Below are 67373 nucleotides of genomic sequence, written 5' to 3' on the forward strand. Positions count from 1 at the left end.
GCCGAGCACGGCGGAGCTCAGCCAAGCCCGAGCGCTGCACGCGGGAGCCGGCGCGCTTGGCAGCCGCCCTGAGAAACTGCGTTAACAAACAAACACATCGCCTAGATAAATCACTTCTGCGCTTTCTTTGAAGGTGGGAACCAAAACAAGAGAGAAGCAATTTTTCTCTGGGATTGCGAAGTCTGCCCGCAGAGGGACGCTGACCTTGCACCCGCTGCGGCCTGGCCAGGCTGCCCGCGGTCCCGCTCTCCCAGGCTTTGAGGACGCACGAAGCAGGGAAAACTCCTGGCCCGGCATTAATCTGGCTCTGGCAAACCACCTGGCTTTGTCTGCGGGGACTGTCCCCCCATTCTCACCCCAGGTCTGCCCCCGCTTCCCTCCCTGCGAGGACTCGACGCGCAATGACCACTCTCCGGCGAGACAGGTTTGGCTCCAGCGGGTTTTATCTCTAGAGGAGGACAGCAGCACCGCGAACGGTACAAGATTTGGGGGGTCACAGAGCAGCGGTGAGATGACGGACACAGCACCCGGGGCCACACAGTGACGGTCGCAGCCAAGCATCATGCGAGGTGGCCGGGGAAGAGGGGCTTGCCAGGACCGGTGCTCTGCGCTGAACCCTCGAGACACCCCACTGGGCAAACGCCACAGGATGAAGGAGCTTTACCGGGGCTCACGGGGCAGCCGAAAGCCCCCGGACCAGCCTCTACCCACTCCGGGATGGCACCGCATCCCCCTCAGCTCCCCTCCCGCACGCAGGGCAGGCGACTAAAAGCAGCAGTTGGCTCAGGTGGTCAAGCCACTAAATAAGGAATCAAGATACCCCATCATTAAATAGTAGGAATAAACTATTAAGGGAAGATTAAGGGTCTGGGCTGTGCAGCTGGGCTGTAGCAACATCTCTTTTCTGCATCTGCACGGGGACCAGACCCTGGACCAGCGATTTGGGGTAGGATTGTGCTGTTTTGGGAACCGGGACCAGGCTCTGCCTGCTTTAAGGGGTCGGTGGCAAAGCTACAGGGCTACTGAGAACAGGGGGGACCCAGTGCTCCCTGAGCAGCATGTGGGGATGGAGCGGATGCGGAGAGGGACTACGGCTCGGGCTAGCGGGACTAGAAGCCCTTCTCGATGCTGAGCGTGCGGCGGGTGACGTGCTCCATCTTCCCCGAGATATACTCGGTCAGGCTGATCTGGTAGTTGGCGAGCATCTTCAGCATCAGCCGCAGGTTCAGCCACCACTGCTCCTGGGGCAGCCTGTGCCTGCGCAGGGTGGGACGCGGATCTCGAGCGGCCCCGGGGACAACCTGGGAAGGTCCCCCCGGGACCTGGCAACCCCGCGGGGCATAGGGACGGGGACTTACTCGAAATCAGTGACTTTTTTAAGCTCTGTCACGGGGCTGAAGGCCACCACCTTCTTCCTGAGCCCGATCACGCAGGCAGAGTCGCCCGAGTTGGCAAACACGCGCCCTGGGATGGGGACACAGCCGACCATGGCCACCTCGCTGGGGGCCGAGTGGCGGAGCCCAGAGCAGCAGGGCCTGCCCAGTGCCACCAGCCTCCCCGCACCCCACCACGGGACCCCCAGCCCTCAGCTCACCCTTGCGGTAAACCTCCTGCAGCTTCTCCGACATCCACAGCACCGCCTTCACCCCCAGCTTGGTCCCGTAGTTGCGGTCAAAGGGGGTTGGCGCTCCCCCCTGGGGACAAGAGAAGTGGCAATGTCAAGCCCACCCAGCGCTTGGGGACAGCGGTGGCCCGTGTGGCCCTGTCCCCCCGTACCTGCTGGAGGTGGCCCAGGACATTAATCCGGCAGTCAAAGATGCCTTTGCCCTCGGAGGAGTAGAGGTTGTAGAGGAACTCGGTGGTGTAGTGCTCGTGGCACTTCTCATTGCTGGGGGAGCAGAGGGAAGGGATTGGGGGGCTGCTCCTTAATCTGGCATCCCCAGGGGGTCCCTCTGTGCTCCCCTAAACACCTTGGTTTTTTTTTTCTCCCCGAGGCCCGGAGCCCCAGCCCATCTCCCCTGGCAGTGGAGGCACCCAGCGCAGGACCGTCCCCTGGCCAAGCGTGGCATCCACAGGCCGGGTGCCGTGTGCCCACCGCGCCGAACCTCGCTCCGCCCAGGGACCCTCTCCGGCCACAGGAAGGGCTCAGCTCCAGCCTCGCTCCCCACCACGGGGCTGGGTTTTTCAGCGAGCGTCCCCAGGGGTCCCCCACTCACCGCAGCACCAGCCCTCTCTGGATGTCTGTCTTCATTTTGTCCGTCAAGTGCTCCACGTTGGCCTGCAAGGGGAATGCCAGAATGCTGGCAGCCACCCTGGGTCCCTCTGGTCCTCTCGTTCGGACCCAAGTGCCACTAACGTCAACCCACGGGGCCTGGCCATGCTCCTCCAAATCCCGCCCTGCCCCGGAGCCCTCTCCTCCCTGGTTTTCCTTCTTATTTTATGCAAACGATGCTGCCAGAAAGCAGCCCCCACCTTCAGGTCGTGGATGGTGAAGGGATCTTCGTAGACGTAGGCGGCGTCGGCGCCCACCGCGATGCCGGTGACGGTCGACAGGTACCCGCAGTAGCCCCCCATCGTCTCCACGATGAAGACGCGGCGCTTGGTGCCCGAGGCCGACTGCTTGATGCGATCACAACTCTGTGCGGGGAGAAGTGGGGGGGTCACACCAGGAAAACCCATCTTTGCTGCCCGGGATGGGATGCTGGTTCATTCCCGCATGTCATCCCACAACATGATGGGATCTGGTGGAGCGGGACGGCCCCGTGAGCTGCCCCCCGCCCTGTCCCTCACCTCCATGGCCGCGTTGACGGCCGTGTCCGAACCCAGGCTGAAGTCGGTCCCGGGCACGTTGTTGCTGATGGTGGCGGGGATGACGCACATGATGATGCAGAGCTCCTCGTACTGCCCGCGGGCCTCCACCAGCTGCAGCACCCCCTCGTACGCCTGCAAGCAGCCGAGGGCTGGGGAGATGCCAGCCCCGGGGCCGGATCCGCACCCCAAACGGGATGGCTCGGGGTGCCTGCACCCACTGGGATGCTGACAGCTCGCCCCGGCCCCCACCGAAACAGGGCTGAGGATTTTCACCGCACCTCGAACCCCCCGATGACCAGCAGCCCCTGGATGTTGAATTTCCGCACGTTCTCCACGATCTTTTCCATGCAGGTCTTGGGCAGCGTCCTGCGGTGGGGAAGGGGAGGAGAGATTGTGGGGTGAGGACAGGGAGTCCCCGCAATCCCCGGGGACAGCGGTGTCCCCTCTGCTACGTCCCCTGTCCCCCCCGGAGCTGTGCTTACCGCTTGGTGCCCAGCATGGACCCGCCGCGTCCCAGCCAGCCCGCCACGTCGTGCCAGCCCACCTCGCGGATCTGCAAGCAGCAGCGCTCGGTTTTGGGGTGGGGGGTGGGGGGAGCACCCCGCCACCTCCCTCCAAGCCCAAACCCATGCCCCCTGGCAAACCTGCAGCACCCAGGCTCACCGTCCCCCTTACCTGCCCCTTGGACAAGCCCTCGAAGCCGTCGCTCACCACGTAGACGGTGTGTCCCTGGCAGATGCCGATCCGCACGGCCGACCTGACGGCAGCGTTCATGCCGGCGGCGGGGGCACCCACGTTCAGGATGGCCAGGCTGAAGGGGCTCTGCGGGGACGGGGACGGCACATCGGTGCGTGTCCCCAAGGCGGGGACGGTGTCCTCTGCCGCTCCCCATCCCTCCTCACCTTCTCCTGCGCCGGCTTCTGGTGCGCCAGCAGCTTGTAGATGTTCCAGTTGTTCTCAAAGCTCCTGCAAGGACAAGGCGGCGTGGCCCCGAGGACCCCGGGGTGCAGGGGGGGACCCTCCCCGGCTTCAGGAGCCGCTGGCTCCGTCCCAACACGTCCTTTTGGCCACCCTATAGAGACGTCTCCCCCCATCCCGGTCCCCGCTCCTCACCTCCCGCGGAGCTGGATGGCCTCCTCAAACCTCTTCTCATCCATGGCCTTCTGCACATCCTTCGTCTTGGCGGGGCGGAAAGATGCAGCACCATGATGCCTGCCCTTGCGGGGAGGGGAGGGGGACCCCCACCCAGCGCGCCCGATCCCCTCCGTACTCACCACCTGGACGCACTCCATGAGCGGCAGCCGCACCGACTGGTTCCCCGAGAGGCTCACCACGCAGGCGGGGGTGTCCGGTGTGGCCTCCAGCAGCGCCATCACCGCCTCCATCCCCATCTTGCTGCTCTGCAAAGGGAAAGGGGCACCCGTGCCAGCCGGGTGGGATGCTCCCCTGGGCTCCCACGGGGATATCCCCACGGGCTTGAAAACCGGGTGGCTGCTTGCACACCTGATTTACAGCCAGAGAGCTGCTGGTTTTATTTAAAAACCCGTGAAATTTGCAGCAAATGAGGGGAAACGGGTGCATCGCTCTGCCAAGCCCAGCGGGGCCGAGCCCGCGGGCACTGTCTGAGCCTTATCCCGGCTGGCAACTCCTTTGGAACAGGCAGAGGGAAGGCAGGAGCGGGGATCCCCAGCTGCCTTGCTCCTTTCTGCAGGGTGACCCCCCCCCCTCGTGTCCCCTCCCCGGACCTACCAGCACGCGGTCAAAGGCTGACGGGGTCCCTCCGCGCTGCACGTGGCCGAGGACGGTGACCCGCGTGTCGAAGCCCAGGCGTTGCACCACCAGCTGCGGAGCAGAGGGGATGTCGTGCCGGGGACCCGCCGGCCACCGCGGGTGCCGGAGTGGGTGCCGGAGAGGGCACTTACGTCCTTCACGTAGTTGGAGGAGATGGGTTTGCCGCTGCGGTCGATGGCGCCCTCGGCGATGATGATGATGTTGAGCCGCGACCCTCTGCTGCGCGTCTGGCGCCAGGGGAGGAAAACAGCCGCCGCGGCTTAGCCGAAATTCACTGGTGCCCGAGCCCGAGCACCCTTTGCCCCCAGCGGCCATAGCCCGGGGGGGGTGGCTCAGGTTCGGGGCGGCCGAGCCCCCGAGCCAGCGCTGCCCCTGGCACGCGAGGGCTGGATTTGCGCTCGGCTGAGTGCCCCATTTCACAGGGACAATGGCGGGAGCTCCCGAAGCTTCGCAGGGGCCGGGTGCCGCCGGCGGCCGGGGCTCAGCCCGGGTCCCTGCGGGGACTCTCCGGGGAGAAAAGGGAGACGGGGACTGGAGGAACCCCCCCGCTCACCTCCCCGAGCCTCTCGCACATGAGGTCCTCCCAGCCGTCCTCCGGAGGGGATTCGGGGATGAAGAGCCAGTCGGCGCCTGAGGCCAAGCCGGACACCAGTGCCAGGTAGCTGGGGGGACATGGCGGTGGCAGAACCGTCACCGGCCCGGCCCTGAAACGCGGCATCCCATCCCGCCGACGGGCTCCTGGGGGGCTTACCCGCAGTGGCGGCCCATCACCTCCAGGACAAACGTCCGCTGGTGGCTGCAAGGACACAGGTGGGAGGAGAAAGAGGGTGGGTGCGATGCCCCGGGGTGGGCCGGCACCCAGCACCCAGCCCGCTCACCTCTGCGCCGTGGTGGTGATGGCGTCGATCACCTCCATGATGCGGTGCAGTGCCGAGTCGGTGCCGATGGTCATGTCGGTGCCGCAGAAGTCGTTGTCGATGGAGCCCACCAGCCCCACGATGTTCAGGCGGCAGTTCTCCCGTGCCACCTCCTCGCTGATCTGCCCTGCGGGGTGGGGGTGGGGGGGGGACACGGCCGCGCCGCTGGTTATTTTAGGGCGCTCCCGTCCCCTCCCCCAGCATCGGGCCAGATCCTGCAGAGCAGCAGAGGAGCCCAGCGCTCCCTGGGGCTCATAGCGATGGGGTGGACCTCTGGACCTCAACACCCCTTGAACGCTTTCACTCTACCCAGGGATTTTGGGGGGGGGGGTGTGTTCACGCACCGTCCCGGACCAGCTCCTCCAGCAGCCCACCCCACTCGGAGCGGAAGATGTCGGCACCCGTCAGGCTGCCGTCCCCGCCGATGACGCAGAGGTTGGTGATGCCGTGTTCCACCAGGTTACGGGCGGCCCGCAGCCGGCCCGCGCGGGTGGTGAAGGCTTTGCAACGGGCGCTGCCGATCACCGTTCCGCCCTGGAGAGATAACGAGGGGGACGCAGCTCGTCACGCAGATTTGGCGGGGGGGAGTGGGATTTGGGGGTCCCACGGCCCCACCGGTGAGCCTCACCAGCTGGATGATGTTGGAGACGCTGAGCCAGTTGGCTTGTTTGATGTTGTCTCCCCCTTCCACCAGCCCCTCGTAGCCCTGTGGAGAAGAGGGGGACGGAGGTGAGGGGTACCCCGGCACAGGGGGGGTGGTTCCCCCCCACCCGTGGAGGGGAGCGGCGGGGGTACCCCAACCTCGTAGATGAGGAAGACCTTGGCTCCCACGTATATCCCCATGCGGGTGACGGCGCGGACGGCGGCGTTCATCCCTGGAAAAGCAAGACGTGAGCCCGGGTGGCCCCGAGGGACCCCGCACAGGGTGGGTGCTCTATAGGGGACCGGATCCTATAGGTGACCCTGAAACGTCCCCTCGAGTGGGGAGGGGCCCACGCAGGCAGAGACTGGGGAAACTCAGTGCACGGGTGGGAGCTGCGGATGAGCAACCGCCCCAAAGCGAGACGTATTAGAAATAGCTGCTTATCCCTGGGGGGGGGGGGGGGCCCACCGTGGGGGTTCCCCCGTGGGCCCGTGACCTCCCACGGAGGGTGCTCCGGGGGTGATGGGGACCGGGAAGCGTGGTGGGTGGGATGCACCGACCCTTCCCCCGTGGGGGGAACACGGGAGGGGGGGTGTCCCCCCTCCCCACTCCCCCGCCCCACGCTCGCCCCCCTGCGCGCCCCGAGGCTCCGCGGGCTCCGGCGCCGCCGCGCCCCCGCGGGGCCGGGCGGACACGGACACGCAGCCCCCACGGGGCGGGACCGGGGCCGAGCTCCCCCCCCTGCCTGCCGCCGGGCCCCACCTTGCGCGTCGCCGCCGCTGGTGAGGACGGCGATGGCCATGCCGGCCCCCGCCATCCGCAGCCGCTCCAGCTCCGCCGCCGCCATCGCTGCGCTCCCGGCACCGGCGCCGCCGGACACGCCCCCGCGGAGACACGCCCTGCCGCCCGGACACGCCCCCCGGTGGGGCCACGCCCTCCGCCGGCTTGGACACGCCCCGCCGCGCAGCCGTGGCGCGCCATACCGGGCCATACCGTGCCATACCGCGGCGTACGGTGCCGTACTGCGCCATACCGTGCCGTACCGTGCCATACCGTGCCATACTGCGCCATACCGTGCCGTACCGCGCCATACCGTGCCATACTGCGCCATACCGTGCCATAGGGTGCCGTACCGTGCCATAGGGTGCCGTACCGTGCCGTGGCAGGCGGTGCGGTGCCGGGATGTGCCAGTGGGGCGACCCGGATATTTTAATACAAATTTTACATTTTTAAATTTTAATCTATAATTATTTTAGGTATAATTAAAACCCAAACACACGGAGCGAGCCCAGCCAAGGTTTTCTCCGTCCCATCCCCCTGCCCAGCCCATTACGGGGGCTATGGGGATGCCGCATGCCGAGGGTCGCATCCCTTCGAGGGTGGGGGCCCCGTCGCACCAGCGCTTGCCAGGACCACCAGCGCTGGACGCCCTCCCCAGGCCCTGAGGGGTGCAGCGTGGTGCTGCAAGGCTGCTCCCCTCCCTCCCTCCCTCCCTTCTCCTCCTGGAGCCGTCCCCCACCACTGTGTCGCCGCTGGCATCCCACGTCACCTGGGGGGAGCGAGGACGGGGCCCCTGCCCAGCCAAGGGATGGGGAAACTGAGGCAGGCATTGGCTACACTCTCCCCCGCCGGCTGGAGCGGTGCCGTACGGTCCCGCAGGCCCCGGGGTGAGCTCGGAGCCTCATCCTGCATCACCATCCCTGGGGCCAGGCACCCCATGGCCCGTCCGGCAGGGAAGGGGTGCGGATGGCTCGGGCTAAGGAAATGGGAGAGACCTGGCCGGACTCCCGCTCTCCTCCTCCCGCAGCCCCACCTCCCCCGTCCCGCTTAACTCCCCGCCAGGCCAGCCGTGGGGCCACCATTCCCGTCCCCATCCCTGTCCCCAGGATGCTCCGGTTGCTGCTGCTCTGCGGGGCCCTGGGCTGCGGGGCAGACCGGGCGGGTAAGGCCAGGAGACGGTTGGCAGTGGGGCAGGCAAGCCTTGGGGTTGACCTGGGGCGGACGTGGCTTACGGGAAGGGGACGGGGCGGTGGGTGATGTCCGGCGTCTCTCGCAGCCCCGCTCGTCTTCACCATGCTGCAACGGACCCGCGTCTCCAAGGGCAGCTCCGTCTTCTGGGGGAACGCCAGCCTGGACGGGCGGCTCAGCCATCTCCTGGAGGGGCTGAATGTCACCCAGGTGCTGCCGCTGGAGCCCCCGGACGTCTGGGCCAGGCGGCAGCAGGAGGTGACCACCTACCTGCTCTACTTCAGCCAGCTGGTGAAGCTCTTCAGCAAGGAGAGGCCCATCAACTGTGAGTGGTACCCTGGGGGGGCGCGGGGACGCAGGGACCAGTGGGGGACAGGTCCCACTGGGGAAGGGGAGCCCCCCCCTGTGCTGCTTGGCGATGGGGACAGCTGGCCAGGGACAGCGGGGCAAAGGGATGGGGACACGGCCACGTGCAAAACCTCGCGCTGGGCAAAAGGAGTCCTTCTGCGGAGCCGGGAATTTCTTACCCGGAGCCCACCCTGGGAACAGGGTGATGCTCAACCTCCTGCTGCCCCTCGGGGAGCCGGGCTGAGGGCTGCAGCCTGGGAGGACGGTGAGGTGCAGGCACCCTTCCTGCACCCTGCCTGCATCCCACCTGCACCCCACCTGTAGCCTGCCTTCATCTGCTTGCACCCCCCCGCAACCCACTTGAATCCCACCTGCACCCTGCCTGCATCCTGTCTGCACTGTCTGCACCCTGCCTGCACCCCACTTGCATCCCACCTGCATGCTGCCTGCACCCTGCCTGCATCCTGCCTTCATTCTGCCTGCACCCTGCCTTCATCCCACCTGCACCCTGTCTGCACCCTGTCTGCACCCCCCCTGCAACCCACTTGCACCCCACCTGCATCCCTCCTGCACCCTGCCTGCATCCTGTCTGCATTCTGTCTGCACTGCCTGCACCCTGCCTGCACCCCACTTACACCCTGCCTTCATTCTGCCTACACCCTGCCTGCACCCCCCCTGCAACCCACCTGCATCCCGCCTGCACCCTGCCTGCACCCCACTTGCACCACGCCTGCATCCCTCCTGCACCCTGTCTGCACCCTGCCTGCATCCCACCTGCACCCTGCCTGCATCCTGTCTGCACCCCACTTGCACCCCACCTGCATGCTGCCTGCACCCCGCCTGCACCCTGCCTTCATTCTGCCTGCACCCTGCCTTCATCCAACCTGCACCCTGCCTGCCTGCACCCCACCTGCACCCCGCCTGCATCCTGTCTGCACTGTCTGCACCCTGCCGGCACCCTACCTGCATGCTGCCTGCACCCTGCCTTCATTCTGCCTGCACCTTGCCTGCACCCTGCCTGCACCCCACCTGCATCCTGCCTTCACCCTGCTTGCACCCTGCCTGCACCCCACCTGCACCCCGCAGCCTTCACGGGAGGCATGGGACGCTGTCGGCGACGGTTTCGTGTTCCTGCCTGCGTTGCTCCGCAAGCCCCCGTTACCTCTAACGTTCCTGCGCAGGGTGGGTTTCACCTTCGTTTTCTTTGTTACCCCCAAACCAGTTTTGCCCCAGCTCTGCGTTGCTTTACCTGGCCCTCGGGGAGCACTTTCTCACCTGAGGGTCTCTGGCCCCACGCCTCCCCGCGCCCCACGCTCCCTGCGCCGCATCCTTCCGCGAGAATGACGAATAGCTCGCTCTGCGCCGAAAAACCTCCCTTCTCTAGAAAACCGAAGCTGTGCTCTACGTAGATAAGGAAGGGAAAAATAAACCCGGCCGCCCGGCCGTTGGAAAAGTCGCCGCTGCAGCTAAACCGAGCGAAAACAAAGCTGTGGGTGGGTCGGGCGGCGCGAGGCTGAGACCTTGCAAACTCAGTGCACAGCTTGACGCTGGTGACGGCAAGGGGCTGCCGAGGGTGGGAACGTGCTGACCCTGACCCCCCTCCCTCCGTCCCCGCAGACACCCAGAGCCTCTGCTGCCGCCTGGGCTGCCGCCTCTTCCCCAACGGCACGGCCCACAGCTTCTACGAGGTGACCCTCAACGGGACGGCTTTCCTCAGCTTCCACGTCCCCAACGCCACCTGGGAGCGGCGCTGGCCCGGCGGGGACGCGGTGGCTGCCTTTGCCGAGAGGGAGCTGATGAAATACCCCAAGACCACCCGGGACCTCCAGCATTTCCTCAACACCACCTGCGTTGGCATCCTGCGGGCTCAGAGCGCTGAGACGGGTCCGTGCCGGGGCTGGGTGAGGGGGGGACACGGTGGGGTGGTGGGGGTGACCCCCAGTCGTCACCTCCGTCCCTCTCGCCTCTTGCAGGGAAACAGAGCGGCCGGTCGCACGCCCCGCTGGTGCTGGGCCTGATCCTGGGGACCTTCGCCTTGCTGGGCATGGCCGCGGGGATCTTCTTGTGCACGGGAGGGAGCTGCTAGCGGAGCCGTCCCGTGTCACCCCGTGGAGGCAGGGGACGGACCCGCCGTCACCCTGTGGAGACAGGGACTGAACCCATCTCCCCAGCACCGCAGGCTTCGCTCCCAAAGGACACCGGTGGCTTCCCTGCCTGGTCCCAGCTGGGTTGACCCCCCCCCCCAGCAGCAGCAGCACCCTGCCCCGGGGACGGTCCCCACGCCGGGCTGGCGCGGTGCACTGAGACTTAACGCAGAAATACGCTTGGCACGGAGGGAAAAAATGGGGAAGAGGGGTGGGCGGGGGGGGGCGGGGGAAGTGGCAGGAGAAACAGCCAAGAAAGGGTTAAAAGGATGGCATTGAAACCCGCGTTTATCCCTGTTCCAGGGGGGATGGACGCCGGGGGGGGGGAGGATGGCACACCTCTGTGGCACTGCTTCCAGATGTCAATAAACCCGCCATCAGCTCTCAGGGTGCATTTGGTCGCTCTCGTTTTCCCCCCCCCCGGCAGCACCGACGTGGGGCTGCAGATCCATCGCGGGGGGCAGGCGCGAGCGGGCTCGTCGGCGTTGCCTGCGTCGGACCCTGGGCCGTGCACCGAGTTTGCAAAGCCTCTGGAGAGAGGGTGGTGGGGTTTGCGCCTCCCGAGCTCATTTCAACCTGCCCGCAGCGTCGGTTCGCCTCCACGAAGACATTTTTCCAACGGCCAACTGGCGACGCTTCGTTTAGTTTTCATTTCCTCATCTTTGCGTGAGACCCCGGGGTTGAGCGCAGCCAGCTGGAAGGGGACAGCTTTTCTCAGCAGACGAACGCCTTCACCGCTCTCCCGTAAGGACGCTGCCGGGAGGGATACGGGAGCGCGGGGACGCCGGGCGAGGGGCCGGGCGGGCGTGGGGCGACGCGCTGGGGACCCCAAGGCAAGAAACCGCTCTCCAAGCGGTAAAGAAACGCGGAGCTGTGTTACTGGGACTGTGCAACAGCACTCACTGCTTTATTTTCCTTTTCTGCACTCTACAGCTGAGCTAAAAACTGCCCTTTGACTGTTCAGACTTCAGTAATATTAATAATAAATTCTTGGCCGCGTTTCCCTTTCGCCCATAGCAAGATTTTGAGCGTGACACCCCTCTCCTGCTCGTCTCCGCTGCCCCGAGGGCAGGAAGGGCTGGGACGAGCCAGGAGCTGGCTTGGGCCACCGAAAGAGGGGACAGCACAGGAGCAAGGAGCTTTCCCGGATTAACTTCCAGCTCCTTCCTTTCTAAATACCCTTCCCTGCGGCTCAAAGCAAGAAAGAAAGGCTGGGCAGGGGGGAAGACGGGGAAAGAGATGCGGAAAGGGGATGGGAAGATGACATAGTGGTCGTCCTTAAGGAGGGATGGAGGAGGAGGCCTCCAAAGACCACATCTCATCACCCTGGCTGCCGGCCACCCCCCCAGCAGCCCCCGCCTCCACCAGGCTCCCGGGGCAGTGGCCAGGGTGCTCCCCACCCTTCAGCGGGCTCCTTTGCAAAAAGGGAAATGGCAGCCAAGAGGCCGGAGGATCCAAAACAACGAGGCTGAGGCACGTGAACGTCATCGCTCGGCCTCTAAAAGAAGCGCCCTTGGCGGGAGCTCCGCTGCGGGCTGAGCACTGCGTGTCCCCGCCGCGGGCATCAGGGGACACGAGGTTGACGCCGAAGGTCAAAGGCAGCAGGTTTGCTCCCCACCAAGGGATAAAAACACTTGCAGCCAGCTTCCAGCGGGGAGAAACCGCTGCATTCACGGTGCTCTGCTTTGGGTTTCGGACTTGGGGCATCTCTGCTGCCCGCAGGTGGGGGCAGGTGGTCCCAAGACTCGGAGAGATTCTCATGCCCAGTCCCCCCCCGCCACCCCGGCTGCTGCTCCTTGCTCCGGCTGGGAGGGCAGAGCGAGGATCCCGCGGGAGAGCGATGCCCCAAGGCTGCGATGGTTGGACACGGGCTGGCAGCAGGGAGGGCACCCGGGAGAGACCCAGGCTGGAAAAAGTAGGGAGGGCTGGAAGAACAGGGCTTGTTTTGTTTTTTTTTTCTTCTGAAATACGTCATCTTTTGGACAGATGAGGACATTTCTGCTTTAAACCGCTCTGGAAAAGCCTTTTTCCTGCCCCCAGGCCCCCCGCGCGTGTCGGTCGCAGCAGGAGAGCACCCCAGAAAGGAGCCGACTTTGCCGCTGGTCTCTTGAGTTTCCACCAGCGATCAAAGGGGATGGGGCAGCGCCCAGGAGCGGGGATCGCCCCGAAACGGCAGGATCCCGAGAAACAGCCTCATTCCGAACCGTGCCCGTGGGCAGCGCACCTAAAGCTGCCACCCCCCTCCCCACCCCAGGGCCACCTCCCTGGTGGTGACCAGCACCCGCGCCTGAGGTGGGCATGGTGGCCGAGCCGAGGGGTTATGGCAATGGCATCCACCCCCCGCCCCAGCACATCACAGCCCGAAAATGTCTCTTCCTCTTCCCCAAACCCCCAAAATGCCTCATCACAGGGTCACCAACGCCCCTGAGGGGACACGTGGCCTGGCTGCCCCAGCCTGCAAGCTGGGCTCCCTCCCCACCACCCCTCCAACACGCACCATCTCTCCAGCAGCTGGTAGCCATATCCATGGCCAGTCCTCTCCCCACTTTGGCTATTCTTCCACCCCTGACTGCAGCTTGGGACAGGTGCCAACACTTAACCACATATCCTGTCAATGAGGGGTGGTTTTAATTTGTTCCTTGTTTTTTTTTTTTTTTGCTTTCTACAAAAGGGTGAACCAACCCACACACAGATCTTCGGAGGCTTCAACCCACCCACCCCCCCAAAGCAAACCATCCCGGTCGTCCGCACCGATTGCCGCGTGAGGCTTTGCTTTTCCACACGGCTCCCATCACTCAGCTCTGCGAGCACCGGTTTGGATAAGGGTTGAGATAAGACGCCCAGCCTTGAACGTTGTTCCAGTAAGACGATGCCGATGTGCTAGGAACTGGCTTTTCCCGGCGCCCACGTCCCACGGGTGCTTCAGATGGGGTGGGCAGGGGCACGCAGCCCCCCCCCCACTGCCTTTCGGACATCAGCTCCCGCCGCAAGGTCAGCGTCCCCGGCCGTGTCCTTCGGAAGCCTCCAGCCGCTCGCACAGCATCCTCGGCTCCGTGTCCCGGCCAGCGGCCGCGGTGCCCTGCCCATCCCCAGGGGCAAAGGGCTGGGTGGCTCCAGGAGCTGCCTGAAAACACAGCGACGGGCTCCAGCGCCTGCTGGGGTGGGGAAGGCAGCAGCTAGGAAAAAAGGTTGGGCTGATAATATCAGTGCTTATCGTGAAAATGGGTGGCACCAGACGCAAGGCTCTGTAGGCAGGAGGAAGGGATTATCCTTATAAACACTGCGTGCCTGCGCTGGTGTCATCATCGCTTCTCCGGACTAAACAAGCTCCCTTCTTCTGAATTCCCCAGAGGTCACACTGTCACAGCCCCAGCTGTTTTCACTTCTGGCATCACCAGCTTCAGGACATCCTTTTTAACCCGGGGGCTGCACTGGGGTGCCCAGGACCCATCACTGCCCTCTTCCCTTTCCTCTCACCTCCCAGGTCAGCGGGCCTGACCAAGCCAGAGGAAACAGGAGGAGAAAGCTGGCTGCTGGCCACAGTCAACACCGAGCGGGGCTACGTGGCAGTTGGGATGAAGGGAGGCTTCTGGGCAGCGGGATACCACCAGTCCCACCACACCTCCCACCTCAACTGGGCTGTCCCCTCCCCGGGGACCACTTTGGTCTGAGCAAGCCACGCCTTGCAAGATGCTCCACCGCTGCTCCTGCAATGCTGCTCATCAGCCCGATGGCACGGGGGCTGCTACCCGGAATATCCCCATTAAAGACTCCAGCGAGGAATTGTAGCTTCACCTTCCCCGTCTTCAGGCACCCCCACCGTCTTCAGGCACCCCCACCGTCTTCAGGCACCCCCACCGTCTTCAGGCACCCGTTAGAGCAGCTGCATTCGGGAACACTGCAAAGGTGCCTTCAGAAGAGCAATCTTCTCCTGGCACCAGTCACTTCTCCCCTCCTATCTCCACTGCCTGTCTCTTGGAAGCAGAAAAGTTTAGATACAGATAAGTACTTTAAAATAACAAGCTCTTCGGGGGAAAAAAAAAAAAAAACCAAGCCTGCCGGCAGTGTACTTGCAGAGAAGTTTCCATGGAGAAGAAATGGCTGTTTGGGAACACTTTCACTCCCTGCCCGGACTCGGGGAGAGGGGATGCTCTGTGCAAGCAGTGCCACTGGCTGCGGTGAGAAGTAAGACACTAGTGAGGCTCTGCCGTGGGGAACAGACCACCCCCTGCTCCCCAGGACCACGTACCTAATGCCGAAGCTCCTGCGCGCAGCCCCAGAACTGCAACATCTGGTCTGGGATGGACAACAGGGCTTTAGATGCAGCAAGCCCAGACTGTGGAGGGACAGGAGAAGCGGAGAAGGCTGCCAGGGCACGCCGCTTGCTGGAAAAGCAGATCCGAGCCGTTTTCACCCCCATCGTTCACCTGCTGCGGAGTTCTCGCCCCATCTGCTCCTTCACCTCTCCTGGGACGGGAAGGATCCAGCCAAAGGGTGGCAAGGGATGGAGGCGATGATATCTTAAGCGAGCCTGTGGTGAGGTCCCGGAGGAACACACATAGCTTCTGGAGGGGATCAAAACCATTCACTTCAGAAATAAATCAGGATCCCATTTTAGCCAGGCAAGGAGCGCGTGCTTGTTTAAACACTTCTCTAAACAGCAAGGATTTGTAGAAACGTGTTTCAAGGACAAGTGTTTTGCTAGAAGAATTGAACAACATGCCTATATCTAAACCCTCAACAATCCTTGACTTGTGCAAGGATTTAGGGTAAAAGGGGACCAGGAAATTAGAGGGGTGGTTTTTTTTTTATTTGATCCAATTTGGGAACAAGAGCATTTCTTAGAAGGGGCTGGAAATTAAGACTATGCATGACAGGATTCCCAGCTCAGAGATTCGCACCTCGGATGCTTGCTTGGTCCCAAACCAAGAAGAGGTGATGTGAACATCTAAGCTTCCTAAGAAACATTTATATAAGATAAAAGAGTCCATGTGGCTGTGACTCACTCACTCCAGCTAAATGTTCCTGAAACAGGGGACACGGGATGTCACGGACACTGAAGAGCTTCCACATCCCCCTGGCCAGACACCCTGGGGCCCTCGGAGGACAAATACCTCCCCCCCCAGAAGCAGCACAACTTCCCTCGGGCAAGTGGAAGTGTTTGAACCAGAGCCTGGCCAGCAGTAGCACACGCTGCTGCCTGCGGAGAAGGCAGGGAAACCCTGGAAGCTTTGTCTGACGGTGGGAAAGGCGGAGGACCCCAGCTCTGCACACACCTCACAGCAGGGGGGGAAAGGAAGATGGAAGGAAGCAGGGTTGCTTGGTATGATTTCAGGCTTTCTTTTCTGTATTTTTTCTCACCCTTGTAAAAGCTGGGGCTTTTGCAGCTATTGTTGCTGTTCTACACAGCACTGGCCTTTCAGGGGAGTACAGACCTACAATGAAAAAAAAAAAACACCAAAAAACAAAAACGCAGGAAGGAAAAGAATTAACAGGGAAAGGAAAAGCAGCAGCAGGAACAAGTTCTCATGCCTGAAATAAATGCACTGCCTGCTGCTAGGGGTGCAGGTAGGAAAGGTTACACCACCTTCTCCTGCGGAGAAGTTGAGACTTTGGTGTGAAGTCCCAGCTTTTTGGTTTTATTGCCTCAGGCGAGCACGGTCGTGCGCCAGTGGAACAGGAAGGCAGAAAGGGAATCATCAGACTGACCCTCGAGGGGCTGAGATAACAGGAACAGGAATATTGGAAGGAGAGTTTCTTTGAAATCTGAGGTTTCTTAGAAATCTAAGCTAAGGGGGGAAGCAGGGGCAGAGCTGCCTACAGACACCTGGAAAGAGGTGGTCATCAAATGGGCAGACACTCAAGGTAGCAGCTTCAGCTGGGATTAACAGCTACGGCATTGAGACCAAGGGTTTGGCATCCCAGGTTTGTCTTGCCTCCCCCCCCCCCCAGCTGTTCCCGAAGCCCCTGCTTTGCTCTGCCAAGGCAAATGTACAAAGGATCCAACAGGAAACCTTGCCGGTGCTGCTGCTTCCGCTGCATCAGCTCCCGCTGGAGTTTAAGGGTTGGGTGGGACATTGCTAGACCAAGGGCAGCACACAAGGGCTGGGCCAGAGCTGCTCTCCACCTCTCTGAGCTCAGACCTGAGCTACTTAAAGTTCACAATGACGAAAAACAAACAAAAACCAAAACAAAACTACCTTGAGTCTCCTGCTGCTGCTCCCCAGCAAACATTTCCGTGTAGAAAAACCAGATCCCAGGCAGGGGATGAGTTATAAGGCAGCAGCTGTGAGGAACCCACTTTATAGTCCCTAAAAGCCCCGAAGGAAGGAGCAGAACACGTCCCACATGAACAACTGACTCATTCCTCTTGCTGCCTACATCCCTGTCACAGTGAAGCTCAACTCTGACTGACACAGGCACCTCTGGAAAAATTGTTTAGCTACCACTCCTGAAGAACATGTGGAGATGAGTCTCTGATGGGGATGCTTAAAGCAGCAGGGTCTTCACGACCGAGACCAGAGCAGCACAGGTACCTCCCTGCCAGGTTACCAGGCCCTCGGTTCAAATAAAGCAGCTACAGAGCTTTTGCTGGTATCATCAGCTGTAGTTTCACCCTTTACAGCAGCTCACAGCTTAGATCACTGAAGGGACCATTCCTCCTTAGTCCAACAACTTGCAGCTGTCCCAGGGTAAAGGGCTGCTGAAATACATAACCAGGCAGGTTTTGCCATTCCAACTTAAACATCTTTATTTCTGTGCTGTTAGCTTCACCCGTCCTCACAGAGGACAGAGCGCAGGAGGTAAGTGAACTTTTCCAGACAAGCTGTTTGTTACATTTGGGGGCAATGAGGAAGAACCAAGGTCACGAGGAGCCATTCCCATTATTTTTCCAAAATCCCACCGTGAAAGTCTAAGGAGTCTTTGCTAAGCTGGCGTGTCTTCAAATTTAAAAGCATTAACTTTTGGGACAAGAGGACTACTTGGCAGCTAAGAGAGTCCACAGGAGCCTTAAGAGACTCTTTTCCCCTGCTTCCCCAACCGTATGTGGGGCCTAACACAGCCTGTAAAGTCTCTCCTGCCAGTCCACTCCCAGCAGCACCTGTACTCCTGCCCCAGAAACAGACTCTGAAGCAATACCACTCAGAGGGGAGGGGGAGGAAGGGCTGGGACTAAAAAAAAACCTGAAACAACAGAAACTCAGAAGAGACTGACACAAAGGACATAAAAAGCAGGAGAAGCTACGAAAATATGTTGAGATGGTCATGAAAAGTCACATCAAAATATATTTAAAAACCAGAAATTCCAATCTGCATGGAATTTTAAACTCCTTTCCCCACCTTTTTTCCTGCTCAAGGAGTCTCTTTGTTGTTCCAGGACGCGGAACATGATAGGCAGCACCAGTTATGTCCTGAAAGGAGCAGTATTTCCCCCAACTTGTCTGAGCACTTCCACCATTTACAAAGACAAAATTATATATACCTCAACAATTGCCCCACCCTCCCTCTTTTCCGTTCTACAGCGGGTAGGAGAAAAGACTGCAAACAAATCTGACTTTCCATTTTCAGTTAAGTCCAATTTTTTCACACATCAATATCCCTGCAATCCATTGTACACCTTCTGCACCGATCCTTGTTTCAACAACTGTTTGAGACCTGCAAGAGAAAGGAAAGCGTTACTGCACAGCACAAACAGGAGGAAGACTCTGCATTTGCTGTTCCGGCTACATTTACAGGTCTGGCTCGTATGCCCCGAGGCACCAGCCTTTCAAGGCTGAGCCCACGTACCTGAATAATGCAAACACTGCTGCTCTAAGAGCATCATTAAAAAAAAAAAAGGAAAAATCCCCCCAAACCCTGTGGCATGACAGCTTTACTCCACTTCCTCCAGCATTCCTACACGGAGAAACGGGACTGAGGTTAGTGATGCTGTTGACAGTGCTTTCAGGCACTCTCGGGACCACACAAGGCCAGCGGTTCCAGGGAGAAAGCCTCCTCTGCTACAAACTCAAAGCCCAGTGCACCGCCTCAAGATCCTCACAGCTCTGTAAGGGATAAAGCTGACTCCCAGAGCTGCTTTGCTGTTGGAAGTTGACAACAGTTTTGTCATCTTAAGCACAAATACAACAACAAACAACTTGCTGAGTATTTCCAGAGTCTAATTCATCAAGCTCATCTCCCCACGCTCCCTCTACAGCCCAAGAGAAATCTGCTAGCAGCAAGCTCGGGAGGGCTACGTTTGAGTCCTTCTGGACTTGCCAGCTACAGAAACCCACATGAGTAATTAGAAAGCAGAGGTTTTCACACTGGTATGTGGTGCCTGGGTACACTACTGTCCACAAGAAGTAATCCCTCAAGGCAAGTAAAAGAAGCAAACTCGTCATCTGTGGGCTTAAGTACCCTGCTGAAGGCCTTAAGTTTTTTTGAAACCCACTGTTTCACAAAGGAGTCTAGATGACTTTTCAAATACCATCTTCCCCATCCCTGAAAGCCCATTTATAAAACACTTCAAAGAACTGACTGCTCCGAGATCCTGTCAGGATCAAATTCTTACTAGAGCAGGATAGAGTGAGTCAGCCCTTAAAACCGTAATAGCCCATCTAGGGGGTCAGCACGTCCAGGGAAAGACTGGCAGTTCTTCACTGCTACTTAAAGGGCAAGTCCGCCCAAAACAGAGGAAGCAGACTGGCAAGAACAGATGCGTCACGCTGTTTTTCTAGAGATAATCGGAGGGGACTCCCTCTTTAAAGTCAGCCTGGCTACACACTGCCAGGACTCCCACTGCCCTGGCCATGGGGCCCCTCAGGGCACGGCAGCATCCCTGCTCTGACCAGCACCAGAAACCACTGAGCCCGAGGAGGGGCTGTCAGGACCCAAAACAGAAAGAAAAACTCCCCACACCATGGCTAACTTTCAAATAATAATAAAAAAAAATTAAGCTAAACTGCTATAATTCTGCTGTTGCACGTCCCCAAACCAGCATCAGTCTTGCAACAAAGCACACAAGCAGCGGGCTTGCATCTCAACACAACAGAAGACAGGATCGCAGTCCTGCCTCAGATCAGCTTGCTCCGCTGAAGCCAGAGTCACAGCGAAGCGGGGCTGGATGCTTTACATGTTTGTACAACAGGTCAGATTAGGCTGCCTAGAAAATACCACGCTAGTTGTTAACTTCAAGTGAGGTACACAGCCAGGGAGAGGGAGGATCAGTAATTAAATCAACCAATTTATTTGTATGGAAAAGAACCCCAAGCTTTCAGGCATGCAAGTCCTTCTTCAGGAAATCCAGCTAAAAGAGAGTATGTCTCCCTGCAAACCTTGCCCTGCTTGTCTACCCTTAAATCATTCTGGCTACAAATACTACTGTCCTTTAAGACCAGCGATTTGATGCATAAGGCTTGCTGTAGCCTTGTTAAAATACTGGAAAACTGTCCTGGAAGTAATAACTGGAACCGAGATGGCTCTCTGCCAGGCAAGAACTATTCACGCCTCTTGCTTGCTGCCCAGAGAATCCTGAACTCTCTTCTACATTCAGAAACATCCTCAACCGCAGGGCAAAGCGAGCCCCTGTACAGGAGCTGCTAGTCGTGAAGGATAGGTCGTTCTCCAGGGGAGCGCAAGGCAAGTTCACTTCCCCTCCACAGCCAAAAGGAGGCTCAAAGCCGCTTCCTGGCCGACGGGCAAGAGGATGTGTAAGCCTTTGAAAGGAAGGACATAGCTGGAGAAAGGTGTGCTCCTGTAACCCTGAAAAAAGTGGGATTAACACCATTCCCGTACCTCATTTCCTGCTAGCTAGCTCTAGGCAGCTGCCTGCTGGCCTGAAGGATACTCTCATTAGTGCACAGGATATTTCAACACATATCTGATGTTCAATCAGGAATTCTAGCCAGGAATCCTGACATTTGGTGCTACTGCACCTCAGGCATTTTTTACTAGAGCCAGCTTCGAGATTTTTCTGACACCACCAACAGGTGACAGGTTACAACACAACCTGGGCACTTTGCTGCCTGCTGTTGCTCTCTGAGCACTCCAGAGTTAAAGCATGGAATCCAAAGCTCCAAAACAGACGATAAGCGAGTGTCAGTAGAGATGAACAAGAGATACGTCAAAGAGAAAGTCACCTCTGATCAACAGGCAATAAACTCCCCGATGTCACACTGGCAGGAAAGAAAGCATATTATTTCTCTGACTCCAAAGCTTAGACTGACCAGAGCGGTGCTCTCGGAGTCAGAGTATCTTCTGACTGCCCCAGGAGCCGTACATATGGTTACGAGATAAGAAATTAGGACCACCGCCAACAATAAGAAAAAAAGGGATGTTTTGAATTCTGAAGCCTACAGTCTTCCTTTGAATGTGTACACTGAACTGCTGCCACACAACATGAATAGACCTATTCCCTCATAAAACTCCTTAAATCGCTGGATGTTTGGAGATATTCTAGCACACAGAAATGCATCCGACTGCCTACCCAGTCACCTTCCCCTGGGAAGCGTGGAATTGCTTTAGGAGGGAGCGAAACACTCAAAGGCCCCGTGCCTGAACACACTCATGCCAGTACCATCACCTCTCTGTTCCCTGGGTATCCGTAAAGGCACGCGAGCAATTTTGACAAACACAAAGGCTTCTGTCGCTGCTCTTTGCCCAGTCTCTTCACAAACTGCCAAGAGCAACAGCTGGAAAAACCTCACATCTGTTCGAGAGGTGCTGTCACCTTATGAGCTTCAAGAAGGGGAGCAGAGCCTGGAATGAGACTTCACACTGACGTGGTCACCGTGCTCTGCAGCCCTCACTGGGCACAACACACTTGCAACAAGCAGGAAAGCAGAGGGCTCAAAACACAAAGCAGGTTCACTCAAAGCACAGCCCAGAGGCACAGACATCTCAGCCCAAACAGCTGCAGAAAGAGCCACAGAACATCAGTCAACCCTGGAGCTGCAGCTACCAACTGGGCTCCAAGTGGTAGTAGCTACCAGAGCGTCGTCAGCACAGCAGCAAGTGCTGTAGGGCTGAGAAAAGCCCACCCAGGGCTTGGCTTCCCTCTACAAGCTTGAAGAGTCCAGGAAAGCTGTGCGTTTGCCTCATTCTACCAGGACAGCTGCCAGAATCCACTAAAAGGGCACCTTCAGAAGAAGAAAGTATGATAGCCCTGACCAGCAGGAAGAAGTTCTGGGGATGGGAATTTTCTGAAGAGCTGCACTGGTACATGCCAGGAACTTCTTTGCCCTGTAGCAGAGGATGGGGCCCTTGATGCCTACTCTGATGCCTTGCGCAGAGCAGCAGAACCTACCTCAGAAGCTGCTGAAGCCAAGAGGAATTTCCAGCTAGTAGTATTTACTCTCCTGTCAATTTTAGGATTTCTACATGCTTCATCAAGTTTCTTCCATTTGAGCACTGAAGCTAAGAAACAGATCTCTCCTACGAAACATCTGCATTGCACCCTTTTTCCCTATATAACCACAAAGCACTTAGGGTAGAAGGAGATGTAGAGAGGAACAATCCTTCTCCTGATGCTGCATGCCACTTTACCCTTGACAGTAGAGGGATTTTCACAAGTCTCGCCTCCAAGAAAGTAGAAGCAGGGGCTGGAAAACTGCTTGTGATCCCACTCCAGCAGAGGCAAAGCAGACAGAGGGTAAGCCCAGTAAGTCTTTCAGTGCAGACAGATGGCCAGCTACAGAACAAAGCACCTGCAAACTTGCCAAGTGCTACATCCCAGCAGCGGCACATCCCAGCCTAATCTGGTTCCCTACAACTGCAGCAGCCAAGTTCACTTGCTTCAAAGGGAAATGGAAGTTAATCACAGGGCAGCGGCCAACTGTGTTATGTTTTGCAAGGGGCAGAGGGAAAGGAGAGCCCCTCCTGACCGCTACAAGTCACTGGTTCAGTCGTGCCAACTTCTTATCAGCTTTGGTGAGAGGTCTGTGCAGCCCACTGCCAGGACAGAGCTTTAAAACACGCACCTTCCCGCTGTTCGTTTGTCAGTTGCTCTTTGGGGAACTCCACATCAAATGTTATTATTAGTGAGCCTTTGATATTATTGTTATCAAAATTTGGAAGACCTTCTCCTTTCTTCCAGAGTTTGGCCCCAGGTTTCGTGATTTTATCCCGAGCAATGTGAACCTAGAGACAAAAGAAATTTTAGAGTATTACTAGTGTTCTGTGTGTGCACCCCGATACTCCAATGCCCTTTCCAACCCATTGGAAAGCTTCAACTGATATTGATTCCTTGCCAAAGTCAGTGATATGCAAGGGGTCCAGGCAGCATTACTGCCAGGACACGTGCCAGAACTAACACCACCCAAGAGAGCACATGCAGTAACTGCTGTGACAGCCTGGAACCGAGACCCACACTGTGCTCCCCTTGTACAGAGCCTGTTTTGGCTCCATGGGAATTGGTCTGGAAGGCTCTGGCAGAGGGGATACTGTATAGAACCAGCAGCTGCGCAGACCCCGAGCAAGCTAACCCTCAGCACAGGAGACCTGCAGTTAAATTTTGTTCACGTACAGCAAGAAAGCAAGCTGTTGCCTCACCTTGTGCCCATCCAAGTGGGCAATATCCATTTCAAAGCCTGTAAGTGCCTCGACCAGCGAGATTGTCACGTTTGTATACAAGTCATCTCCTCTTCTTTCAAAGACGGGGTGCCTGTGGAAATAAAACCATAGAATCATTAAGGTTGGAAAAGACCTCTAAGATCATTGAGACCAACCGTCAACCCAACACCCCCATGCCCACTGCACCATGTCCCTAAGCGCCTCATCTACGCGTCTTTTAAATACCTCCAGGGATGGTGACTCAACCACTTCCCTGGGCAGCCTATTAATAATAAAAGAAATTGGAACTTTTCTCCTTCCTCATAGGAGAAATAGGTCCTCTGGCTTCCTCCCCTCTATTTGTGAGTTTGGAGAACTCGGAGTGTTCTCCAGAAGGAGAGGAAGTGAAGAATGAATGAAATTTAGCTTCACTTTCCTGTGCAAGGTACGTACTACTAAATAACCTTTCTATTTCTAGCGCAATGAGTGGTGAGGCGTGTCAAGAAGTTGTGACTCACGCAACAATTTTCTTAGTAGTGCACTTCCTTACAATAGGGAGATAGTATGTTTATGGAAAAAGGAGATATTTCATGTGATTCACACAGGAGCTACTAATGCATGCCAGAATTCAAGCCAAACAAAATAGAAGTAGAATTATCGCAGCATCTCAACAGTGGTGAATCCAGCTACTCCAGCATCATCAGGGTTGAACATCCTGCACAGCCCTGAGTGACAGACCCCTGGCTGCACCAGCTCTGCTGAAGGGCAAGCTACATGCTAGCCAATGGCCAGAAATTTGCTTGCAAGCTTCCTTTATAGTAACCAGAAAGGGTGGTCTAACTAGGCCAGTTACTTACTTAAGAACTTTTATTCGGAAGCGCAAATCACCTGGCTCCCCATCCACATGGGGTTCACCTGTGAAAAAGAAAGAAAAGCTCTGTTTAAAGGAGCTAGTGACAACTGAAGAAACAAGCAGCATATTAAACACAACAGAAATTTGCAGCTCACATGTTAAAGGAAAAAAACAACTAGTTGATCTTTACATGACTAAAACCCTGCTTACACATATCTGTTATTAAAGAGCCTAGATCTTTCCGAGTATTGCTGCAATAAGCTCACACCTCTCTGCCATTCTGAAAGACTTGCCTGCATGTTAATGATGTCCTTTACTTGTTGAAGGACTTCATCTCCTTGGGCAGAGGGGATTCCCTCACATACTCAAGCCTGGAACAGATGCTCCTACTCAAAAAGTTATCTGAAACATCAGATTTAGAGGTTGGTTTTTTTGGTGTGTGTGCCCCCAGTACCAGCAAAGGGAGCGGAACTCGGAGCGTTATCCAGACTTAGCAAAGAGCATGCTCCTGGATTTCAGCAGAGGACACAGGACTTAAAACCACACGTGCTGACCAGTTACCCAAAGCAGGGCTTGGGCACTTTCACTGCCATGAACACCAGCCTTGCATCACGGAAAAGGAGCAAGTCAAAGCTGAGCAGCAGGGCAGCGCCCATATACATACCTTCACCAATGAAGGGATACTCCATACCATCCCTCACGCCTGGCTCTATCTCCACTTCTAGTGTTCGCTCCTCGTTCACAAGCCTGCAAAGGGAAGAGCAAGCAAGCACTAAGTTTTAAACAGTAGGTGGTAGCACCTACTTATGTTACTGGGGTGATGAGAACACCCCCACAACTTAACACATACTCTCTCCTTGCTCACATCTAAAACTGGAGGGCAAGCGCTGCCTTTCTTGTGTGCTGATACTCGTCTAGCAGAGAAGGCAAGGTTAAGCTCCTAAACGCAGAGTCAGCATCTGGATGTGTGACTACACCACAGTATTCCATGTCCTACCGTTCCCAGCTGGAAACTGTGGGCTTCCCTGACTTTGTTTATTCAGATTTAGTTGTGGAAATTCCACTGTAGTATGACGGATCGTTCAAGGAATGAGAGGCTGAAAGAGCAAATTGGGGAGCTCTACATCTAATAGAGCTGGCCATCTCTACTGCAAGGATGAAGACTGGCTCCTTGGGAATGAGAAACCTGCGTTAAGTTTTTCCAAATTCCCCTGGTCTTACTAGTAGTACAGGCACTTTCCTCCATCTAGTGGTAGGTTTTGAATAAACATCCATAGAGCAGTAAAGAGCATAAAACTCACTTGACATTTGGACATTCGTCACAAACAACTTCTTGAGTCATCTGGAAACGTCCAGGACCCAGCTGGGTGGTCCTCATCTCCTGCCGGCAGTTGCATTTCCGTTTGCCAGGTGCCTGTCTTGCCACTGGCTTGTTCCTGACAACCTGTGTGGACGAGGAAGAGGTTGATACCAGCACACAGGCCAGCACTCCTGGGCCTCCACAAGGGTCTGGGTTTCTCAAACAGCCTGAACATAATTTGTTTTGCTGTGCTGCCTCCACAGTAGCTCCAAATGGCCTCAGCAAAACATTCTGACAACAGTTTTCACCTCGTGTCTCTTGCTGATCACACGTTAAATACCAGAAAAACTCTCTCTGACACCACTATTAACATTTCCTTTCTTTTTCCTGCACACCTTTCTAAATAGGAAAGGTAACACTAGGATGAAACACCTCACACTTTGGTTATGATAGCTTGTTCCACACAGTGGGCAAAATCATTTGGAGTTCCCCATTTACCCAGACACTCAAAACACAAACTCGATCAACGCAAATTCTAACATGCAGAATAGCAAGGATTGTCAGCACCAGAAATGTAACTTGCTTTAAAAAAAAAAAAATTAAAAGGCCACCATACATTTGCCAAGTATGTAACCCAGAAATTTGCAGTGACATGTCTGGCCACATAAAGAGGCCATGAAAAATCCTCAATGTGGTTTTGCAAGAATTGCAAAATGAATTTGAGGCTTATGAACGGGCCCTGAAATGTCACTAAATTCTAGAGAGAGACCACTTACACCTTTTCTAACTGGGCTACTGCAATAAAAAAAGCTACAGCTAGTCACTGACAGCCAATAAATAAGCTATTATCACAGGAAGCATCCCTTTATAGAAAAATTGCCAGATGTCAACGATGAATAAACGTATTGTTTCTTCAGTTAACTACTAGCAAATACCATCACGACATCCTCCACTGTCACTGCCAGATACTGAGAAAACGAGCATCTATTTTAGTTCTATTCTTTGGGAGAAGATATCGTTCTGAGCAGAGGCCAGACATCTCAAACCTGAGAACACACTGGAGACACCGACAGGCAAGCAGTCAAACTCACTTCTACGAAGTTTCCCGAATACACCTCCTCCAGTGTAACCTCCAGGTCCACGATGATGTCACTTCCTCGGGGAATGTTCCTGTCTTGTTGGCGAGGGTTACCTCCAAACATGAATCCAAAGTCCCCAAAGAAGCTGGAGTAAAGCACGTCAATTAGTTCAGGAAGGAATTCCGGTCAAACAAGGCTTTGATGAAGAGAGCCACCCAAGGCAGCAGCAACGGGCTGCTGGGCAAATGCTGCTGGCCCCCTAGAGAGCAGCCTCCTCACAGTACAAAAGCACCACAGTAAATCCAGATGGCTCTTTTTGCTCCCCCAGGACACAAGCTAATGCCTTCAAACAAAGCGGTCACTTTGGAAGAGTTTTCTGTACTAAAGAAAAGAATTTTTGGAGCAGGAGTTGAAGGCCAACACCTCAAAATCTGACCACTGCCTAAGGGAAGCCCTCTCCGTGCTGCACTGCTGCTCAGCTACCATCACCACAAGGTGCAAACTGAGTAGCGCTCCATCTCTGGCACTGCAAGTCAATGCTAGCAGGTTGGTTTTCAGTAGTTTGAGGACAAGGGGGATGAGAAAAAGCTTCCTAGCAAGTCTGTATATTTTTCCTCAAAACAGACCAGCAGATGGTGCGAGTTCTCACTGAGCAACTTCAGGAATTGTTTTAGTAAATTCGTGTCTAGGAGAACCAAAGGGGCCTTAAACAAAGAGAAAATCAGGTTCTGCCTGAGCAACATGTAAGTGCCTTCAGATTTTTATGATCCAAATTCTACAGTTGCTCTGAAATGCAGTGTAAGTCACTACAGCATTACTTCGCAAAAGAAAAAGTGACCCCAAAATGCACACATGATCTGTGCAACAGGTTAAACATCAATCACATACAAGATAACAAGAAAGTTCCTACATGTTTAATGCAGCTGCAGCACCTTACAAGTCACCCACATTGGTGACGCAGCTTGCCAAGTGAGCAAGGGCTGCCCACGTGGGAGGACACCACTGGTTCCTACCCACTGCTCTTGAAGCAAGGACTGATGCAAGACAAGACAACTGAAAACTGGACGTGGGACATCCACTGTAAATGTATTTCTTCAAATTCTCAACTGTCACTTCAGATCAGTACCTCTTGACTGGGTAAAAGACCTTAACATAGAATTTGCCCTTGTCAAACACGTGCACAAGCATCACGAAATTAGAGCACCGACTTTAGAGTAGCCTAAAGCGGCAAAATCTCCTTACTGTGAGAAGATGTCTCCGTGGGAGCTCTGGTGCCCATCCTTCAATCCCTCCTCACCATACGCATCATACTGCTTCCTCTTCTCCTCGTCCGACAGCACCTGGCAAAGGCATGGAGCCGACAAGACATTCACCCACAGCTGAACTGGGTTCTTTAAACACAGCCCCGAGAGGAATCTCACCAGTACTCTTCACTGAGGGACAAGCAGCAATGCTTTACATTACAGAAGCACTGGCTAGAACTTGCGTGCTTGCTGGACTAGAAAAGTTAAACATTTATCAGTTAAATCCATAAAAAGTAGTTAGTTTATTAAAACAGCAGAAGCAACACAGAAAATATAAACAATACTGAGTTTATCTTAAGGATTAAAAATGAATCAAAAGGAATAACTCAAATCAGTTCCTACAATGCAGGACACACTGGAAAAAAAAAAAAAAAATCACAAAATACCACCCATTTCTCAGTTTGTTCTTCAAGCATGCAGAATGTGTATTTCTCCGGCTACTATTTCATAACAATTAGCAATGATGGCAAGTTTGCCTACCAAGCTGACTCTGCCAAATATGGTAACTCTGCACCAGTTTGAATGCTAGCCCTCATCTCTAAAGGCAGCAAAAGTTAGAAGTAACTTCAGTGCTGAGGCAGAATAACACATCCCAACACATATGACTTTAAAGGCTGTAAAGCTTCAATTTTAATTCCTAAGTATTGATCTGTGCTCTTTCCTCCCCCAGAGATCCAGAAGTTTCCAGCCACATTTAGTCCTCCTTCCTCTTCCTCCCCTGTTGATCACATTTGGGAAGGTTAAAATTGCCAGGTTAGCTTTCAGAAGGCTAGAGAGGAGTGGAAACAGGTGGAGAAGCAACTAAAACAGGTAGGAGAAGCAGGCTAAACAATGAAAACCAGTCTGAAATTGTAACCAATGATAAATGCTAGCAGCAGGGGGAAAAAAAAAAACCAACAGTGACTTTACTAGCTTCCCCTAGTAGGCAAAAGTTCAATCCTCCCTTTGCCGCTTCAGATTTTGCATTAACACCACATTTCCTAAGACTGGGATAAGCTTTCCATTTTGTCATCTGTTGGTGTCAGAGCAAAATTCTTCCGGTAGAGTACTGCACAGTACTGATGATACCACAAACAATAAGAAAGGAATTAAGAACACAAAATATTTGCCTTTCCATTCATTTTCCTTTTTTCTGCAGGCGGTTGGAGAACACAACTCCAAGAACACAATTTCAAGTACTGTGAAGAGAGTGCTTGTTTATTGTTAGGTTGCCTTAAAAGCAAAGCAACTACAGCAGATAAGCTCAGAGAAAAACCCTATGGAAACTCCACCCCCAAACCATCCTGAAACTAATGACTGTACGTAGAGGAGTCTCAGTTCCCTCACATGGGCTCAGTCTCCTTTCCAATTGAAACAGCTGCGTTCAAACCACACAGCTGCAGGGTGGAAATCACATAGGCTGTTAAAATGAAGGAGACCGAGTAGTTAATTAACCTACTTTCCCCACATTTTTTTGGAAGGCTTTGCTATAGATAGTCAGCTAGCCAGACCCTGAGCGGCAGTAGTACTAACAGAGGCTGTTGCTTCATGGCAAAAAGCATCCTGGTTTAGGTTATAAGGGAAACATAATTCTAGCTCTCTTTTGCCCAAAACAATCAAATCAACACACTGCGTCTCACAGCTAGTTTAGCAGAAGGATTTACAAGGCCTACTGGCTAAACTCATGGACTCAATCCCACTGTTTATGTCATTGATGAAGATATTAAACAGTACCGGTCCCAGTACAGACCCCTGTGGGACACCACTCGTCACCAATCTCCATCTGGACATTGAGCCGTGGACCACTACCCTCTGGATGCGACCATCCAACCAACTGCTCTCCCACCGGACAGTCCACCCATCGGATCCATACCTCTCCAGTTTAGAGAGAAGGATGTGGTGGGGGACCGTGTCAAAGGCCTTACAGAGGTCCAGACAGACGACATCTGTAGCCCTTCTCATGTCCACTGATGTAGTCACTCCATCGCAGAAGGCCCTAGGTTGGTCAGGCAGGACTTGCCCTTGGTGGAGCCGTGCTGGCTGTCTCAAATCACCTCCCTATCCTCCATGTGCCTTAGCATAGCTTCCAGGAGGATCCGTTCCATGATCTTCCCAGACACAGGGGTGAGACTGACCAGCCTGTAGTTCCCCAGGTGTTCCTTTTTTCCCTTTTTAAAAATGGGGGTTACGTTTCCCCTTTTCCAGTCAGTGGGGACTTCACCAGACTGCCGTGACTTCTCAAATACGATAGATAGTGGCTTAGCAACTTCATCTGCCAGTTCCATCAGGACCCGTGGATGGATCTCATCGGGTCCCATGGACTTGTGCACCTTCAGGTTCCTTAGATGATCTCAAACCTGATCTTCTCCTACAGCGGGCGGCTCTTCATTCTCTCAGTCCCTGCCTTTGCCTTCTGTGGCTTGGGCGGTGAGGCTCAAGCACTTGCCAGTGAAGACCCTATCACTTGTATGCTACTACATTATCATGGAAACAACAGGAATCCTCATGCATATGTGACTTAACATTTATTTTTCCCACCTTAATGCCTTCTAAAAGGCAAGCTAACCACCTTTCATCTCAGACTTACTCACAGCCAGGCCCAATACATACACACACTTGCTCCTGTGCCAATACTTATAGCTGATGCAACTCCATTTCTTCCTCAAAGAACTATTAATAAATACCAAATAATTTTAACTTGTTGCCTTCACTTTCTTCTGGCTGAGTGAACTACGGTCTTTTATCGTCCTCTGACAAAAGAAGCTCTCTGATCAGCCTGACAGCCTCTCTACCTTTGTTTTTTATTTGGTAGAATGTCTGAAATTCAATATAGTAGTGGGGGAAGAGGGATTGCACCTGCACCTTATAGAAGGGCCTCTACGTGTCCTAGAAGCCCTCCCTTCTCGTTCCCCTGAGTGTTACAGGATGAAGCCTCATGAGACAACTCGTTGGCCAAGCTCAGCTTCACGCTCCCGGCATGTTTTACCACGAACCCCATCCACCCTCCCCAGTCTGAGGAGAGCTGGGAGGACTTGAGGTTCCCCGAGTTCCTGCTGCACGACTTCCCCCCTCTCCTTTCCCAGCAGCCGCACCAGGCCTCGCTACACCCTGCCCGACACCGCTGCCGCTCAGCAGCGCCCGCAGACGGGTGTGGTGCGGGGCCGGGGGGAAGCCCGCGGCCCCCGGCCTCACCTCGTAGGCAGCCCCCAGGTCCTGGAACTTCTCCTGCGCCCGGGGGTCGTCGGGGTTCCTGTCGGGATGGAGCTGCAGCGCCAGTTTCCGGTAGGCCTTCTTGATGTCCTTGATGGAGGCGCCGCGGGACACCCCCAGGATCTTGTAGAAGTCCCTCCTGCCGGGGGGGGGGCAGAGGGAGGGGAAGGGAGCGAGGCCCCGTCAGCGCCGCGGCCGCCGAGCCCTGGGGGGTCAGGCGCGGCGCTGAGGCGGGGCGGGGGGGGGGGGACGGGACGCAGGCCCGGCGCACTCACCCGGCGGCGGCCTCCCCGCAGAGGCAGAGCAGCAGGAGGCAGAGGCGGCCGAGCCAGCCGGGGGCCATGGCGCGGCGGCCGGGCCTGCCCGGGGGGCGGCGGGCAGAGGGAGCGGCGCTCTCCGGGAGGGTCCGCAGCGCCACAGCCGCCCGCCCCGGCCCGGCCACCATTAGACGTGAAGCGGAGCCCGGCGACAGGCGCCGGCCAATGGGAGCGTGGCGCAGCCCCGCGCGCTGCATGCCGGCGGCCTATCGGCTGCGCACACTTCACCACCCGCTCGGCGCCGCCGGCCAATCGCCTGCCAAGACGTCGGCGCTGAGCTCGCCGGTCCAATCACGGCTTAGCGCATCACGCCGCGCCCTGCCCTATCGTCGCTCCAGACCGCACGGAAGTATGATTTCGCCCGGCAGTAGCCAGTCAGAAGGCGCGTCGTTTATTCCCGCCTCCGCGCTGGCTCGAGCAGCCAATCGAAACCGGCTCCTCGAGGAGGGGGCGGACCTGCCCCGCCCAGGTGGAGTCCTCCACGGTGTGAGGGAAGGGCCGTCTCGTTGGTCTGCGCGGCCGCCGCTCTGCGCGGCGCCTCGGCGGGCACCGGAAGCGGGCGGCGACGGCGGTCGCCATGGAGGCGGCCCCGGCCCCGGCCCCGGCCCCGGCCCCGGCCCCGGCCCCGGTGCGGCTGTGGGTGAAGACGGAGCCGTTCCTGGTGGGGGCCCTGCCCGTCCCGCCGCCCGCCCGCCTCGGTCCCCACTACCTGCGGAAGATGGCGGCGTACGCCCGGGCGCGGGCGGCCGAGGGCTGCTTCCCGCGGCTGTCGTGGCCCCGCTGGCGGCACATCGCCTGTGGGAAGCTGCAGCTGGGCCGCGGCCTGGCCTGGCTCTACTTCGAGCTCTTCCACAGCCTCCTCCGGCGGGACCCGCCGCGCCTCCTCGAGTGGGCCGAGGCCGAGGCGGCCTGCGCCAGCGCCGACGAGCTGGAGCGGGAGCGGAGCAAGGCAGGAGCCCCATCCCGGGCCGGGCGGGCGCGGGGAGAGCCCAGCCCGTCCTAACGCCTCTTTTTCTCCCCTCTTGGCTAGCTGTCGGTAGACACTCTGCAGTTCCTGCTGTTCCTGTACGTCCAGCAGGTGAACAAGGTCTCTCTGCGAACGTCTCTGATCGGGGAGGAATGGCCCAGCCCCAGGACTAAGTCTCCCAGCCTGACTGGGAAATCCGCCAGCGAGAATAAGGTATTTGCGGCTGTAGGATTCTCCTTGTGCGGTCGTGTGGGAAACGGCAAAGTCCTGCCTTGAGGTGGGTTGAAAAGTGGCTGGTTTGTTCCTGGGAGGGTGTAACCCTGCCTGCGGGAAAGTCTAAGCTAGAGTCAAGTTGGAAATACTTCGCTCAATAGTAAATGAAATGAAGGTGGTGTGTTCTCTGCAGCTTTACCAGCAAAAGTTGTCCACGGGAACTTCCTAGAGTCTGAGACCAACTGCGAAAGTTCTCTCAGAGTCTTGGCAATTCTCCTTTTAAGAAGCAACTGCCTCTTTGCTTTTTCTGTTAGCCAAACGGGAAGCTTTTATGTTGGAGGCTGCTTTCCCGTGATCCACTGTAGAGTGTTAGGATCCCGGGATGGTCCTAGCGTTAGGTTATGTTTCAGAGAGGGGAGTTGGTTGGTCAGCTGTAGACCAACCACGTGGAAATGCTAATGTTTCCTTTTAAAATACTGTCAAGTATTTTGAAAGAAGAGAAGTGAGTTGGATGTGTCGGGTGCAGCTTGTGGGCAGCCTCTGTATTTGAGAGTGAATTACAGATTGGCAACGTCATTGTCAAGGCCAGCTGCACACCTCAGTGCATTTCTGTCACGACTATGATGTTGTGACCTGTATGAGCTAGTGAAATGTAGCTTGGGACAAGCTAAAATAATTAAAAATAGGGACTGGGTAACTTTATGCTGAAAGATTGAACAAATGAAAAAAGAAATGAGAGGAGCTGGTACAGGGCTGTGAGTTGGGTGGCTGTGGAGCATCCAGCGTTATTTAAAACCTGATGGTTTTTTTTAACTGTAGCCATTACAGAAAACTCTGGACAGGCAGGAGATGTGTCTTGGCTGCCATTGTACCCCTCCCAGAGGTTTTGGTCCCGACAGGACTGGGGCTGTCTCTGCTGGTGTTACTTTTCCCTGTGCGATCGGGAGAGATTCCCCCAGCTTCAGCGATGCCTGGTGTGAACCGTGCCCCCTTTTGAAATGGTGTAACGAGGCTTGTCCGGTGCGAGAGGGTCTCTGTCACAGGGCAGGGATCTCCAGCCGCCGAACAAGACGCTCGCAGCTGCTTGTTACGCCCTTTTGGCTACAGCCCTCGCGGGTGGTGAGGCCAAGGTGTAATCGCAGGCGTGTGTTGCTTGTTCTGCAGTTCGCTGGCCAGCAAAGGTTGTCTTTATTAATGTCTGCCATAACTCGTCTTCTGCTTTTTTTTGGTATGCAGTCCTTTAGAATTTGAACTAATGATTCTTTCAGAGGTCGTTTGGTTTATTGGTCTGCTCGCTATGAAGAAATGACCCTCTGCTTTTTCCCCGCAGCGCCTCGGAAGGCAGCACTTAATCATATCTGAAGGTCTGGAAGAGATGCAGCGATTTTCCAATAGAGCAGTTGCAAGACCTTGACTGTCAGTTATTGATTTGTTTCCTACCTTCGATTGCCAGCAGCAGTTGTAGGAGGAAAGGATTGTAGGAGAGTCTGTTTCTGCTTTCTAGAATGAAATATTTGGTACTTGGAGTTAGATAAAATGTTTTTTTCCTTTTGGGGGGAGGTTGCCGATGAGTCCGGTTTCCTTTCCGTGTTTTGAAAGAGCAGAGCAGCAGGAGCAGTGAGCAGGAGAGAGCACCACGTTTGACTTGCTAAAAGAACAAGTGTAAGCAAGGATGCGTTGTATACTGTCGGTGGAGCTTGTCAGCTCTGTGAGAACTCACCTCGTTCTTCTGTGTTTTTCTGCCCACTCAGAACTGGAACGATCAGGACCACCGCGCCTTCATGCAGAGCCACCTCTCGGATATGCTGGAACTGCTGCTGGAGCCGGAGCAGCTCACCGCCTCCTCCCATTCCACCCACAGCAGCTTGGTGTCCTACGAAGCCGTCTGTGCCCTCAGCTTTCTCATTGAAGGGACGGTGAACAAATCCAGGACGGTCCGTCCTCTGCACGAGCTTGCCCTCTGGCAGCCCTGTCACGGGCAGAACGGCTACTCGAAAGTCTCCAAAGCCTTCTCTTTCCCCAAGCTAGAGAGCTGGCTGCGCTCCTGCCTGACGACAAACCCTTTTGGAATGACTGCCTGCCTCAAGTCCGGGAAGAAACTCGCATGGGCACAGCAAGGTAGCTGCAGGTCTTGCCTTTATTTTTAGAAATAACTTTCCAGTCTCGGCTTCTCTTGCTGACCAGGGGTCTGGCAGTGGCGTGGGGGCTTGCCTCCTTTTCCTCCTACTGTCAGTGGAGATGGGGAAAATGACAGCTTAGAGGCGAGTCTGGGGGATTGGAGGATGCTGCCTGACATCTCTGTGTATTTTTCCGGTCCTTGGATCACTTTTGTGAGCAAACATTAACGACTTTATTTTCAAAGGCCCCTCGGAGTGAGGTCGGTATCACTATCCTCATTATTCAAGTACAGCTGGACCCAGGGAATAGCTGATCTGATGTGTTTGTGGCAAAGGTGATTACTGATCTAGGTTTCCTTGCCTTGAATTGCAGCCCCTCACCTGCAGGGACATGGCAGCGGAGCCAAGGCACCTTCCACCTTAGGAGAAGACAATTCAGATGAATGTTTTGTTTCCTGTGACTGCACAATCGTAAGAGTGGCAGTGCGTTAGGTAGGACAGCAAGGTTGCTCAAGGACTGTAGAGGGAGCATTTCACTGTCTTAAGACGTACAGTTCCTGCTTTCAACATAAAACTTGCCCTAAGGATCTTTCTGCCAAACTAAGTCTTGTGTTCAGGAACAGACTTCTGGAAATGGAGATGCCTAGGTCAGGGCTGTCTGTAGCTTGTGGGTGGCTTTGGCTGCCCCTGAATAACCTTGAAGTGTTTTTGATCTTTCAACGTGCCCTGACTTCCGGAGCTTCTGACTGCTACGTACTGCTGACTTGCCCAGTAGGCACCGGTGGATGGTATGACTGGTGCGTGAAGTGACGCAGTTTGACGGTACCATCCTTGATGTTTTGGGCTGATTATTTTCTTGAGGGATTGTTGAGTGATGTGGTCAGTGAACCATCATGTCTCTGTAGGAATCACATAAAGCCTTTTTCTACTTTTTTTTCATTTTAAATGCGTTGGTTAACTTTATTTTGCAGTTGAAGGAACAACCAGGAGAGCAAAGATTGCCTGCAATACTCGTGTGGTGCCTGAGGTGTTCCCCATGGTGATAATGAGCCAGGTGTACAAGCAGACGCTGGCCAAGAGCTCGGACACCCTGGTGGGGGCTCACGTAAGAATTCATCGCTGCAACGAGTCCTTCATTTATCTCCTCTCTCCTCTCCGGTGAGTTTTTGTTCTTCTGGGACACAGCTAGATGTCTTTTCAGCAAGTTTGTTCAAGCGCTAAGTTCTTGTTAGGTGGACTAAGCAGTGAAAAAGTCCTGGTTTTGCTCTTTCCTGCTCACTACGTCCTCGCTCTCTTGTTCTTTCGCAGATCTGTGACCATTGAGAAGTGCCGGAATAGCACTTTTGTCCTTGGCCCTGTGCAGGCGTCTGTTCACATCCACAGCTGTGACAACGTCAAGGTCATTGTCGTTTGCCATCGTTTGTGCCTTTCTTCCACCGCTGGCTGTACCTTCTACATTCTCACGCCTACCCAGCCTCTCATCCTCTCGGGGAACCAAGCAGTCAGCTTTGCCCCTTTCCACACCCATTATCCGATGCTCGAAGACCACATGGCTCAGGTGGGCTTGGCCACTCTGCCCAACTACTGGGACAGCCCCACGCTGGTGTGCAAGGAGAGCGGCGACACGAGCGTCTTCCGCCTCCTGCCGCCCTCGGACTTCTACACCTTCGTGATTCCTTTTGAGATGGAAGGAGACACCACGGAGACGCCGGGTGGGCTTCCCCAGGTGTATCAGAAGGCGCTGAGTCAGCGAGAGCAGAAGGTACAGATCTGGCAGAAAACTGTGAAGGAGGCAGGCCTGACCAAGTGAGTGCTGCATCCGAACAGGAACCCGTGAGCTGCGTTGAAGCTCAGCTCAGACATACAAACAGCAGATTCATTTGATGTGGTTCAACAAAAACGCTTGATTTGCATGAGCCACGTCTTGCGTGCCATTTCTAGAGCATTAGTAATTAGCAATCTTGGGATCCTGGTCTTTGCTATTAATATAGCGTGAAGAATAATGCTCACAGTTGTAGCTCTGAAGGAGGTGCTCTGTCATGATTGCATTTTCCTAGAGTCAAGGAGAAGCATGCCGGGATACTGTTGAGGGCTGAGGTGAGGGATCCACCCTGGCAGCAGGAGTTTACAGCTTCCCTCACGCTGGGTGCTGTCTCTCTGCTGCCTCTGTTCTGCTTCCAGTGTCGCCTGCTGCCGGGTGAGATCTGGGCACGTACCCTGAACAACAGCTCGACTAATTATTGGCCTGCAGCTGATTGGTGGTCACTCTTAGCCCAACCTTTACGTTGAGACTGAAGCTTTAAAATACTGTCCCATCTGTTGTTGAGGTGAGCTAAGAATGCGCATGTGGACCATTACAGCAGATCACCTGGTGGACAGTAGCTTTTAAAGTCCTCTTTATCAGATCACATCGAATCCTCTGCCCAGCTTTTACTGTGCTAGCTAGGCCTGTCCTAGCCCGTCTCACGTACTGGTGCGCGTCTGCTTTCTCAGCGCCTGTTGTAGAGTTCTGAAAAAGTTCACCTTGCTTCCTTTGTCAGCGTGCTTTCTTCTGCAGCCAGCCAGATCGGGCAAGGGTACAAATCTCTGCCGACTTCAGTTTAGCTGCTTTTATCTTTTTGTGAAGCATTTTGATGCAGCAGCCTGAAGGACCTGGCTTCCTTTGCAAATACAGAATGGGGATAGAAACCCAGATATTCAGTTGTAAAGGCTTGAAGAGAGGAGGACAACTTTTGTTCCCTAAGCTGCACTTGAGCTGTATAGATTTTCTTTCTGTTCTGTGCTCAGTTGATGACTTGTAATGGGCGTGTAACTGGGTGCTGATAGGCAGTGATCTCGGAGGGGTTTGTCCTGTGGGGAACACAGAAGATGAAAACCTCCTCTTGGGTCAAACTGTCCACGCTTCCCATCATACCAAGCTGAGGAGTTCTAGTCCATTTGATCGTTCATTGTTTTGGAGGAGCTCCCTCTGCTTCCCTTTTTCCTTTCTGAAATCCAGGTGCCTCTGTGCCGAGCGTGGAGGAGCCTGCAGTTTGAAAGAGCTTAGACTGGGAGGGAGAAAGGATTCTGGGGCAGGATTTTGCTACAGGTGGAGGGTGGCGGAGCAGTAGTGGTGGTGACAGAGGTTAAAAACCTTCAAAACTCTCAGTCCTTGAGTCATGAAGGGCAGCAGAGAGGAAAGTTGTAACTTCAGCCCTGGTGCTGGAGTCATCCGTTGTGTCTATCAACCTCATCTAAGGTGCTTTTTCCCCCTCCAGCCGTTGTCCTCCCAGGGCTGCTTCTTCTCACCCCAGGGTTTTGTGAAGGTGTGTGGCCTGTCAAAATCTTACCGTTAAAGAAATGTGAGGCAATACGGATGATGTGCTTAGATTTAACATCCTCTACAGCAGTCACAGGAGGCAAGAGCTCGGCAGTGGAGTGGCTTATTTCATAAAAAGGGGAAAACTGCCAAGTTTAGAAACTTGCTGAAAAGAAACTGGGCAGCTGACAGCGTAAAATGTCTGTCTCCTGCAGGCAGGGAAACAACTAGGGAGACAACTAGGAAGCTTAGAGCAAACTGGATATCAGACTTGTAGAAAGAAAAAAGCTGCCCTGCTCGAACGGGGAGGTGAAAGAGAATGTTAGAAATAAGACGACATCTTTCAAGAAGTTGAAGTTGTCTGAATGAGGAAAGTGGGGCAAAAAAAGAATGTAAATCCTGCCAGGCTGAAAGTAAAAACCCCGTAAGACAGGACCAATACGACAGCTTGAGGAACAACTTGCAAAAGCATAAAATCCTGTTTATTCATTTTCCAAGCATATCAGACAGAAAGTCTTTCAGGGTCAGTAGCAGATCAAGGTATATAAAAAGCACTTGGAGAAGATAAAACCCTAAGAGTAGAAAGAAGTGACTGCCTTTGTGTTCACGTTCACGGGGGAGGTATTTAGGTTAGTTTCTGTCCTAGAATCCTGCTTTCTGTCTCAAATTCAAGCAACAGTACAAAGAAGAGCATTTAACTTGAAAATAGGGTCTGGGTACACCGAGCCTCTCTGAAACTGAGTGGCACAAAAACGAGTAGGGCTGGTTTGCTGCTTTTCCCAGTGCAGGATGGGATCAGCACATCAAATTAGGAATAAATTCAAAGCAAAACCACGTAAAATCTCCACAGGATGTTGAAAAATGTTCATGTTTTACGTGGGTTCCGAAAGGAATTGCATAAGCTCACAGAAAAAAAAAGTGCAGCAGGAGTTACCCAATACTCATGCCACCTTTGGCTTAAGAAGTTGTGGAGCTGAGCTGATCCCGGATAGCTGGGGTGCTGTTCTGGAGCAGTACTGCCGTGAGCCTGCGCTGCTCTCGGACATCTGCCCAGAGCCAGAGACGGAGAGCCTGAGCTGAGTGGTGTACCCTATTATTGCTGGTCTTACCAAAACCACCCCAAAAGTTATTTGCCAGTAATGGGAATTATTTGAGGAGTGTTGTTTATATGCACATTTTTTTTTCCCCGATCTCCATCCTCTCCGATGCTGTCAGAACAGAATTTTGTATCTTCAGTGCTTAAACGCTGGTTGCTAATCTTCTTTTTCTCCCTTTTCAGGCAGTTTTTAATCTGTGCTCTAAGAGCAAAGCAGAGGCAGCCCTCTGGAGCAGGGTTGCTGTGCTAGTGGGATGGGGAAGTTTGCGTGATGAGTTCTGCTTTTGGGGTTCATTATAGTCATACTCACTTCGTAAAAACCTCTTCCTGGTACAGGCAGTTCATGAACCAAGCCCAGCCTAGCTGATATATATGGAGGCTTGTTTTGGTAGTGAGGGTGAGGTTTAGAAGTATAGTACTATAAATGAATGTGACCTTTACACACTTCCCTGCTGATCTTTTGGTTTCAGGGATCAGAGGAAGCAGTTCCAGATGTTGGTAGAAAACAAATTCTACGAATGGCTGGTTCAGACAGGGAACCGTCAGCAGCTGGATAGCCTTGTCCCTCCTGCAGTAGGCTCCAAGCAGGCAGCAGGATAGCATCGTGTTCCTGTACAGCAAAAGGAAAGGAAGGGTGAGTAAAGGGCCTGTTTCTCTTGATTCTTCTCTATCTAGAAGAATTGTCCCATGTTTGTATGCACAGCCTAGGCAGAGGTGGAAGAAGTAGGAGGTTGTTCAGTGGACGTTCTCCCGAGAGCCTTGCATTTGGTTTTAGTTCTTATTTTGCAGTCAAAACCTCTTTTCAATTTGAATCTGTTCCCTGCATACTCAGCACCTCCCTTGTTCTCTGCAGGTGTTCTGTTTCATTTGCCAGGGACATCTGTGTCGGTCTGTAAAGGCAGATAGACATATTGTACATAATCTGATGTAAAAACTTATTTGAACAGCTGCTCTTTCAAAGAGGCTGTGTGTATTAATGTCTATACTTACCTGTCTCACTTTTTGCTTAAGAGAATCGAGTGAGACTTCAAATAATTCTTACTTTGTCTTTCTCTTCCCAAGTAGAAGTGGTTTAGGAGCCGGAGACAAGCCCTTATCATACTTTTCTGCCATTGCATGTTTCAAAGCATTAGAAAGTCGGTGTTTTTTCCTTTTCTTTAGTCTTTGAATTGCTTTTTCTTTGCTAGCATTGGGAGTAAAATTTGCTGCTCTGTTTTGTCACAGAGTTCTGGGAACAGGCAGCGATATACTGAAAACAGTTCTCATTAAGAATTTGCAGCCATCCTGCCTGAACACGCTTGATGAGGACCTGATGCCCACCCAGCCTCGGCGTGGATTGGACTGTCTGTCTGCTTTAGGATTTCTAATCGCTGCCGCTTTCCCAGGAACGTGCTGTAACTATTCTGTTGGTAACTGAGAAAGTGCATGTCGCTAGAGGGTGATGAACAAGAACACCTTGTTGCAGATCCGTTAGTGGGGAGGCTGCCGTCGTGGTCAGCATCCACGGTGTGCAAGTGTCCAGCAAAGGGGCCCTTGTTGGTGCAGAGCTGGGCACGGGGCCCTGGCCATCGCGTGCGTCTTCATGGTACGAGCCAGCTGCACTGTTTTTATAAATGTGAAAAAGAAATGTTTGATTTTTTTTATGAATGAAATTCAATGGATTTTTTATATGAAGATGGCACTTAAGCAATGTGATTTTATGGAATTAACTTTCTTATATGTTTGCATTGTTTTGACAAATGTCAATAAAACAGAGTTCTCGGATAAGCCTGGCACATGTCCTAGGGAAAGGGTTTTACCTGTACAGTGGGTGTTAGAGGGACACATCTTTACTGCTTAATGAAATGTGAACCGGTCAGCTTGAGAAAAAAGTGCTCATTTATTAACAGCCATGGAGTTGAAGGTTTGGAAGGCTGCCCTAGCACAGCATTTTGATACAAACGCTGTTTCCTACCTTTAATATTTCTTGTAAAGAGTATCAATTTGAATGAGTACCATTCTCATGTGCTGGTGGAACCTGTCTTGGGCAGACGTGCTCGTAGCTGAGCACCTAAATAAGATAGGCAAAATAGGCAAAGGCGTTGCACGGGTGGCCGAAGGCAGCAGCTGTGTGTGACTCGTGCAGAGCTATCCAACCCGAGAGCGAGAGGAAGGCAGGGACATGTAGTGCTCTGGTGTACACAGCTGGTGGGATGCTAGAATTTTTCTGAAGGTCTCTCTTGGCTCCTGGGGAGGAGGTGATGCAATACAAGGTGAGTTTATGATATTTAACCCACTTTTAAAGGAGGTATGTGCAAAGTGACCGCAGTAGAGCTTTGAGATGTCCTAGTGAACCTATTGAGTCGCCTTTCGATAGGATCTGGGTTGTGGTTGGACTCTGCTCTTCATAAGACAGCATTTGAATAAAAAAAAAAGTCTAAGTGGCCTCACAGCTTTCTAGCAGTAAGAGCTGTAAGCAACAGCACCAGGCGATTCAAGGCACCTAAAATGGGAAGAGGACGAGATGCTGCTGAGCCTGTCGGTCTCGGACTGTCATATCTGACTGCATTTAGCAGAGCTGCGGCGGTGTACGCGGGGTGGCACGCAGAGCTGCTGTTGTGAGACTGCTTGTCCTGACAGATTTGAAATAGGGTCTGCGTGTTTCAGGCGCTGCTGTGCCGAATTCGTTTCCCTTTGTTTCACTAAGCCTTTGGGCTGGTGCAGTGAATAGCTGCAGAGGTGTTTTTTCATAATGCACTGGCGGGGGGGGTGTGGGTGTACCTAAGCCAGCAATCCTCGCCCTCTCTGCTCAGTGGGCCAGAGTGTGGCTAAAAGAAAGGCTTTTACTCAAACCTCAGACAGTGGTGTAAAAGTTTTGAGTTGAATTTGTGAGACTGGCGGATTTTGTCAGGAATTCGGGCACATTCTTTACTGTTTGATGTGTGAAATCACTCACTTCGGGGGAGTGCGGCCAGACATACTACTTTTCCTGTATGTCAGGCACCGTTTGGAGCAATATAGCTCAAGCTGAGGGTGTGATATAAAAACACGCAGCCTCTTTGCTGCACAGATATTTCCACTGGGAGCTTTTGAAGCAGAGCCTCTACGCAGAGGCTGTTCTTTGCAAGCCTGTAGTGTCTGCTCTGAGCACGTGTTGGCCGTTTCCTGCATCCTTCACGGCAAGGGAACGTCCTCTGATAAATACTGGGTCTCTTCCTTACAAATGGGGATGGGCTCTGTAGAGCTGATGAGGATGCCTTCTTGTTTAACGTGCTTGAAAGGGAGAGAGCAGCCTAATTGCCCCCCGTCCTCCAGGACTTGGCAGGGGCCTGCGTGTTTTGAGTGCGTTTGGCAGAATTTTGGTGTTCTGACTCAGCAAATGGTAACAAAGGGAGGATGGCGAAGCCTTTCTTTATTCCATAATCCTGTTTGCTTTTCTGGAAACCGGCTATAGCCTCAGAATCACTGACTCAATTTTTGGATCCTATTCTCATGACAAAGCGGCTGTCTGGTTTAAAACAAGCCCATTATAAAAAGGGCGCCTTGGATCCTGGCTGTTTGTAACAGCTTCTGACGTTCCTCCAGCACTGGGGAGCTTGGCTGGAACGGAAAATGTCCAGAGCTGGACCCAAGGTAAGTTTATTTGCAGACTATTCATGATTGTGGCTAGGACTACAGAATTTATCAGGGGTAAGTTGTGGAGAAATTTTGCTTTCTTTGTTCTGCTGACAGCTTCCCCCTCTGCCAGTCTGTCGGCAAGAGCAGATGCTTGAAATCCCTCAAATGGAGGGAAGCTGGAGCTGAGCCCTCCCTAGTCTTTTCCCAGATCTTGGCTGTTTCCTCTAGGTGTGGCCCTGCAAGAGGATGGAGTCGAACACAATGACTGGTGAGGGGATATTTTAAAATGCACCAGGACCTGATGCGTTGTAAATTGACAGCGGAGGCTGCTGTGCCAGCAGCGAATGTGAAAAGCTGCATTTGCCGAGCAGAGGCTCGTGGAAGGCTTCCTGGGGAGGACCTGAGTCCCAACGCCAGCGGCAGCAGCCACATCCCCCTTCCGTGGCGGAGCGAAGGATGTGCTGCCACAGAAAGACGCCTGAATGATGGCCATAGCACCGAAGGCAATGGCATTCCCCGAGAGATGCGAACCGGCCTGGTGATCTGGTGGAATCGGCAGAGTTGAATTTAAACTGGAGAAGGAGGTAGATCAGGAAACTCAGTGTCAGCTAGAGTGACGTGCATCAGATGGGGGTCCACCTCTAACGCTGTCTTCTTCAGTCTTGAAGTTAGCAGGGCGGAGCTGGTTGGTCACGCAGACCTTGTTGCAGGGTTGGGACTGGGTGGGGATAAGCAGCTGGAAAAGGAGGGTGAGAGCTTCGGGTTAGCGGCCAATTTCTCCTGTGACACGTTAAACAACTGCTAAGAGGTTGTGGACAGGCATACATCTTTCCATTGTATTAGTTTTGCTTTTGGGTTACATTCCTTTTAACCTGTGGAGACTGCCCCCCCCCCCCAAGGGGGGGCAGAGGGTTCAGAAGCAGAGTGGTTTTGTAGGCACTGGGCGATGCTGTGGAAGATCTGGATTCAGCCTCTGCTTCTCTGCACCTTTCGTCTGTCATCTTGGCTATTTCTGAGCGGTCTTTAGAAACGGAGCATGGTGTGCTGCTTCCTTCTAACCTGGTGGCTGTCAGATTGCAGGTACAGTCTTTACGTACCCGTGCATAAAGAAGGTGCTCGGGAAAAGTAACTGATTCATGCTCGAGTCTCCTGTCCTCCTGAAGAGACTTAAACACATACTGCCTTTGTCCCTGCTGAAAGCCATGTCCCCTGTGAACGTGCTACACGGAATTTGTTGATTATGTGCTGCTGTGGTGCAGCAGAATGTCCAAGAGGAGTTAAGTCAGTGAAAGAGTGCAAATCTCATCTTTTCTCTGTGCCATGCACATTCCAGGGAGAAGAAAAGGGCGAAGGAGAGAATTAAATGCTACTTAAGCAAGCGGTCTGCCCTAGGAAGGAATCGCTGCCCCCATGCTGCTTTCTTAGAAAGCAGTGGGCGCTACTGGTTATTGCTTACTGTTATTGTTTACAAGTCTCCTTCTAACAGAGCTGCTGTTGGGAAGAAATGTGATAACTGCTATGAGGTGGCCAAGGCAGTAAGAGTTTTACAGTCCCGTAAGGAAGATCTGCTGTGGCAAACCTGTTACCTGCCAGGTAAGCCCCAAAAAAGCGAAGTTTGGGCAGTGAGCGGTTAACAGGTTAGTGCTGTAAGCAGAGCAACTTGATGGCTTTACTGAAGGAAGGCGATTTGAGGTGGAGTAAGATGTGACCGAAACAAACGGACGAATCTGGAATTGAAATCTGTAACTCAGCTGTCATTATCCTGCGGGTGAAAAACATCAGTCTGCGCTCTTTGTGCCTGAATCGTTGGAGGAAAGCTGAGAAGCGCTGAGTGTGGAGGTCTGAAATGGATTGAGGGTGTGTGCAAAGGGCTGTGGTGGAGAATAGGTGGGCAGGAGCCCTCTCCTTAAGTCTTCCTATAAATGGTCTAAGAATAAAACAACGAACGACACTTTTGGTGGGTCACTTTTCTGTGGGAATGGTCATACCCTTAATGTGCTCTCAGGTTTCTTTGGCTTTATAAGTACAGGGAAAATACGCGCCTGGGAACACCAGGTAGCTTTGCCAAACTGAAGTTCAGTTGTGTTAGGCTGGGTGGGGAAGGAACATCAAATGAGCTTTTCTTTTCTGTTACAAAATTAAAGGCCAACTTAACCAACTTCATGCACAGTCGCTGTGATAGGGCAAGAGGAGCTGGTTCACTGGATGCCAGCCGCAAAATCAAGGCAGCTCACGCGGAGCCAGGACCAGAGGTGACGGATACCCGGTCCTTTCCTGCTGCCGGTCGCCCTGCTGCGAGGCAGGAGGAGGCATCCCCCTGCCCGGGCGGGGTGCTGCCTGCACGGAGACCAGACCTGTGGTCTTACAGACATTGGGCAGAGTTCATCGTCGACCGTGCCGGACGCTCGTTGCGTGGACAGGAGTGGGACTGCGGATCAGAAGGCGCTGCGGAGCTTGGGGAGTGAAGTTGAAGAGGGGGAGAGCTGTCCCAGTGGAGGGTAATGGCTGAGCCACGAAGAGGTGCATCGCTGTGTACCGCCCTGCGCAGGGTATTGCAGGGATGCTGCGGCTTCCTTGACCACTGGCTTCAAGAAGAGGATTACTGGTGGTGAGTGACTGCCCAAGCTCGGTGAGCAGGGCTTTCAGTGTTGTCCCTGGGCCCATACTGGCGGATTTTTCAGGTGATACCTCTCGGGACAAAGATCCTGGCTGTAAAACAACAGCAGGGTTGTGGCTGGCAAGGGCTGCCCAGCGTGGTTAACTGCCCAATAGCGGTGTGGGAAAACAGGACTTGGACATTTTAGTGTCCTTTTACAACTTCTATTCGCTTGCTGGAAAGATGGTAGTGATCTCCCAACTCTCCATTGCACTGAAGATGGGAAGAGCTTCCTCAGGAGGGAGAGACGTGGGGACAGGTTGCTTTGTATGCGCTGACTGCTTCGTAATGGGAGATCAGTCTCTTGAAAGTAAGAGGAAAATGTGAGGGAAATAACATTATCCTAATAAAGGTCTACTAACAGGACCAAGGACATAAATCCTCCAGCATGATTAGTCCAACTCCCCAGATACCTGGTCAGGCTGGTGGGACACACTGACCAACCAGCTCTAGGAAAACTGTGGCTAACTTACTTTTCAACACAAAATGAATGAAAAAAAACTGGTGAGCAGGTTGTCCTAGATTTAAGTCTATCTCCTGGTTTGAAACTGTGGCAATGAACAGGATTTTTAACAGCAGTGATGTTAGATCAATACCAGTAGCCAAAGCGCCATAGATGAAGTACAACCAGCTAGGAGCAAAAGGTGATCGTGTATCTTAATACTCAAGCTATGGAAAAACTATGGGAAAAATGGATTACGGAGTACTGCATTTTAGATGTTTAAATCGCTGCGGCCAGAAAAATTCTCTCCGGAGCATCTGGGGGGATTGGCTGAGGCCACCTCAGATGCTACCAAATAACCCAGCAGCGTGTATGGGGCTGATGCCATGCTGGAAGGCTGGAAAAGGTGAAATGTTGTCTTGAGTAGGCACTGCATCGGATCAACTAACTTGCACATCAGTTGATTCAATGCAAGGCTCTAGAAGACACTGGAGTAAGTGATCAAACTCCTGTTAAGGTGGAAGATGGGCTGGTGATGGGGTGCAGCTGAAAGGGATCTACTGAGACCGATTCATATCAAACTAATGTAATTTTTGGCATGGGCTGGCATCATGGTATCATTAGCAAGCAAGCGATATAGTAAAAATAGACATGATGGTTCGGGAACCCTTATTGCGAAGAGCAGCTCTTGATGAATAATTGTCATCTGGAAGGATCTAAAAATGGGGCTGTACGAAGGACTGGTCTGGGTCTAGAGCTTGGCAATATTTCCATGAAGGGCTTTTTGAAGAAAGCATGCGTCGTCGCCTCTCCAGGGCTGGCTGGGTTGGTGATACCTTGGGCAAGAGGAATGGGATTTGCTCACCAGCTCTCGAGATCATTTCGAAACAGGTTATGATCAAGTAGGGAAAAAGCGTCCCTAAGCAAAGTGTTTTGCAGGCAGCTGCCTGGCTCTTGGGAAAGAAATGTGGTGACGGATTGGAAATTTGTCAGCCGTATCACAAACTTGCAGCAACCAAAGCAGAAGCAGCCAACTGCAAATGCAGTCCTTAGATGTCCAAAGAGCTGTCCATGTACGTGGAGCACTCTTTTAGTTGTTCTTGGCACTGGTAAAGCTGTGTGATGTCCAGCTTTTGGCATTGACTTTTGAGAAAGCAAGCTGTGGACCGTTAGAGTGGGAACAAGGAGAACGATCGCGGGGCTAGAAGACGTGACCCAGGAGGAAAGAGACCTCACCACCCCCTCATCAGTAAAGATCTAACTGCAAACACTCAGTAAGCCAACATAGATGAAATGCTGCTGAGTACAGTCCATTGTGCCAGGGGAGGTTTAGATTGGATATTAGGAAAAATCTCTTCACCGAAAGGGTTGTCAAGCATTGGACCAGGCTGCCCAGGGAAGTGGTGGGGTCCCCATCCCTGGAAGTATTTAAAAGACGTGTAGTTGTGGTGCTTAGGGACATGGTGTAGTGGTGGACTTGGCAGTGCTGGGTTAACGGTTGGACTTGATGATCTTAAAGGTCTTTTCCAACCTAAATGATTCTATGATTCCCTGATTGACTACTTACGGCTCCCTTGGCCGTGATTTAGGAACTACTGATCTAGGGAAGGTGGGAAGGAAATAGTGTTTTGCTGCAAAGAGGACAGGGACTTCACCCAGGGAGCTTTGGGTTGGATTGGGAGAGAACTAGGTGCTGGGAAGGGGAAGACCTTGGTGGCAGCTGGAGGCGTTGGGGCCAGACTGGTGAATCGGCTGCCAGGGTTAGTTGGGATGCGATTGATGCTGCTCAATGGTTGGGCTTGATGACTTTTTTTGACATCTCGAGGGCTCTGTTTGCAGATATTTCATGCCGTGATGTGACTAGAATATGGATGCAGGCATGTGCTGGGGGACGAGGAACCTCCCTGCTTTCCTTCTTCTGCTTGTGTTTCAGGTCACCTTCTATGAAGACAAGAATTTCCTAGGCCGTTGCTATGAATGCGACAGCGACTGCCCCGATTTTCACACCTACCTGAGCCGCTGCAACTCCATCCGGGTGGACGGAGGCACCTGGGTGGCCTATGAGAGGCCAAACTTTTCCGGGAACATGTACGTTCTGACGCGCGGGGAGTATCCTGACTACCACCACTGGATGGGCCTCAACGACCGCCTCGGCTCCTGCAAAAACATCCAGATAGTAAGTGTGACCTCTTCCCAAGGGACATTTTAATTTACACACCCATCATTAAAGGGTTTCAGCATGCTTGTGGGTGGCCCCCATCTTCCTGGGGGAGCTCCCTTGGAGAGGATGGCTATAGGGGTCCTGGGAATGGCAAGGTGTTTGGTGAGTGGAGAAGGTAAATCTCTTCCACTCTTGACTGGGAAAAAGCAGATCCCCTTGAGTGCTTTGTAGGTGAGATTCCATAGGAACAGCAGCGTAGTTTTACCTGTACGTTCCTCTAGGGACTTCAGTGTCCGGGCAGGTCGCCCCGAGGTTTGCCTCTCGCCTTCCCCCCCTGGTGTGCTGCCAGCTGGTCCAAATCTGATGGTGGGCTCAAGGCTTCTAACAGCGGGAGGTAGATTTTGCAGGAGCACTCGGCACGAGGGGCAGTTTTTTGCCTCTCTTGCAAGCCAGGGCTCCCTTCTGATACAGGGAACCGAATCTCAGTATCACCAAGCCCCTCTGGGCTTGGGGAGAACAGCAGACCTGGAGTGACCAGGAGTGTGAGGGATGCCTGAAGCCCTCCTTGGCCATCCTTGGAGCAGCCCGGTGTCTCCTGGCGTTAGGAGAGCACAGGGCAATGCGTGTCTCCCCGCTGCAGCGCAAGAACTGTGCTCGTTCCCTCCTAACTGATGATGGGGAGATGCTTCTGCAGCTCCGGCAGCACCTGTGCTTCCACCAGCAGGAGACGGGGTAAATAGGTTGGCAGCCAGGAGCGTTTACACCCTGTGGAAGCACTGGGGGGGAGAAGGGAACGGAGGGAACGATCCCTTTGGGAAGCCTGTGGGGAGAAGCACCCTTTAAAACTGGCAGGGGTGGGAGTGTGGATTGGGGTTGAGGCGCTGAGTGCTGCTGCTGCTGTGGGTTTGGGCAGATGTTGGTGATCTGCGCGTCGCTGACTTGAGTAGCACGGCCATGGATTCCCATTGTGTGCAGCAGATCTCACAGCTGAGAAGGGGTTTTGCCTTTGTCGGGAGGTCTAACGCCACTTTGAGCCTGTTCTGGGTTTGAGCGAGGTCTAAATCCCTTTGCACGGGGCAGGGAGAATTTCCAGCCAGTTCAGAGCACTGATCTGGCGTAAGGGATGAGATATAACAGCGACACGGCTTCCTCCATCGGGATGAGATGCGGAGGCTTTATCCTGCAGGTCCACCCGGTGCCTGGCTTCCCCTCCTGCGCTTGGGGAGGCTGGACGGGGACTCGCCGCTCGCAGGCGTTAGGTCGGAGCGCACTGGAGAAGCCGCAGCAGCAGCGCACGGATCCGAGAGACCCCGCAGAGCTCGGCTGGGGCTGGCAACGAGAGCGGGCTCGGGCGGACGGGGGGAGGCGGGGAAAAGACGGTGTCCAGGCAGCTGCAGATTAAAACTGCCGCAGTGCCTTCAGGCAACGCAGCGCTTCAAATCACGGTGGAAAATACCCGCGCTGCGTTCGCCTGTAATACAACCCAGCTGGGGTCACCAGCTCATTAAACTCCTCGTTGCCCGGAGGAGCGGGGAGTGGAGGGGGTCCGTCTTTCCTTCTGATGCTCACGCGGAGGGGCTGGAGGGTTCAAGCCGGCGGCGGGACGGGCAACCGGCCGGGGATAGAGAGCCCAGCACTTGCTGACTTGGCCTCATCCCTCCCTGCAGCCTTCCTCCCTGTGAAACTGGGACCGTGGGGGGGGGTTTGGGCTGAAACTGCTCTGCTCCGGCTCAGTGCTCTTGTGCCCTCTTTGCATGTGATGCTCGGTCAGGAGTTACCCCAGCTGCCCTCCCTGCTGCGCTTTTGGGGGCTGACGTGAGCTGTTCAGCCCTGTCCTGCTGTGCCGGGGGGGGGGGGTTTGTACCCGATTTGAGCCTGACCGTGCCTCAGCTCTGCTCCCACCCGCTGCCGACCTGTCGGTGCCTCCCTCCAGCGCTCTGCCGTTTTCTCTCCCCTTTTTCTAGCCAAGCGAAGGCCGGGGCCACATCCAAGTGTTTGAGAAGGGAGATTTTGGCGGGCAGATGTTCGAAGCCACCGAAGACTGCCCTTCCGTCATGGAGGAATGGCACCTGCGCGAGATCCACTCCTGCAGAGTGCTGGAGGGCGTCTGGGTTTTCTACGAGCATCCCAACTACCGGGGCAGGCAGTACCTGCTGCCCAAGGGGGAGTACCGCAAACCCGTGGAGTGGGGAGCGGCGAGCCCCGCTGTCCAGTCCTTCCGCAGCATCTCCGAGTGAGGCAGCCCGTTGACTGGGCTGCCGGAGGCCGTCAATAAAGCAACTGAGTCGCTCAGCTCAGCCTGTCCTGCTTATTCCTGGGGTCTGCGTGCGAGTTATCCTGCCCCGGGGGAACCGGTGTGGAGCTGAGCTCTGAGCAAAACACCCTCCGCCAGCCCCGACTGCCTCCGTCTCCACTGCCACCTCCTTCCTCCAGGCTGGCCCCATCCCCTCCCCTCCGTCCCGTTGTTCCTTTCCAGGGAAAAGCCATCCCAAAAACGGAGCTTGTGCTCCAGCATTTGGCCAGTCCAGTGGAGCAGTGGGACCACCCGTCCCCGGGACCCTGGTTTTTTGGTGCTGCCGTGACCCTGGGGAGTCCCCGCTTGCTGTCTTGCTGCTCTGCGGTGGCTCAGGAGAAGGGGCTGCTGGTGGCTGGGGAGAAGGGATGAGGTTTGCATCCATGCCATGTGCAGCGAGACCTCCCCGGGGAGCTTGAGCAGGCAGCAGGCGTCCTGTGGCTGCAGGAGCGTGTCCCTCCCGTGATGCACGGGGCAACGGGAGCGGGGGAAGGTGGAGGTGAGAGGTGGGAATCCCAGAGCGGGCAGGAGGGAGATGGCCACAGTCTCCATGGGGGATGCCGGGGACCCCGGCAGCCCAGCGTGTAGGTGCCCCTTGTAGGTGTGAGACGAGGGGGCCGGCTCCTTAAAATGGGGCTAAGCACCACATCAAGCTGGGCAGCTGGAAGAGGAAGAGCCTGGACGTGGACAGAGACAGCGAGTGCCTCTGAAAGCTGCCCGGGAATGGGAGGTTGCTGCTGAACGATCTCGAAGGGCAGGAAGAAATCCCTGAGCACCTGAGACATGCAGAGGGGGCTGTCGGGCTCCCAGTGAGCCCAGTTTGCCACCAGCTGGAGCACCCCACCTTGCCCAGTGCCGCTAGATGTCAGGCTGGACCTGCGCCGCAGCCGCGCAGGAATAACTGACGTCCGCTGCGCAGGGCACTCTCCTCCCGGGCGCCCCGGGGACCTGCAGCCCGTTTGCATATCGAGCCAAGGGGCCTGGGGGTAATGACGCTGGATGTAGAAGCAGAGCCCTTCCAGCCACGCTCCGCGGTCTCGTCCCGGTTGATGTATGAGGTTATTACGGAGCAGGGAAGCAGGTTAAGTGATGCTCGTCAAGCTGTGGTGCTGTGACCCCCCGGGAACGAAGCCGCCGGTGGGAAGGAGCTGCCGAGAGGGGCAGCTCCGGCCCCACGGGCTTCCCCCAGCACAAAGGTGGGTTGAAGAGAGTTGCCTTCCTCTTCCTCCTCCTCCTCCTGCTGTGACCCCAACCGGGGTCAGCAGGATTCGGCATTACGGTTGGGTCTCGGTGCATTTTTCCCCAAAATATTTCTCCAGGACCAATCAGCCCTGCCAACTCCAGCTCCCCTTTTCCCCCTGGCTCCTGGCAAAGCTCTCCAAGCACCTCCGGGGGCTGCCGGCTCCTGCCTGCGCAAGGCACCGGCTGGAGCATCACCTGGCTGCCGCTTTTTGCGGGGAGCCTATTGCCGTCCCTGTTTGGGAAGGAAAATCTCCCGCAGGTAGGTGTGTTCTGGCCAGTGCATTTCCAATCGTCTCCCACCCTGATTTTGGGGAATGTCTGCCTGGGCAGCGTGCTTCTCCATCCGACGTCCCCCGCGGTGGGATTTGTCCCAGCCTGCAGCGGGTGCCGGAGCTGCAGTGGGCAGATTTGGGGTGCTACAGCCCCGTGGCTGCTGGCGTGCGTCCACCCTGGAGCACCAGAGGAACCAGACCTGGTTCTGGTTTGCCCTTACGGTAACATTTCCTCCCCGCGTCCTTCCCTCCCATCGCTCGATCTACCCGCCGCGAAAACGCAATTATCCCGACTCTTTTCCCCCCTCCTCCTCCGGCTGGCTCTTGCCCTCCGGTGAATTTTGCATTGTGTCCTGAACGTTGGCAACCAACGCGAATAACAATAAAATACGCTAGTTGGGTGGGTTTTTTTTTTTTTTATGATTATTATTTATTTTATTATTATTCTAGATTACTTTTTCCATCGGGGGCTCCCTTGTCACGGCTGCGTGCGGAGCAGAGCGCATATGGATATGAGCGGCGGCGAGAGCGAGCGGGGCGCGCAGGCAATCCAAACCCGGCCTGCTGATGCTGTTTTTTGCTTGACAGCTAATTTCCATTTTTTCAGTATCAGGGGGTCTGCTCCGGTAATTGGCATGCAGATTGTGTCTGATGGGCCCGTTAGACTCGAGAAAAAGCTCTGCTCGTTAGAATAAGCCAACCCCGGGCTGATGGATGGGGCGTAAGGAGGTCATTGCGAGAGAGAATATACGGATGCCCGCGCGCACGCACACACCTACGAAATTTCACATTTCGTGCCCTCCCCCTCGCTCCTACTTTCTTTATCCGGCAAACTCCAATCTATCATATTTCATTGAGACAAATCCTGCTCCATTTCTCTCTCTTTCCTTTTTCCCTTTAAGGGAAATGTGATGGAACCTACTCCTGGATTTAATAAGAAGATGGTGCGGCGTAGCAGGAATTAAAGCGGTGCCATGCTTCATTAGCAGCTGGGGATCACACGGAGCTGGCCCAGATGTTAATTACACTTTGGGAATTAATTGGTATAAGGCGTTCCTCTCCTCCATCATCAGTAATCCGGCGGGGGTGCGAGGACTTCTGGAAGCGCAGACCGCCGGGCGGGCGTCTGTCTCCCCTCCTCAGCCCGTCCGGCGCTGGCCGTGACCGAGGGCCAGAGGCTGGCTTTGAAATCTTGAAGCCACCTTCGTTTCCATCCCCTTGGTGCCCAAAGACCCGCCGCTATTTTTCCCTCTTTCCCCCCCCGTGCCACTCTTCTCCAAACTTTTCCTCCAGCGCTGGGGAGAAGCAGCTCCCGGTGGGACTGGGGAACGGTGGCACCGCTTTGAAGGAGGAAAGACTGTCCCCCTCGAAGCTGGCTGTCCCCAGGGGACCCCTGGACACCCTCTACGAGGGCTGGCGGGATGGTGGCTTCCCTTTCTCCTGCTCCCTGATCCATCCTTGCTGGCCCGTCCCTTCCCTCCATCTCCGGGTGCAGACCTGCGCTGCTCCCCGTGCCGCACGGGAGAGCCTCAGTCCGCCCCTGCAGCACCTGCCTGCTGCCGAAATCCCCCCAGTTCTCGAAGGAAGCTGGTCTCCAGTTTCTTTCCTCCCCTTTTCCACCTTGGATTCAACCCTATAAAATGCAAAAGCTGCTAAAAAGAAGGGGGGGGGGGGGGGCTTTTTGCCAGAGGACAGAAATGATATGCTTGGAAATGAAGAATATTCCTCTGAATGCTGCCAATTTGTTCCTTTTCTGAGGCGGCTGATGGCAGCCCAGCGTGGGGCACGGTTATCTCTGCAACGGAGCATCACATCTTCGGGTTTCTGCCTGGGCTCGGAGAGATTGCTGCACGGCCCCAGTGGGACACTCGCGTTCAGCTTTGCCCCCCCAAATTGCTCCCAGGCCCTAATAGTACGAGCTTGCTGGCACCACAGCCACAGCAGGGGCTTGGCCAGAGCTCTCATCAAGGCAGGTGTGACAAGATGAGCCCATGCTCTGTGTTTGCCCTCCTTCTCCAGCGGCAATGCTCCCAGGTTGTAGCAGAAACCCTCCTCGCTGCTTGCTGCTGGCACGGCCTGAGCTTTCGTGCTGCCCACGGTGGTCCTCAGGGTTTTGTGGGTCTTCTCTTGGCTTTGCTGATGCTCTTCTGTCTTGAGGCATCAGCCAAGTTGATGCAGGCCCTTTCCCCCACCAGCAAAGGTCATTAAAGTCACTTCAGTGCAACACTTCTTTGCCATTTGGTTCCCTTGGAGCCGTTCTCGCTGAAACCAAAGGCCCTGTAGGTTCAGCCACTTGGACCACACCTGGGCAGTCTCTGAAGGTCCTCACTGGTGATTACGGCACATGCTTCAATTTTGCCAGTGCGGCCCTTCCAGACGTCCTCTTTTCCTCTCTTTTATGTGTGAACCACCCCACGCATCCCCTGTTGACGTTGGCTGAAATGCAAAGGTTGCACAGAGCGAAGAGTTTCAGGAGATGGTCAAGACCAGCTCTGTCCATCCTGGTTTGAGCTTGTGGGTAAAGTCCGTCCCAGCTGAGGGTGCACAGAGCTTTCGAGCTGTGCACAAGTAGATGCAATAGCAGAGCCGAGCCGCTTTGTATCTCACAGGCATCTACGTACACCCTGGAGACCCCTCCGGGGTCTGCTCACGGTCCCACGTGTCCCCTTGGCCAGAGGTGCTGGCCACGCGCTGGGCTGGCTGTGCCCACGAGCGGGTGTGCAGTGCCGTGGGCGAGCGCTGCCTCTCCGGGACGTGTGAGTGGCGGCGGGGGATCGCTGCTGCGGGGAGGTGCTGGCACCCCAACCTGGGGCTCTGCGGCTCCCCCGAAATTACAGAGGGAGAGGGAGGGGAGAAGGCACTGCCCGGGGGATGCGCCTTCCCTTTGACAGCCCCCAGCAGAGGGCAATAGAAGCAAATGGAAGAGAGAAGACGGCGCAAGTGATGTGCAGAGGAGCGGTTTTCAGGCCAGAGCGACCTGCAAGTGGGGGGATGTACAAGCAGAGGGATGTACAAGCGGAGGGATGTACAAGCAGAGGGATGTACAAGCAGAGGGATGTGCAAGCAGAGGGATGTACAAGCAGAGGGATGTACAAGCGGAGGGATGTACATGCGGAGGGATGTACAAGCAGAGGGATGTACAAGCGGAGGGATGTGCAAGCAGAGGGATGTACAAGCAGAGGGATGTACAAGCGGAGGGATGTACAAGCGGAGGGATGTGCAAGCGGAGGGATGTACAAGCGGAGGGATGTACAAGCAGAGGGATGTACAAGCAGAGGGATATACAAGCAGAGGGATGTACAAGCAGAGGGATGTACAAGCAGAGGGATGTGCAAGCAGGGATGTACAAGCAGAGGGATGTACAAGCAGAGGGATGTACAAGCGGAGGGATGTACAAGCGGAGGGATGTACAAGCGGAGGGATGTGCAAGCGGGGGGATGTACAAGCGGAGGGATGTACAAGCGGAGGGATGTGCAAGCGGGGGGATGTACAAGCGGAGGGATGTACAAGCGGAGGGATGTGCAAGCGGAGGGATGTGCAAGCGGGGGGATGTACAAGCGGAGGGAGGTACAAGCAGAGGGATGTACAAGCAGAGGGATGTACAAGCAGAGGGATGTGCAAGCGGAGGGATGTGCAAGCGGAGGGATGTGCAAGCGGGGGGATGTACAAGCGGAGGGAGGTACAAGCGGAGGGATGTACAAGCAGAGGGATGTGCAAGCAGAGGGATGTACAAGCAGAGGGATGTACAAGCGGAGGGATGTACATGCGGAGGGATGTACAAGCGGAGGGATGTACAAGCGGAGGGATGTGCAAGCAGAGGGATGTACAAGCAGAGGGATGTACAAGCGGAGGGATGTACAAGCGGAGGGATGTGCAAGCGGAGGGATGTACAAGCGGAGGGATGTACAAGCAGAGGGATGTACAAGCAGAGGGATATACAAGCAGAGGGATGTACAAGCAGAGGGATGTACAAGCAGAGGGATGTGCAAGCAGGGATGTACAAGCAGAGGGATGTACAAGCAGAGGGATGTACAAGCGGAGGGATGTACAAGCGGAGGGATGTACAAGCGGAGGGATGTACAAGCAGAGGGATGTGCAAGCGGGGGGATGTACAAGCGGAGGGATGTACAAGCGGAGGGATGTGCAAGCGGGGGGATGTACAAGCGGAGGGATGTACAAGCGGAGGGGTGTGCAAGCGGAGGGATGTGCAAGCGGGGGGATGTACAAGCGGAGGGAGGTACAAGCAGAGGGATGTACAAGCAGAGGGATGTACAAGCAGAGGGATGTGCAAGCGGGGGGATGTACAAGCAGAGGGATGTACAAGCAGAGGGATATACAAGCAGAGGGATGTACAAGCAGAGGGATGTACAAGCAGAGGGATGTGCAAGCAGGGATGTACAAGCAGAGGGATGTACAAGCAGAGGGATGTACAAGCGGAGGGATGTGCAAGCGGAGGGATGTGCAAGCGGAGGGATGTACAAGCGGAGGGATGTACATGCCGAGGGATGTACAAGCAGAGGGATGTACAAGCAGAGGGATGTGCAAGCGGGGGGATGTACAAGCGGAGGGATGTACAAGCAGAGGGATATACAAGCAGAGGGATGTACAAGCAGAGGGATGTACAAGCAGAGGGATGTACAAGCAGAGGGATGTGCAAGCAGGGATGTACAAGCAGAGGGATGTACAAGCAGAGGGATGTACAAGCAGAGGGATGTACAAGCAGAGGGATGTACATGCGGAGGGATGTACAAGCGGAGGGATGTGCAAGCGGAGGGATGTACAAGCGGAGGGATGTACAAGCGGGGGAATGTACGAGCGGGGGGATGTACAAGCAGAGGGATGTACAAGCAGAGGGATGTGCAAGCAGAGGGATGTACAAGCAGAGGGATGTGCAAGCGGAGGGATGTACGAGCGGGGGGATGTACAAGCGGAGGGATGTACGAGCAGAGGGATGTACAAGCAGAGGGATGTACAAGCGGAGGGATGTACAAGCAGAGGGATGTACAAGCAGAGGGATGTGCAAGCGGAGGGATGTACGAGCGGGGGGATGTACAAGCGGAGGGATGTACGAGCAGAGGGATGTACAAGCGGAGGGATGTACAAGCGGAGGGATGTGCAAGAGGGGGCAATGTGCAGCCAGAGCGACGTGCAGTGGGACCAGTGCTTGGGGGGGGCTTGAGAAGGAGGTCGAAGCAAAAGAGTTCCAGGATATTTTGGTAGGAGTTAAAGCAAATCCTTCCGAAATCCAAACCGAACAGCTTTGGGTTGGGATGGAGAAGGAAGGGGAGCCATTGAACCCTTTTGTTTAAGCTTTCTTGATTTTAGGTCAGTTTTTGAGTGAGAAGTGCTGCCACGAGGGCCATGGCTGAACACCTCCAGTGAAGGGTGTTGGAAGGAAAGGCTCTGATAGTTCCCACCACCTTTTATATTCCACCCGGTCAACTTGGGCGCCTGACCCGAGCTCAGTTTCTGGGTCTCTCTGGATGCTCTTGGTCCCTTGGAGAGCAAATTCTACCACAGCCACGCGTACCTGGAGACTTTGGGTGCTGACCTCCGCCCCGGCCAGAGGGATGTGCCGCCTCCAGGCTCCCTGCAAAGGGAAAACCGTAGGGGCTGCGGGGGGAAGCAGCAGGGAAGAGGCAGGCAGGGCATCCCTTCCACCTCCCCGGTGCTGGACCAGCTCGGGCACGAGCATCTGGCCCGCTGCATTACTGCTCCCCACACGCTCCTGCCTGGCGTGGCAGGTATTAACCTCCCGCTTGCAGGTATTAACGTCCCGCTTGCAGGTTTTCTATATATGGTTTTCAGCTGGTTTTTTTTGTCCCAAACTGGTTGGAATTATACAGGGATGTTTTAGCAAGGAAAGCTTTCCATGGCAGGAGCGTGGTCCTACAGATGCCCTCCCAGCCAGGACATCGCCGGGAAGTTTTTCCTGGCAGTATTGCCACCCGGGTGCAGAGCCGAGACCTGGTTCTTTTTAGGGAAAAAAAATGTAATTATTTGAAAAGGAAGGCAAAATCCATGTGGCAGGGAGCTGTGAGTGCTGGGGTGCAGGGTGCCCAAGAGGGCCGGCCACCCCAGCAGGCAGCTGGGGAGGTTACTTGGGCAGAGACCCAGACCATGGCGCGGCTCCTGTGGTGCGGGACTGGGGGCAAAGCCTTGGGGAAAAAGATGTTTTTTTTGGGAGGCTGGGATAGGCCTTTTGTTGAGCTGCTGCTGCTTGGAGAGGGCACAACCGGACTCCAGCCCTAAAGGAGAAGAATGAAAGGGCTCCACCACCTTTGCTCCACGGAGCACCCCGACCCCCCTCATTAAACCCTTCCTTGCTGAGACGAGCAAGGCGCAATCTCCCCATCTCGGCGTTATCTCCACATCTGCCTCCTCTCCTGCCACGCTTCCAGATGCTCCTTATCTCTTCTCACCTTCCCCCGAAAGCCGGCACGCTTCTCCCGCTCCCCCGGCTGGAGGCAGAGACGGCTGCCCACGCCGAGGCTCCCTACCTGTGATCTCCCCAGCTCTTATCCGCCGCCGGGAGTTTTGATTCAGCCCCTCTCTCAAAGTCAAACGGATTTCTGGCAGGGCGAGCACGGCGGTCGGAGCGAAGGTCGGCGGCGGGGAGGCAGGCAGGGACCGTGCGCTCCCCCTCCGCCCCGCTCGAGCCAATTCTCCGGGTAGCGCCTATCCCCATTTATTCTCCAACATTATCAATTACATTGGGATTATTATTACTCATTCAAGCCAAAGTGAGTCGCAGACAGCTATTTCCTAATGGGGAAATGTTACGGGCGACTTATTAACGAACAATGCATCATTAAGGGGGGAGAGCTTCAAAGGCTCATAAATGCATTTCAAAGGACACAATGCGAGCGGAGCCTGCAATCGCATATCTGGGGGACATGGGCAAAATTTGTAACAAGGAATATACTGGGCCCAATGTAATTAACTAATTCTCGATCAAAGGGGTTTTAGAACTGAATGGTCAGGGAATTCAATTATGGGTTTCCTAATGAACCACTGTGTGCCAAGGCAGGGGGATGTTTTCTCCTGGAAAAGCAGGGCTGAGGATCAGGACTGGGTTTTCGAGGGAGATTTGGGGAGAGAAGCACCAGAAAAGCTCCTCCCGGGTGGATTTGGCGCGGGAGGACAGAGCGATGCACCGCGGAGGGAGGCACCGTCCAGGTCCCCGTGACAACTGTCTGTCCCGGAGATGGCCCATGCGGTGGGACTTGTTCACCCTCCACCTGGTTTTTGGCAGACTGACACCTCTTTTGAAGCCAAGGCTGGTAGAAGGGGCTGGGGGATGCAGCTCCCCGGCCCCCAGGAGGGCAGGACGGCTGCCCTGGGGCCGGCACCACCTCATCCCCTCCCTGGAAAACCTGGGCAAGGGAGATTTCCTCCTCTGCCGCCTGAATCCAGCCTCCGGTAAAAATAACATCATTCTCCGTTTATGAAAGGAGCATCTTCTAGTCCTCCACTAGTTTCTCTTATTATAGAAAGTTGGTTTGCTCACTTTACAAAGGGAAATGTATTATGAATTTTCCCTTCATTCCCCTCCTTTTTTTTTGCCACATTTAACAACCGATTTGTGTGTTGCATGAAAGTTACACAGTTCTTTAGATGCATTTGCTATTTTATTTTCTTTCATTCAAAAATATGTCAGTAATCTTTTTGTTAACATGAAAGATAAAGGATTAGTAATGCAAGATGCAGTTTTCTTGTAACCTTCTTGAAAGCAGACTATAGTTTCTTATCTGGCTCTAACATTCATTTTCCTGAAAAAAAAAAAAAAAAAACCCAACCTTCTTAAAATGAAATAAACCATATTCGATTCAGACGAGCAGCGCTAGCAAAGAAATGTATTGCAGCTGGCAGAATGGAGCACAGAAGTCCCTCCGTCGCAGCAGGGAGTACCTGTCGGAGAACACGGCATACGCACGTGGACATGCACCCACACACGTGCATAGTCTGCGTGGAAAATGCTGCTGCGAAGAGAAAGCACCGTGACCAAACCTTGCGTTGGTATCACAAAATATCCCAAGATATGCCCGCCCGGTTGGCTCCAGCAGCCGCGACGCTGGCCTCGGGGACACCCAGGAGCAGGACCCTGCTGGCGCGTCCCGAAGTGGAGATGGGCCACCCGTCTCCCGGGCTCGATGCTCGCTGCAGATGTGCAGCCGTGGGCTGCCTGCCCCTTTCGCTGTGCGCACCACCGCATCCCTTCTGGGTTTGGCCCCGAAGTGCTTGTGAACTGGGGTGTCTTTTGGGGCTACAACGGCACCGGGTGCCCTGAAGAGGCCAAGAAGGAGGAAAGTGGAAGGTTTTTTAATGCTGCTGGTCCCTTGGGGAATGTTTCCAATGGAGCCATACATTTGAAGGAAGGGTTTCTCTGCCAGCGGTTCACAAGTCCTGCAGGTGACTGTGGTGGTCAGAAGCACGGCCCCAAACCATCTGATGGGCTGTGGAGCACCGCAGGGTGCGACACGTGCGGGCAGTGCCCACCGCAGCCTCCTCCTGCTGACGACCAAGGCACAGTGCTCTAGCCAGTCCTTGCAACCAGAGCTACGACATAAAGCCACCCTTTGGCTTCTTCTGGGCTGTCTCTGCCGTCATCGTCAGACTCCAGCAATTTCCATCTCAGCATCTTCTGCTCACGGCTCATGAGCAAACAGGGTTTTGCAGCACTGCTGGCTGCGGATTACTTATCTGAGCAACCCTTGGGTCTCCAGGAGGTCCCACCTTGCAATGTCCCACCTGTCTTGGCTGAGAGCTTCCTCTCCTCCCCACCGGCCAGGGACAGGAGGTCCCACTTTGGGCTGTGCAAGCCGGTGATGGCAGGCAGGGAGGAAAAGAACGCCAGGGAGGGGAAAAGAGAGATGGGGACAGGAGGAGGAGGTGTGGGAGCAGCAGGGGACAGTGCGAGGGGCTACCAGGGACCAGCAGGTCTTCCAGCATCACCTGCTGAAGCAAACGACTTAAATTCGATGGAGTTGATTTCTCTGCGGACGCAGAGAACGAAAGCAAACAGAGGGTGAGCAAGGGCTGGTTTTTACAGCTCCGGTCAAAAAAACGGCTGCCCTCTTCCACCCACCTGGCAGCTCTGCAAGGGTTAAATCATTATATAAAATGACGGATTTCTATGACAATTAGCTAATGGGTCCTCAGCATGTAAAACAAAATACTTTCCCCCCGTCAGGTGGATTTGGTTAATATTGAGGTTAATAATAAGGAGCCTGTGTTTACAACTTTCTTTATAACCTCATTTGCAGGGAATACTTTGTTTTGCTCCGGAGAAACTTGATATTTTCTATTGCTGACGGAAATAATGATTTCGGTCACACACAACATGGATTGCATTCTGCTCCCTTTGCAGGGCTTAACAACTGAAAAAAAAAAAAAGAGTGTAATCTTTTGGGCTGAAATCTTCACTTTTAGAATTTAATGGGTCTCTTGTCCTGTGCTAACAGATCCGTGGTTTCATGTGTTTTCATATCAAAGGAACCCCCCCCACTGACCCAGCCTTCCCTTCCCCCCTCTCTGCCCCAGCACATACGCTGTTTTAATATTTCATATATTTCATAAGCTTTTATGCCTCTAAAAGAGAAGTGAATTTGTGGAGAGTTGAGCTCTCCAGAGCTGTACTTCAGAGCTGGGAAGTAATTCAGGGTGAAGCCTGTATTAATCTCAGGTGAGAGAGATATTTAAATTCAGGCTACCAGTGTGAATATAAAATGGGGATCTCTTTACAAAAATTTCAAATTGTAATATGCAAAGCTTAAAGAAAAGAAACCCCAAGGGAACAGCTTTCTTCTAGAACATTTTGTTCCAACCATCATCTCTTTACCTTTATTTTTTTATTTAAAAACCCTCCCTTTGCCATTTTGTATTTTTAAATTAAATCTTTCAGTTTTTAAAATGAAATTCTTTATTGCTGAGAGATAGTGGCGGGGGCGGGGGGGTGGGCAATGCAGGTGCCTGGCTGTGAAAAATGGCGCATGGGCCCCAATTTTAGCCGGAGCAGAAGGAATAGTGACCAGCGGGGAAATAAAGCCCTGCCTGGTTGGCCCCACGTGTCCCCGGGGACGTGGGGCCACCCGCCACCTCCCCACTTGGGGGATGCTGCCTGCACCCCGCTTTCGGGCCAGCTGCCAGGCAGGAGAGGAGCTGAAATTTCTGCTTGGAGGGAAGGGAGAGGCAGCGCAGCGATGTCCACGCCGTCCTCCTCCAAAAGCCCTGGGGCAGCGCTGGGCAGAGCCGGTCCTTCACCATCAGCAACCTTCTCCTTCTAAGTAGATAAAATTTTCGTATCGATTTGTGATCCTAGGCAGCGGACAATTTATTTGCGTGCGTTTTGGTGGGGACCAGCTTGCGGATGTCTGTGCCCGGCGTATGGAGCAGCACGGCCCAAACCCCGCAGTACCGCTCCTGGGAGAGCCCCGTCTTTGCATCCGTGGCAAAATCCTCAGGCTGCAACCGGCTCCCAGGTCAGGAGAAATGGTGACAGATGACATGCTATTATCAGCTCTGTCAATTAATTAAATTATACATTATGCTTATGAGGGTGATATACTGAGCCACTCTAGATTAAGTGTCTCAATTAAGTCTTTAATTTAGATTTAATAAGTAAGTTATTATATGTTAATAAAAGATCAATTAGTTGTTAAAAGAGCATTGATCCAGGTACAATAAGTGTGTCAGGAAGACATCCAGCTGACATTGAAGAGACTGGGAGATCGCGTGCACAACACGTGTACAATTAGGTTTTTAATATAGTCAAACTGGGGTGGCCACGGAGGCACCTAGCTGGCACTCAGCCGTGGATGCGGGACATCGCACCGTGCCGTGGGACCTGGCTTTCCCCGGGCTGTACGGGCTGGGACAGCCAGGTCAGGCCGATCCTGTGGTCTCCGTGAGAGCAAGCGTTTCTCCTCTGCAGGACGACCCCAGGGAAGGACCTTCCATCAAAATCGGAAAAGAGGTGTCTCCAGAAGAGCTGGTTTTACTGCTCACTCCTTATAAACTCTGCGGTGCCTTTCCACGCACCCCCAGGACCCCCTTCCTCCGTGATCCGCGGCTGAGCCCACTCATTCCCATGGGGAAATTTTGGGTGAGCGCGGATGGGTTGGGAGCCTGCGGCTGGGCGTCCAGGGGGAGGGGCGGGAAGCGCCGGGCTCCAGCGGAGCTGAGATTTCAGCTGAATATGGATGACATCATTATACGGGTGATCCTTTCAGCAACAGCGAGCCGGGTTTTAAAGTAGCGACCTACAGCATACAAATGATGGGTTTAAAGGAAATAAAAAAAGAGGTGATTTGAATAGCATACATTTATAGAAGAAAAGCCTTCCCCCCCCCCTTCCATTTCGAATATCTTTCTACGGGGCAGGCACTGCGCATTCGAAAAGAAATTAAAACACTCTTCCTAAATACACTCCAGGCAGTAACAATGGCAAAGTTAAGAAGGTTACGAGACTTAGTTGTCCCAGCAACATGTCATCAAGTTGAAATGAGCAGGAGACACAGATAACGTAAGAAAGAGGAGGGGGGAGGAGAAGAATAAAACCACTGGAGGAAAAATGCCAAGAGATTGAGAAAGAAAAGGGAAACCCCTTTTTATTTGCTGTTTCATTAGGATGAATCTGATTTTATAGTCTCTAAAAGAGGCTAAAATATAATCTCCTTTTGTGTAATGCGCGTGTTGGGAAAATGTGTCATCAGCAATTCTTCTGTACACTACAGCAATATTCAAAAAATTAGCAGGGATATTCAAGTCGAGCTACAAAGAAAAACAAACAGAAGACTCACATTTCAAGCTTGAGCTGTCATTTAAGAACATTTTCAACTTTTTATTAACCTTTTTGATTGTCCCTTATGGTTTCTCTCCGCCGCAGCAGAAGAGCTTTGAGTTTCAAGAGGAAGACAAAGCACGGGAGAGAAAGAGGTTTGAAACGCAGCGCTCTGCCTAGCAAGCCCAGGGCTCTCTCGACTCTTCCAGCAGGGCAGGTTTTTGTGCTCGGCGCTGTACGTGGGCACAGGGAGAAAGCACGCTTGCCTTGTGCGGCGCGGCAGAGGACAGAGAAGTGGTGAACAAAGAGAAACGAGAGGCTCGTCTGAGCCATAAACCCAAATCTACCTGGTCAAACACAGGCTAGTTGCCCTTACCCAAGGCACCAGCCCAGTGCTAAGGCTGTACGGCACATCAACACCCGTTTGCTTCCATTTTACAGGGGCAAACCCAAGCGCCACGGGAGTCTACAGCTTTTGGTGGACATCTCTCCAAAGCCTTGGGGGTTTGTATGGTGCTCATCAGTGCCCACCACTCCCCTGTCCTTCACCAGTACGTGGGTTTTGGGGTGTCCGGTCATTGACTTCACGTTGGCATCTCCTCCTGATGTTGAGGTTTGATCCCTGGCTAGAGTCACTAGGCAAAACTTTAATTAAAATAGTAATTAAACAATCAAGCAAGCGCTCATCTGCGGTTGCTGGAGGAGACTCGGGGCTGCTGAGAAGCAGGCTCCTTACCTTACTCCCCAAACAGAGGGCACTGGAGTGGTGGGCAGCTAGTTCAGTTACAAGGGCGTATTGATGCTGGAAGAAATGGGGCTGAACTGGGAGAAACTGAAGCTGACTGTCAGTAACCAGTTTCCGATCGCAGAGCGAGGAGGCTGTGGGGGAGCCCCCCTACCAGCGCACCGAACACAGCATCCCCCAGACCGACCCCTTCCTGGAGAGGAGCTAGTTTTATGCTGAGATCGGTGAGTGATGAAGAGGATTAAACACCAGCATTGTCCATGCTGTGGGGAAGTGGACTTCATGGTCCCAGAGAGCTTTTCTAGTTAAATGTCCCTAAACGTGGACTGAGGAACCCGATTTTACGCACTACTTTTAAAAATCTTGATCCAGGCATTTTTTTTGTGTGTGTGTACCTCCAAACTCATGACACCCTTTAAGTCCCTCAGCTACATTTTAAAACCTCTGCAGTATGTCTTAGCGTGTTCCTTCCTGAGATATTTTTGGTGCTTGCACGTTACATGCAACCACCCCAAATTATTCTGCTCTCTGATAAAAATGTCTCCTCTCTGCTTCCCACCCTTTTCTTCCACAAAAATATTTATTTGTTGTGCTTTTTTTTTAATTGTCTCTTGCTGTGGCTTCTTGTTGTGGATTATATTCTAAAGCAAGGATTGATTTAGTTAATTGATGGAGAGCTTTGCCTGTGAGGATTTCATAATCCTTGCTATTTTATCTTTGCAATAATTGCTATGTTTGTGATTATTTCAAAGGACTAAGAAAAAGCAGACAACAAGAAAACAAGCTCATCCACTCCTATTTTGCAGCTTCTCCAGGCACCTGGGTGGGCTCCTCCTCCGCAAGATGTTCTCTGTGCAGCAGCTCAGGGAAGACAACCAGGCAATGCATGGGGTGAGATGCTGGGGAAGGGTGAGGACCTGGAGACCCGGGGCAGGCGAAGTTCTGTCATGAAGATCACGTAGGGCCTCGGTGGCATGGTGACACTGAGGGCTGAAGGCCATCCTTCTGGGGGAGAATGGGGAATAGCCACCAAGGAGACCTCAGGTCCTGCAGCCATATGTATAGGCACGCTTGGCCAAGGATGGTGCCATTGTATGACCGCACCAGGGTGAAGGGCACTGCAAGAGATGCACCTCTTCACACCGCCTTGCTGCTGGGCTGACATTGTCACAACATCACGTGTCCATGCAACAGGAGCAAGGGCCTGCCCCATGCACCTGCACCGTTTCTGGACAGAAAAGGAAAGGGCTTGTTCCTGCCCGTGCAAAGGCAAATGTGATGGTGCTGTTGAACAGCGGCCTTTTTGGTAAAAAGGGTATCATTTATGTCCTTCTGGCTTTGGGCCAACTGTGAATCCCCGTGGGCTTAGATCTGATGGAGGGGCTGATGGTGACATGCCACATGAGGGCACTGGATGCAAAGCCATGCTTGCGTTTGCTGTGGGACATTGGATGTAAAGCCGTGTTGGTGTTTGCCGTGGGATGTCAGGCGTGAGTGTTCACCGTGGGACCTTGGACGTGAGGCCACATTGATGTTTACCACGGGATCTCGGATGTGAGGCCAAACTGGAGCTCACCGTGGGAAATCGAACATGAAACCGCACTGGTATTTGCCGTGGGATGCCAGACACGAGGCCACACTGGTGTTTGCCGTGGGACATTAGACATGAGGCCACACTGGTGTTTGCCGTAGGACGCCAGACGCACAGCTACGCTGGTGTTGTTTGCCAGCTGGCCGCTGGAGGCTGCTGCTGTCTTTGCAGTCACCGGCCGCTGCCTGCAACCCCTGAGCCCCCACCGGGAGCTGCCTGCAACCCCTGAGCCCCCACCGGGAGCTCCCTGCAATCCCTGAGCCCCCACTGCCCGCTGCCTGCAATCCCTGAGCCCCCACCGGCAGCTGCCTGCAACCCCTGAGCCCCCACCGGGAGCTCCCTGCAATCCCTGAGCACCCACTGCCCACTGCCTGCAATCCTTGAGTCCCCACCGGCAGCTGCCTGCAATCCCTGAGCCCCCACCAGGAGCTGCCTGCAACCCCTGAGCCCCCACCGGGAGCTCCCTGCAACCCCTGAGCCCCCACCGCCCGCTGCCTGCAATCCCTGAGTCCCCACCGGCAGCTGCCTGCAACCCCTGAGCCCCCACCGGGAGCTGCCTGCAACCCCTGAGCCCCCACCGGCAGCTGCCTGCAACCCCTGAGCCCCCACCGCCCGCTGCCTGCAACCCCTGAGCCCCCACCGGCAGCTGCCTGCAACCCCTGAGCACCCACCAGGAGCTGCCTGCAACCCCTGAGCACCCACCGCCCACTGCCTGCAATCCCTGAGCCCCCACCGGCAGCTGCCTGCAACCCCTGAGCCCCCACCATCCGCTGCCTGCAACCCCTGAGCCCCCACCGGGAGCTGCCTGCAACCCCTGAGCCCCCACCATCCGCTGCCTGCAACCCCTAAGCCCCCACCGGGAGCTGCCTGCAATCCCTGAGGCCCCACCGGCAGCTGCCTGCAACCCCTGAGCCCCCATCGGGAGCTGCCTGCAACACCTGAGCCCCCACCATCCGCTGCCTGCAATCCCTGAGCCCCCACCGGGAGCTGCCTGCAACCCCTGAGCCCCCACCGGGAGCTGCCTGCAATCCCTGAGCCCCCACCGGGAGCTCCCTGCAACCCCTGAGCCCCCATCGGGAGCTGCCTGCAACCCCTGAGCCCCCACCGGGAGCTCCCTGCAATCCCTGAGCCCCCACCGGGAGCTGCCTGCAACCCCTGAGCCCCCACCGGGAGCTCCCTGCAACCCCTGAGCCCCCACCGGGAGCTCTGCCCAGCAAGCAGAGCATAGACATGAGCTGCGGTGGAGACCACCTGAGCCTCCTCCAGCAGCCCAGGACTGAGCAGGGCCGGGAAGCATCCTCCCTTGTCTTTCTGTCCATAGGGAGGAAGGCAACTGGCTGGGAAGGGATCCGAGGATGGGAGAGGGGTCTCTGTGCCACACTTTGAAGAAGCAGGGTGGTCTTCTAACTTATCGGTGTGTCTTTTTAAGAAATACAGACTTTTCAATGCTCTCTCTGTATTTTCTTAGATTTAGAAGCGGTTAAAAAAGGTCACAGCCCTGGTATTATAGACATCCTTGATAGAATGCCAGGGCCCCGAGTGTACTAATACACCCTAATTGCCCCGAGCAGGCTCACCTGGGACCCTGGCCCACCCACCCTGCTGCCTGCAGGCTCAGGAGCTGCATTTAAGCCCAGACCTGGGCATTTACTCCTGGCTTGGAGCATGCTGTAGGCGTGCTTATCTCCACGTCTTGCCGCTCTCCTG

The 67373-nt window shown here is 54.4% G+C and overlaps 4 protein-coding genes across 11 annotated transcripts; 2 read left to right on the forward strand and 2 right to left on the reverse strand.

The window, feature by feature from the left end:
• Positions 1-425: 425 nt before the first annotated feature.
• PFKL (phosphofructokinase, liver type) lies at positions 426-7037 on the reverse strand. 3 transcript variants are annotated; one of them, XM_075157816.1, is made up of 22 exons: positions 6925-7037; positions 6321-6394; positions 6148-6225; positions 5864-6053; positions 5481-5646; positions 5354-5398; positions 5156-5264; positions 4734-4829; positions 4561-4653; positions 4086-4211; positions 3925-3989; positions 3714-3777; positions 3487-3633; positions 3294-3364; positions 3090-3177; positions 2791-2943; positions 2473-2637; positions 2217-2278; positions 1777-1888; positions 1595-1694; positions 1359-1464; positions 426-1257 (listed from the first exon to the last, which is right to left on the reverse strand). In XM_075157816.1, the coding sequence occupies exons 1-22, from the start codon at positions 7007-7009 to the stop codon at positions 1110-1112; spliced, it is 2343 nt and encodes a 780-aa protein (XP_075013917.1). In that variant the 5' UTR covers positions 7010-7037; the 3' UTR covers positions 426-1109. The 3 variants fall into 3 exon arrangements, with proteins under 3 accessions (XP_075013917.1, XP_075013918.1, XP_075013919.1); XM_075157817.1 differs by lacking the exons at positions 1777-1888; positions 2217-2278; XM_075157818.1 differs by lacking the exons at positions 426-1257; positions 1359-1464; positions 1595-1694; positions 2217-2278 and having other exon boundaries at positions 1821-1888.
• A 900-nt stretch (positions 7038-7937) lies between these two features.
• PROCR (protein C receptor) lies at positions 7938-11008 on the forward strand. Its single transcript, XM_075157609.1, has 4 exons — positions 7938-8104; positions 8219-8455; positions 10096-10362; positions 10452-11008. Exons 1-4 carry the CDS (start codon positions 8050-8052, stop codon positions 10562-10564), a joined length of 672 nt encoding a protein of 223 aa, XP_075013710.1. The 5' UTR covers positions 7938-8049; the 3' UTR covers positions 10565-11008.
• A 6868-nt stretch (positions 11009-17876) lies between these two features.
• On the reverse strand, positions 17877-31406 carry DNAJB11 (DnaJ heat shock protein family (Hsp40) member B11). The gene is made up of 10 exons (XM_075157820.1): positions 31153-31406; positions 30860-31016; positions 27627-27724; positions 26397-26529; positions 25307-25449; positions 24670-24752; positions 24010-24067; positions 23153-23264; positions 22582-22741; positions 17877-18277 (listed from the first exon to the last, which is right to left on the reverse strand). The coding sequence occupies exons 1-10, from the start codon at positions 31389-31391 to the stop codon at positions 18213-18215; spliced, it is 1248 nt and encodes a 415-aa protein (XP_075013921.1). The 5' UTR covers positions 31392-31406; the 3' UTR covers positions 17877-18212.
• Positions 31407-31661: 255 nt separating this feature from the next.
• TBCCD1 (TBCC domain containing 1) lies at positions 31662-50036 on the forward strand. Of its 6 annotated transcripts, XR_012674781.1 has the most exons (8): positions 31664-32143; positions 32225-32374; positions 34126-34492; positions 35463-35649; positions 35800-36253; positions 36673-36818; positions 39356-39519; positions 42711-47393. XR_012674781.1 is itself a non-coding variant. In XM_075157821.1 (7 exons), the coding sequence occupies exons 1-7, from the start codon at positions 31772-31774 to the stop codon at positions 49976-49978; spliced, it is 2046 nt and encodes a 681-aa protein (XP_075013922.1). In that variant the 5' UTR covers positions 31662-31771; the 3' UTR covers positions 49979-50036. The 6 variants fall into 6 exon arrangements, 5 of the variants coding, with proteins under 5 accessions (XP_075013922.1, XP_075013923.1, XP_075013926.1 ...); XM_075157821.1 differs by lacking the exons at positions 36673-36818; positions 39356-39519; positions 42711-47393 and adding exons at positions 47514-47756; positions 49706-50036 and having other exon boundaries at positions 31662-32143; XM_075157822.1 differs by lacking the exons at positions 36673-36818; positions 39356-39519; positions 42711-47393 and adding exons at positions 47514-47756; positions 48213-48599 and having other exon boundaries at positions 31662-32143.
• The last annotated feature ends 17337 nt before the right edge of the window (positions 50037-67373 follow it).

Source organism: Calonectris borealis, chromosome 9 (genome assembly GCF_964195595.1).
Source record: "Calonectris borealis chromosome 9, bCalBor7.hap1.2, whole genome shotgun sequence".
Classification (NCBI taxonomy): domain Eukaryota; kingdom Metazoa; phylum Chordata; class Aves; order Procellariiformes; family Procellariidae; genus Calonectris; species Calonectris borealis.

What these genes read in the sequence shown, in the direction of transcription:
- PFKL (XM_075157816.1), bottom strand. Translation starts at nt 7,009, where the DNA reads ATGGCGGCGGCGGAGCTGGAGCGGCTGCGGATGGCGGGGGCCGGCATG. An exon ending in TGGTCATCGGGGGGTTCGAG is followed by an intron (nt 2,944 to 3,089) that starts GTGCGGTGAAAA and finishes GGCTGCTTGCAG; the next exon opens with GCGTACGAGGGGGTGCTGCA. An exon ending in TCCTGGGCCACCTCCAGCAG is followed by an intron (nt 1,695 to 1,776) that starts GTACGGGGGGAC and finishes TCTTGTCCCCAG; the next exon opens with GGGGGAGCGCCAACCCCCTT.
- PROCR (XM_075157609.1), top strand. Translation starts at nt 8,050, where the DNA reads ATGCTCCGGTTGCTGCTGCTCTGCGGGGCCCTGGGCTGCGGGGCAGAC. An exon ending in CAAGGAGAGGCCCATCAACT is followed by an intron (nt 8,456 to 10,095) that starts GTGAGTGGTACC and finishes CCGTCCCCGCAG; the next exon opens with ACACCCAGAGCCTCTGCTGC. An exon ending in GGCTCAGAGCGCTGAGACGG is followed by an intron (nt 10,363 to 10,451) that starts GTCCGTGCCGGG and finishes CGCCTCTTGCAG; the next exon opens with GGAAACAGAGCGGCCGGTCG.
- DNAJB11 (XM_075157820.1), bottom strand. Translation starts at nt 31,391, where the DNA reads ATGCAGCGCGCGGGGCTGCGCCACGCTCCCATTGGCCGGCGCCTGTCG. An exon ending in CCCACTTGGATGGGCACAAG is followed by an intron (nt 22,742 to 23,152) that starts GTGAGGCAACAG and finishes TTTTGTCTCTAG; the next exon opens with GTTCACATTGCTCGGGATAA. An exon ending in GACAAACGAACAGCGGGAAG is followed by an intron (nt 18,278 to 22,581) that starts GTGCGTGTTTTA and finishes TTTCTCTTGCAG; the next exon opens with GTCTCAAACAGTTGTTGAAA.
- TBCCD1 (XM_075157821.1), top strand. Translation starts at nt 31,772, where the DNA reads ATGGAGGCGGCCCCGGCCCCGGCCCCGGCCCCGGCCCCGGCCCCGGCC. An exon ending in TGGAGCGGGAGCGGAGCAAG is followed by an intron (nt 32,144 to 32,224) that starts GCAGGAGCCCCA and finishes CCTCTTGGCTAG; the next exon opens with CTGTCGGTAGACACTCTGCA. An exon ending in AATCCGCCAGCGAGAATAAG is followed by an intron (nt 32,375 to 34,125) that starts GTATTTGCGGCT and finishes CTGCCCACTCAG; the next exon opens with AACTGGAACGATCAGGACCA.